At 33.1% G+C, this 71,357-nt stretch overlaps 6 protein-coding genes and 1 non-coding gene across 10 annotated transcripts; 2 read left to right on the top strand and 5 right to left on the bottom strand.

Annotated features, from left to right (window-relative positions):
- Positions 1-16,470: 16,470 nt before the first annotated feature.
- LOC144560123 (uncharacterized) lies at positions 16,471-20,275 on the bottom strand. The gene is made up of 5 exons (XM_078309281.1): positions 20,021-20,275; positions 19,263-19,605; positions 18,827-19,098; positions 17,482-17,684; positions 16,471-17,107 (listed from the first exon to the last, which is right to left on the bottom strand). The coding sequence occupies exons 1-5, from the start codon at positions 20,193-20,195 to the stop codon at positions 16,661-16,663; spliced, it is 1,440 nt and encodes a 479-aa protein (XP_078165407.1). The 5' UTR covers positions 20,196-20,275; the 3' UTR covers positions 16,471-16,660.
- Positions 20,276-22,533: 2,258 nt separating this feature from the next.
- LOC144560122 (zinc finger BED domain-containing protein RICESLEEPER 2-like) lies at positions 22,534-23,716 on the bottom strand. 3 transcript variants are annotated; one of them, XM_078309279.1, is made up of 3 exons: positions 23,188-23,716; positions 22,876-23,043; positions 22,534-22,794 (listed from the first exon to the last, which is right to left on the bottom strand). In XM_078309279.1, exons 1-3 carry the CDS (start codon positions 23,558-23,560, stop codon positions 22,745-22,747), a joined length of 591 nt encoding a protein of 196 aa, XP_078165405.1. In that variant the 5' UTR covers positions 23,561-23,716; the 3' UTR covers positions 22,534-22,744. The 3 variants fall into 3 exon arrangements, with proteins under 3 accessions (XP_078165405.1, XP_078165404.1, XP_078165403.1); XM_078309278.1 differs by having other exon boundaries at positions 22,534-22,637; positions 22,710-22,794; positions 22,876-23,707; XM_078309277.1 differs by having other exon boundaries at positions 22,876-23,707.
- Positions 23,717-39,223: 15,507 nt separating this feature from the next.
- LOC144560708 (ras-related protein RABC1-like) lies at positions 39,224-41,453 on the bottom strand. Of its 2 annotated transcripts, XM_078309960.1 has the most exons (6): positions 41,363-41,453; positions 40,775-40,843; positions 40,600-40,665; positions 40,046-40,231; positions 39,846-39,930; positions 39,224-39,326 (listed from the first exon to the last, which is right to left on the bottom strand). In XM_078309960.1, the coding sequence occupies exons 2-4, from the start codon at positions 40,821-40,823 to the stop codon at positions 40,107-40,109; spliced, it is 240 nt and encodes a 79-aa protein (XP_078166086.1). In that variant the 5' UTR covers positions 40,824-40,843; positions 41,363-41,453; the 3' UTR covers positions 39,224-39,326; positions 39,846-39,930; positions 40,046-40,106. The 2 variants fall into 2 exon arrangements, with proteins under 2 accessions (XP_078166086.1, XP_078166085.1); XM_078309959.1 differs by lacking the exon at positions 39,224-39,326 and having other exon boundaries at positions 39,709-39,930.
- Positions 41,454-44,788: 3,335 nt separating this feature from the next.
- On the top strand, positions 44,789-44,860 carry TRNAQ-CUG (transfer RNA glutamine (anticodon CUG)). The gene has a single exon. It is a non-coding gene; the product is annotated as a tRNA-Gln (tRNA).
- Positions 44,861-45,899: 1,039 nt separating this feature from the next.
- On the top strand, positions 45,900-52,483 carry LOC144560344 (damage-control phosphatase At2g17340-like). Its single transcript, XM_078309510.1, has 12 exons — positions 45,900-46,231; positions 46,326-46,391; positions 46,595-46,661; positions 46,746-46,814; positions 47,096-47,236; positions 49,578-49,706; positions 49,914-50,000; positions 50,402-50,476; positions 50,597-50,674; positions 50,770-50,847; positions 50,953-51,015; positions 52,114-52,483. Exons 1-12 carry the CDS (start codon positions 46,062-46,064, stop codon positions 52,186-52,188), a joined length of 1,098 nt encoding a protein of 365 aa, XP_078165636.1. The 5' UTR covers positions 45,900-46,061; the 3' UTR covers positions 52,189-52,483.
- A 377-nt stretch (positions 52,484-52,860) lies between these two features.
- Positions 52,861-55,143, bottom strand: LOC144560345 (cysteine protease XCP1-like). Its single transcript, XM_078309511.1, has 4 exons — positions 54,600-55,143; positions 54,041-54,276; positions 53,450-53,590; positions 52,861-53,168 (listed from the first exon to the last, which is right to left on the bottom strand). Exons 1-4 carry the CDS (start codon positions 55,015-55,017, stop codon positions 52,944-52,946), a joined length of 1,020 nt encoding a protein of 339 aa, XP_078165637.1. The 5' UTR covers positions 55,018-55,143; the 3' UTR covers positions 52,861-52,943.
- Positions 55,144-58,297: 3,154 nt separating this feature from the next.
- LOC144560119 (AT-hook motif nuclear-localized protein 10-like) lies at positions 58,298-62,444 on the bottom strand. The gene is made up of 6 exons (XM_078309272.1): positions 62,157-62,444; positions 61,215-61,962; positions 60,710-60,762; positions 60,413-60,544; positions 59,900-60,061; positions 58,298-58,926 (listed from the first exon to the last, which is right to left on the bottom strand). Exons 2-6 carry the CDS (start codon positions 61,768-61,770, stop codon positions 58,684-58,686), a joined length of 1,146 nt encoding a protein of 381 aa, XP_078165398.1. The 5' UTR covers positions 61,771-61,962; positions 62,157-62,444; the 3' UTR covers positions 58,298-58,683.
- Between the last annotated feature and the right edge of the window lie 8,913 nt (positions 62,445-71,357).

Here is a 71,357-nt window from a genome sequence, read left to right as displayed (position 1 = left end):
ATTGTTTTTGTATGCAAGTGCGGTTTGTGCACATTATTATATATGTTGTTGTGCCCAGGTGAAAATATTGTATTCAAATAAAAAAATAGCTAACAAAGGTAGATTTAATTATACATTAATTGTACACAAAATATATAGAGAGAGAGTATAGCTAATGCGCTTCCTCTAGTACACAAAACACATTAATTGGCCTTTAAAATCTATGGAATCGGCTTCAAATAACAAATGCAAATTATTCATCAAAATGATCTTCTTAATGAGAGCTTTATTTTCATATAATTTTTTTTATTTTCAAATTTATTTAATATCAAGTAAAACGGTCAAAATATAAAGGTTTTTGTGCGCATTTTAATGTACTATTTTTATTAAAATATTTGACAGCTTGACTTGATAGTAAATAATTCGAAAATTAAAAAAAATATATATATATGAAAACAGATCTCTCATTAAGAAGATTGGATTGAACAGTTTAAATTTGTCTTTTAAAACCGATTCAATATATATTAGAGACCGAAAGCATATTATTAATATACTAGAGAAAGCGTATTAGCCGTACTCTATATATAAAAATTGAAACACCCAATTTAATTTACAAAGCATGATAGTACGTCTATCTCTCTATATACACACACATACACACTTGTATCTGTCCAAAACACCAGTACATGTGCAGTTTGAAAAAAAAAAAACTCTACTACATGTGCTACAGAAGTAACTGCCATATATATATCACTCCATATATATATATCACGTGTACTATAGAAACTAACAGGGTTGAATATTGATTTCCAATTATGAGCCGCTGTCATATTTACTGTTTTATTTACTTTGACAGTTGTACACTGACAGCCAGCCGCTGTCAGTATTTTCACAAAAAAAAAAAAAAGATTTCCAATGATGAGCAACCTGCAGCAAATTATTTGCTCAACTGGTCGCATTTTTAAAATATGTAGTCTCCAAGTAAAATAAAAATAGGAAAATAAAAAGTCAGAGGCTGCGAGTTCAAATTTGTCATCGAAACCCACAAAATTAAGACAAATATTGCTTGTTCGTAAAATTTAATTTAGTTTACCGCATTCGCGGAGGAAAGAAGAGAGAATGGGGTCAATTGACTCTCATTTTTTTTTAGACTTTTTGTATGCATGTATGATTTTCTATATAATTTAGAGTAAAATGATTTGGTATTGTTAAATTGACTCCTATTTTTTATAAATAAAAAAAATTGTTTGATCTTCATAGTTTGAAAGTCTGATTCTGCCTCTGTTACTGTAGTATAAGAAAAAGTAATACATTAACATTTCACAAAAAACATCCACATTATAAGATATATAGCTATTCAGATGTTCCTTGCTGAAAGACTCGGTTTTTTTTTTTTGTAAATAATATTGGTTAAAATATGACTATATATTATGAACTATATATTAAATTCAGGCTAAAATATGACTCATCTCTCAAGTATGAGAAACAGTCTAGTTTTTGCTAACTAACTTGTTTTTTTTTTAATTATTATATTTCAGTAATGAAACGAGCTTTGCCTTTTCTTTTTTTTTTAAAAAAAGCTAAAATAAAAATGTATCAAATAATTGACTGTCTAGTCTGAAAAAGTTAGTTTCGACAAATCGCATTGTGACGTGATTTAAACTATTTTTTGTAGGTACGTGGATCTAATAAGCGAGTGATGAAGATTAATTATCAAACTCAGACAATCTATACAAAACAAATCTAGACCGTTCAATTGTCAAGATTGGATATTTCTAAGTGTAAAACACACACAAATGATCCTGTAAAGATAATTAATGAAAAGTAGTACATTTGGCTCGCACATAATGGTCTGCCACCAAATCTAACGCAATTAGCCAATATTTATAATCAATCAATATTGGTATCCCACAATTGAAAATAATATATCAGATAATATTTTGTCTGTGTCGGCATTTGTTTGTCACATAAATCAACACTAAAGATAGAACAAATCAACTTTCTAAGAAATGACAATCAAACAAACAAACTAACACAATTAGAACCGATTTTTTTATTTATATCCAAAATTTAAATTAAATTTTAAAAATTAACCGAACCGGATTTCAAATTTTAAAACTACCCAAACCGCTAAACGGTTAACCGGACCCTAGGTTCGGTTAACGGTTTAGCGGACCAAGGGTTCGGTTAACCGTTTAGCGGACCAAGGGTTTGGGTTCGGTTAACCGTTTAGCGGACCAAGGGTTCGGTTAACGGTTTAGCGGACCAACAGTATGGATTCGTTGGTTCGCTGAACTGTTAACCGAACCTAATTTTTTTTTTTTTTTTTTTTTTTACTTTTTTTACTTTTTTTTAAAACAGAAAATTTTTAATTTTTTAATTTTTCTATTGAAAATATACATGAAAATTCGTATTTAGATTTATCAAATTTACACCAAAAAAAATTGTAAATCAAATATGAAATTTAAAATTATAGAAAAATACACATACACATACACATACACATACACATACACATACACATACACATACACGTATACATATACATATACATATACATAAATAATATACGGTTACCAATTTTTTTTTTTTTTTTACTTTTTTTTAAAACAGAAAATTTTTAATTTTTTTATTTTTCTATTGAAAATATACATGAAAATTCGTATTTAGATTTATCAAATTTACACCAAAAAAATTTGTAAATCAAATATGAAATTTAAAATTATAGAAAAATACACATACACATACACATATACATATACATATAAATATTCATATACATATTATTTTAAATTTCATATATAATATGTATATGTATATGTATATGTAGATGTATATGTATATGTATATGTGTATTTTTCTATAATTTTAAATTTCATATTTGATTTACAAATTTTTTTGGTGTAAATTTGATAAATCTAAATACGAATTTTCATGTATATTTTCAATAGAAAAATAAAAAAATTAAAAATTTTCTGTTTTAAAAAAAAGTAAAAAAAAAAAAAAATGGTAACCGTATATTATTTATGTATATGTATATGTATATGTATATGTATATGTATATGTATATGTATATGTATATGTATATGTATATGTATATGTATATGTATACGTGTATGTGTATGTGTATGTGTATGTGTATGTGTATTTTTCTATAATTTTAAATTTCATATTGGATTTACAAATTTTTTTGGTGTAAATTTGATAAATCTAAATACGAATTTTCATGTATATTTTCAATAGAAAAATTAAAAATTTTCTGTTTTAAAAAAGAGTAAAAAAAAAAAAAAGTAAAAAAAAAAAAGTAAAAAAAAAAAAAATTTGGGTTCGGTTAACGGTTCAGCGAACCAACAAATCCATACTGTTGGTCCGCTAAACCATTAACCGAACCCTTGGTCCGCTAAACGGTTAACCGAACCCAAACCCTTGGTCCGCTAAACAGTTAACCGAACCCTTGGTCCGCTAAACGGTTAACCGAACCCTTGGTCCGCTAAACGGTTAACCGAACCCTTGGTCCGCTAAACCGTTAACCGAACCTAGGGTCCGGTTAACCGTTTAGCGGTTTGAGTAGTTTTAAAATTTGAAATCCGGTTCGGTTAATTTTTAAAATTTAATTTAAATTTTGGATATAAATAAAAAAAATCGGCAATTAGAAAGAAGCATGAAATTAATTACAGAGGTAGATGCCAGAGATTGAATGAAAGAAAATAATTGAACAGAGAATTAATAGCTGAGTCCAACCATGGATATTTGAACATTATTGCATCTATAGGATAACTTATCAAGATCTCAAGTACATTACATATCTTCGCTATAGATCAAAGTCATGCAAAAAAATTAAAGAAAAAACAGAAATATCAACATTTTCTACCAATACAAAGAATAAATTTACATATTCTAATTTGCAAACCTAAGGAACAAACCATGCACAAATCACACAAAATATTAAGAACCATGAAAAAAAGAAAATAAAATATAAATTAAATGAGATTTTAATTCCAACATATACGGTTGTACCCTCTCTTCTCTGTCCTCAGTTCTCAAATGCCTCAGAACCCCAGATTTGACTTCAAGCATCTCATTTTCCAGCAAAATCCAGTTGCTCTGCAACTAAAAGCTCTGATCTGACTTTCTGTCACACCTGGAGAGTACCAGATTCCATCATGAACCTCGTAAATCCAGATTGAACTCGATACAGCACGTTCCTGCAGCTCCCTTGTGAATTTCACAAAGCTATGTCGTACCACCTAACCAACCCATGTTTTAGTGCAAACTTTTTGAGTTGCCAGATCATAGATCTAGAAAACGGTTACTAGGATAATTCTTTTCAATAACCTATTTCAAAAACTAAATTGCAATATTGCACAAGCATTCAGAACAAATATTTGATACATGAATTTCCCCAAGTACCAATGACTGTCTGTGGAATTGTTTCATACCACACATTCAAGGTTGCATAGTTGGGTCAAATTTAATTTCAAATCTTAAAGATACTTCTAATTTATCCGCATCTATAATATGGTGTTCTCACATTTTGCTCTCCTCTGATGAGTTAGTTTATGACTTCCGATAATCAAAGTTATTTGTAAACAGTATGCATGTGGATGGGGATGTGCGTGGCACCTGTTTTGTTAACTGGCTCAAATTTAACTTTTCTGTGCAATCATTTTCAACCAGATAGATAATTCATTTCAAGCCAATTCTAGAAAGTACAAATAGGTTGACCATATAAGAACTCAAGAAGAACACACAATAAAAACACAAATTAAAAGAAGACTTCCAGTACTACAACAAGAAGAATTCAAAACGACCACAACAACAAGCAATTTTCTCAATAGACACTGACACTCCCGAAAACAAAATAAATAAAGTAAAAGATAACAGACACAACTTCAACTAAATACTCCCAAAGAAAAATAACTACTGCTCCCCCAACTGCAATATTTCTAAAAAAATTCATCTTAAGACGATTTTCTCTTATATATCTTCCTGCCACTGGCTCCACCTTCATCTTTTGCATGTGCTTGGGAGGTACCAGGCATCAGATTCAATAGCTCCCTCTTCCTCTTTTCTCTCGTGTGACAACCCCTGTGGCCTCCAAGTGCTTGGTAGCAAGCGAACGTAGCTCCACACGTGATGCAGCGATGTACATGTGGAAGAAAACCAACTGTTTTTGTACTACTGAAGCCAGAACGGTCAACTACTGGCAGGATATTAGAGGGAAGTGGACTTGATGAGGAAAATCCAGAGGGTATCAAAGCAGTAGATGCCTGCTGAGCAGATAAAAAAATATCAGCCCAAGAGGCACCAGGGAATTGTACTGGAAAAATGTTACGAGTAGAGGATGCAAATTGGTCAGAAAAGCTGCAAAATGCAGATCGATTGATTCCAGCCATGCCATTAGGTTGAAACTGGGAATAATCTAATGGAATGAAAGCCCTAGAGGCAGGTGGCGGTAAGGGAATCATGTTATTATTACGCATATTGGAAGGAGAGTAAAGGAATTCGGGGGTTTGAGTTGCCAGGTCAGACAAACTGTACCAGGCGCCAGAACTGATTGCAGACCTTTCAGCATTTACGAGTTGGGAATAACCTGACGTAATTCCAGCAAGAGGAGAGGGTGATGGTCTGGAATGATTTGTCACTAGAGAACAAATGTAGCCCCCTTGTGACATTGAATGGTGGAAAAAAAAGGGTGAAACAGGAGGAATATGCTCTGGTTGAGGAGCAGTGTGGGATGCTGGAAAAGGGTTAGAGAAAGACATTCTCACTTCCCGGAGAGATAAAACCTTGAAATTGATGGAATGTCAGAACTCGCAATTTTACCAAGGAATTAAGCAATGAAATGGTAAGAAATTCAGAAGTATAGAACGACCTATATATAGGTGAAATCGTAAACTTTTATGCTCCAAAAGGAGGTGCGGAAGTGGCAAGTGTCCAATTTGGGTTCATTTTCCCATAATGTTCTGAAAATTCTAGGCAGATGATAATCATAGATACAAACATATGTAGGTTTCTAAAGTCCATCATGCTTTTCGGTCGCTAGCATTTAATGATAATTAAATTCATCCTAATTTCTAATGGAATGGGCGGCTATACAAAGGAACTTTTTTAAAAAATATTCGTGTTCATTGAACCCGTCGCGTTGACGGAAAAGACGGAAAACTATGACTCTTTGGATTATATTATATTTGTTTGTAATATATCTATATACTGCACATATTAACATATATACATGGATTATATTTTGTAATCACCTTATTGTAGCCTTTCAATGAACATTACCCTAGGAGCAATATAACATTCTAAGTACTGATACAATGCACAGGACATTACCAGTGTCTAAAAGATTAATCAAACTTTGGTCTACTGTCAAACTAAAAATTGAAAACCATAAAAACTCTGGAAACCCTAGTTTGACAGTGCTGGGGCAACAGGGGTGAAACATGGGTCATTCCTGGAAAAGATTGAATCAGAAGAACCAAATGATTTAAAATGTCTTTTTACCATTTAATAGATGTTTTTCGGAGATTTTTTTTTTAATTTCTCAATTAGGCAGAGCATGTATACATTATGTTCAATTGGCGTTCTTGTTTTACTAATAGTAATATTTTTGCCAAATACAATGTTCCAATCTTTTCTTACCTTTTGAGTTAGGATAGTCTTCAAGCTATTCATGGCAATCGTCGTGGTTTTAATCGTTTAATACTACTTTCCCTTTTTTTTTCTGGTTCTACTAATTAAATGTTTAAATCTTTTCTTACCTTGTGTGTTAGTATAGTCTTTTAAGCTATTTATGGTTATCATAGTGGTTCCTAATTGTTCAATAATATTTTATCTTATTTTTTCCCTATTTTTTTCATCATGATTAATAAAATTGATTTTGTCGAACTATGATTTCTTTTTTCTAAATTAAAATATCCTCTAATGTCATCACATCTCAAAACAAGGTTTTATACTTTTAATCATATTAACAAAAACTTATCTTAAAGGAACCTATATAACCTAAAGTTATATAACCGACGACCCAAACAAGCAAACTACACAATTGTCAGGATAAATTTAGTATTTTTTAGAAATTATGTCCTGCTTCTAAATTCAAATCTGAGCTTGCTCAGATGTCTAATTTTTTTTTTCCCTCAAACCTTAAAGTCAATATATTCTATTCTCAAGACGGTAAAATAATTTATTTTTTACTTGACTTATTAATATTTATATCAGACTTCTAAATAGCTAACTATAGCTTTTCCGGACCATAAACGCTAAGCTATGAGATAAAATTGTGCTAACTCAGCTACAACCGCTATAGCTATAATAGCTTACCGCTATTACCGCTATTACCGCTATATGAGACCCGCTATAGCTACCGCTATGCTACATGGTTTTTTTTTTGCAATTTATATGGACTTCTGTACTTCTATTCTTATTTCTAATGCTACATGATCTTCTACGATAAGTATACTAAACCAAACTATATGCTTCTATTTTTATTTGTGATTTATTCTATCATTCTATATCGAGAAATATTCAAATACTAATTATTCATTTTGATTACTCTTTTTATAGTATTCGTTTGTAAAATTATTATCGTTCGTTTCAATTGAAAGCTGATTTTGATTATTATTATAATTATAAAATGTTTAAATATGTATATTGACTTCATTTACCTTATAAAATTAATTGCTCTTTATCTATTATAATATGTAATACCATGAAGTATAAACTATTAAATAATGTTACTTTTTAGATTTTTTTCATTCTTATTTGCGTAATTGATAAAAAGTATAGACTTAGATTAGTTGTCATTTAGTTGTTACATCAATTCTCTAATATTGATTATGTTGATAATTAGTAGAAATATAGAATATAAAGTTTGAAAAGGAAAAAATCGCTATGTGTGATAGCTTCCGCTGTAGCTACACTATTCGCAATAGCTTTTTTTTTCTCCCCGCTATGCCGCTATAATCGCTATTTAGAACCTTGATTTATATGTATCAATATGAATGTCACATTGTCCACGAAATTCCGATTTATGGGCCGGACAACAATTAATACTCTGCAGCGGCCCCGTTCCCATTTATCAAAGCACTGATATACGTATTTGTATTCATATCCACTCACTGAGATGCAGATATGGATATGATTTAAGCATTATCCACTATGTTTATGTTTCATTTACACCCCTACCCTAAACCCTAAGGGGTAAGCTGTGTTCCTAGGTGTTGATAATTCAACAATTAATGAGGTAAATAATAAGTGTTAGAATAAGCATTAAAAAAAAATTTGAATTTGCGTTCCGTGTTATTGCCAAGTTTAGTGAACCACACAACACCAGTTTACCCACTTGTGTTGACCAAACGCCCTAAAGCAAAATAAATTGAATTCTCCTATGGATTTGTGTGTGTCATGTTGCTATAGAATGTTCACCATGTTACGGTAAAACTTCTATACATGTATTCCAGTTCAAATCTCTTTTTTGCATTTAATTAACCTCTCAAAAATTCAATGATACTTGTTTGAATTCGTTTCTTTCAAAAATTTCAATCTCTGTCAAATTTCCAATGATTATGCCCAAGATCAGCTAAATTTAAATAAGAAAGTCATCTCAAACTAAGATAAAATATGATAAATTATTTAAACTCATCTAGGATAAAAGATAGTCAAAGCTGGTCATAGTGTCCATACCAATATAATAAACCTGCAGAGCAATATGGTAAGCAGCACCAGACAGCATAAAGTAGGAGATTACTGCACAGTAAATAAAAATTACATTATTATCGTTAAATTGCTAATAGCACATGATGTGCCTACTATTACAACAATAGAGCCATCTCATTCAATCAAATGTGGTAGAGCAAATGAAATGATGTTTTGCCTAAATATGTTACATCTACGAGAGAATTAATAGAAGAATGGTAAAACTGTGGCGTGTGTGAAACGGTTAGATGTTATTAAATACCATGTATGTTTAAAAATCATCAGAGAACACTAATGTTTCATAACAGGGTAAAATAGTAGTGAGCCCCTACAACTGTACAGGCCAAACTGTTTCACATCACATAAACAAACTTGTTCACTGTTGTAAAATAGTGAACACTTCCAGATAGTAGTTGACAATAACCAAGTAAGCTGAAGCATTCCCTCCCTGCTCTATACACAATCTACTGTCGACAAAAAATTTAAGACTTCTTTCCACCTAATGCAAACTATTACAACCATTTGCATCATATTCAATATTAGCTCCTATAAATCCATATGTACCTTAGTAACCAAGAAACCATTATTTTTCTTCTCTTTTTTCCTCTTTTTAACTGCAGGAGATTTCATGCATATTATGCAGACAAGAAAAGCAATATTTGAGAGTAGAATATCTGTTGAGGGCATAGTGACCATTGAATGGAAAATCTGTAGAGTTAAATACTAATCAGATATAAACTACAAGTATTCACTTAATGTCGTTGATGTCTTAAAGTTAAGTCAACAAGAAAACAACCATAGTGCATGATCATCATCTAATCTGGTGATTCATATACGCAAGGCCTTTGATTAAAAAATCAATAAAAGGCGGTCCTAATAGAACAAAAAAAAACAAAAAAACAACAACATAGCTCTTAATGGACAAAATCCTTTTCACTTCACCGATTCTAAACTTGTTGTCTCAAAATCTTCTTATCAAAGAAAGCAACACGGGAATGGGGCGCTTTTAATAACAGAGATAACACTTGTAGGTTGTGATGATGCTCTTTTTATCCTAATTGCTCCTTTTTGTTATAAATTATTTATTCCACCTTAAACTTTGCCACATGGGAATAAGGATGACAAAATGATACGCGCATATGTAAATTTGTTGATTTATGATCACTGGTGGATATATTTCATCATTTAGATCATGAGTTGAATATAACCGTCCTTTCAGTATTATAATTCACAATGTTGTTCCCAATGCAAGTACAAGAAGCATGAAAGAATATGCACTAGATGTTTAGATGTCAATGAATTGAACTGTTAGCAACCAAGGACCAGAACAATTTGATGAAGATTGCAAAATATTAATTAAAACATTTATTTTAAAGTTGTACTATGAAAATATTTTTAATTCTTTAGTTGCATACTATTTGATAGATTTTAAGTTACTTATGTGGACTGGTAACATGGAGTTGATAAATACTCCATGGAACCTACCTTATCCAAATTAAAAATAAGTTGGACAAAAGGAACGACGATGGTTTTACATAAAAAGATAAATTAGTCCAAGTTTGATTTTATAATTAAACAAGTGCTAATTTGTTGATGCTTGGCCCAAACTAGATTATATAATCGTCAATCTACCCAAAAAGTGAATTGACAACATACAAATTGGATTGTTTAATTAGGAATAAGTTGTGCACAAAATAGGAATAACACTGAAGAGCAAACTGATACCCTACAATCAGCACAACCAAGGATTTCTCACGATCAAAATAGGAAACTACCCAACTTATTTATGCAAAACAACAACAACTCGGGAAACTAAAAAAATAAAACATTTTAAGTAAACTAGTACCTAAATGGACCCAAAAAAAGACAATAACAGTTACCAGTAGATGGCGAAGAATTCTCAATTCTCAGGTCGAGGCTCATCATTATCCTCCGGAGAAGCTGACGTGGCGGAATCAGGAGCGTCCACGTCATCGTCGGAGTCGGTGTGGGGGTCGGATCTGGCGATGGCGCTGCGGAGGCGAGAGAGGAAGGAGCCAAACGCCGTCTCCACTGTCATCAACGCCAGCACCAAGCCCCCGGTCACCACTAACGCCGTCTTTAGCGCGTTACCCTCTCGCTGCTCTCTCCCTCCTCTCGCCATCTCTCCTTCTCTCTCAGTTGCGATTTTTGGCGAGTTTTTTAAAAATAACCATTTCAATAATTATTTAATTAAAAATAACCAAGGTTTATCAAAAAATTTAATTTTACCCAAACCGCATATATAATATATGCCGCCCGGATTTATATGCGGTCCGGTTTTTCTTTTTCTTTTTTTTTCGAATTTTTGTTTTTTTCAAATGGCCGAGACAATTTTTGAATGATGATATTTCACGATCTGTTTGGTGATTTTATATGAAACTTTACAGTCTTGTTCTACAATATCAAGACTACATGTCGGTCAATTTTCATGATTTTTGAAGATGTTTTGTTATGTTAACCAGAGGTGCAAAGTTGGACTCAGAAGCACTCCTTTAGCAGTTCGGATAATTTTTGGGAGATAATATCTCACAATCTGTTTAGAGATTTTGTATGAAACTTCACAGTCTTGTTCTACGATGTCAAGACTACATGTCAGTCAATTTCATGATTTTTGAAGATGTTTTGCTATGTTAACCAGAGGTGCAAAATTGGACTCAGAAGCACTCCTTCAGCAGTTCAGACAATTTTTGGGAGATGATATCTCACGATCTATTTGGAGATTTTGTATGAAACTTCACAGTCTTGTTCTACGATATCAAGACTACATGTCGGTCAATTTTCATTATTTTTGAAGATGTTTTGCTATGTTAACCAGAGGTGCAAAGTTGGACTCAGAAGCTCTAACTTAACAATTCATACAAATAAAATTCATACAAACCTCGAACTTAACGATTCAAACTAGTCTAAATTCCAAACAAACTGACATCGTAGAACAAGACTGTGAAGTTTCATACAAAATGTCCAAACAGATCGTGAGATATCATCACTCAAAAATTACCTCGGCCATTTAAAAAAAAAAAAAAAAAAAACAGACCGCGTATAATATATGCGGTTTGGAATTTTAAATCCGGGCTGCATATATTACATGTTGTTTGGGTAAAATTAAAAATTTTGAAAAATCTTAGTTATTTTTAATTGAATAATTATTGAAATGGTTATTTTAAAAAAAAAACTCGGCGATTTTAGTGTATCATTCGAAAAGAAAGAGATGACATTAACCATGGATACCATAGTAAGCCCAAAGAGGCCTATATTTGCTGGAAACCATAGTAAGTCCAATAAATATTAGGCCTAGTGATTATATTTGGGCCTGTATAACGGGCTTATGGTAGTTCATAATCCTTGCTAGGGAAAAATGTCACGTTTGTCATTCATTTTTTTGGTTGCACATGTCGTTAGTTCACATCTGGTTAACTTTTTCTCATGCATTGTTCTTTATTTAATCATACTTCTAATAAGAAAATTCCTTTTAAGCTGAACTTTACACAAGTAATAATTTAGAGGTCACATGGATTGTGGACCCACTAATTAGCTGGTCACAGCGAGTTGACAACTCCTCACTACTGTGTCTTTTTTGCCCATGTGGTTTTGTTATTTTTCTGTATGAATTATGATGTTTGTTTGATTGAGAGAAAAACAAGGAAACAGAGAACAATAATCTGTTATAAGTTGAATCAATTGTTCTATTTGTTTCTTTTAACTTTTATAATATGTTTAGAATTGCGAAGCACATAATGTAGGGACGTTAGTTTGAAGTTTAAACTATAGAACAAATCTGGACCGTCCAATTACCCATTGTGTAAAACCACAAAAAATCCTATTAAAAAAAAGTAAAAAAAACTAAAATAACATGAGGTTCATTTGGCTCCCGCAAAAAGTGGTTTGCCACCAAATCTGATACAATTAGTCAATATTGATATCCCAAATTCCCAACAGTTGAAATAATATATTGCCTAATACCTGTCGGTCATATTTTTTTTTTGGCATTCTTTAATTTATCACATAAATCATCACTAAATAGCAACTAGCAAGCAAATTAATTTTCTAACAATGATAAACTGAGTACAAAATAAAAAAGAGCATGAAATCAGAGAGGAGGGAGATGAACAGAAAATTAACAGTAGAACCGAGCCATGGATACTTGAACATTATTCATTATTGCATCTATAGATAACTTTTCAAGATCTCAAATTACACACTACTTATCTTCCCTATAGATCAAAGTATCAAACCCATGCAAAAAAAAAAAAAAAATTTAAATCTACAATTTTTCTACTAATACAAAGAATAATTCTTTACATACGCATTTTACTTGGCGAACAAAAGGAACGAACCATGCACTAATCACACAAAATAAGAAAAAAAACACGTGAAAAACAAATAATAAATTAATTAAATGGGATTTTAATTCCAACATCCAACATTCACCCTGTTTCCCTTTCCCTGAATCTCAAATGCTATAGAACTCCAAATTTGACATTAAACATCTCATTTTCCAGCATATCCCATTATATTGCTATTAAACGAGTCTGATCTAACCTTCTGGCTCACCGGGAGAGTACCAGATCCCATCACAAGCCTCCTAAACCCGGATTGAACTCGATACAGCACGTGCCTCAAGCTCCCTTTGTTATGTGTCCCCAAAACAGCCACCTCCTCTTCGTTCAGTTCCAGATCCGACATGATAGGAGGCTTTGTCGACAAGATCCAACCAATGCCCCAACTCCACCATTGCAAGAGGGGATTAATGGAAAAGGAGTTGAACGAAGGCACAGATCTGGATCTGGCGAAGGAAGAAGTGGAGAGCGGCTGGATCTTGTCTGAGAAGGAGGAGAGGCGTTTGCGGAGCCCCATCAAGTGGTCTGAGGTGGTAGATCCAACGGTGGTGATGGTGGCGGAAGGAGAGCGGAGAGGGACATGGAAGGTGGGTAGGTCGTCCTTGAGTGGTCTTGTGGGGAAGAAGTTCCGCTTTTGGATTGTTTCTATAATTGTCGCCATTAGAGAGAGAAAGGGGGAAGGAGGGAGGTGCTTGTTTCTTTCGAACTTTTTCCCCTCTTTGTATGAGAGGAAGAAGAAGATCTAGGATGAAAGAGGAGCAATGAAATGGAACAACGGTGGAAGGCGCGAAAAGAACAAAAGGAAGAGAGATGACGTGTTGTGATGTCAATGTGTCATCATTCTATCGGGAGTTTTATATAGGAAACCCTATAAAAGTATATAATTTAATAACAATTCATAGTGATATAGATTCGAGTTTCACTTTTGATGCAGCACTGTTACACTGACATAACACGGTATGTTTTATTTTATTTTTAAATCAGGTTGTAATATTTTCATATATTTCGTTTATTTTTGTAAACATGTATAACAAATAACATAATTTACTTTAAATAATAAAAATGTAAGCCTTTTATTCGTTTAACTAATATAAAATAAGTAAAAATACAAATATGTTTAATGTTTTTATTATCTTTTATTTATATATGTATAAAATAGTCAAAGTTAAATAATTTACACAAACACATAATGTTCAAGGTGTATGAACACATTTTATCTCTTACCACCTTCAAGAGTCAAATTATTTTAAGAAAATTAATATATATTTCTTATACATTTCACTTGGGTATTGATATGTGTACTAAATACAAATACAGTTTACCAACATAATGTTGTATTTAAACTCGGCCTTTGATATTTGAACACAAAACTAGTAATTTCTTCATTAATGTTCAAATATAACATTTGCAAGGTCATATGTTGATAATTCGCTTCTCCGAATCTTCCAACAGCCTGGAATAATTCGGTGCATGACATCGACAAGGCGCCGGCTGTCAGACCGGCTCTTTATGGAATTAGAACTCTTCTTCAAAGTCACGGTGCAGCTGAAAACACGTTCTGATCGAAACCTCTGACTAATTGACCCACAGTTCAGTGAGACAGAGTTGTCGGTAGGATTCCGGCATTAAATATGCTCCACGTTTATTTCGCACTAAAGGATGCATTATAGAACATCGTGGGGATTTTTCTCTTCTCCACCTGAGATTCTCGATTTTCTGTTACGATATGAGAGCACTTATTAATGAGTCGGGTCATCTCCATTTCCCAAGATCTATCTGCTCGGAAGCGGAGCTAAAAAATCTAGATCAAAAGATCAATTAAGAAGATTAAAAAATAATAATAGAGGTATAAATTATAAAATGATAAATTTAAGATAAAATTGAAAAATTTTCAATTTATAGAAAAATATAATTAAGAAAATTACAAATTGACAATTACCTTTGGTCTTCGCTCTTGTATTTGTGAGTTCTACATTACACCCATAGTACTTTTTTAGTATATTTCCAAATTTATTGAATTATGAAAATATATGCTATTTATTTAATATATTAATTTATCTTAGAAAAAATATCAATATTTGTATATATTATTTGCATTATAAAAGAGAATTATTTCGGAAATATTTTCATATCAACACCGAATTATTTTAAATTACGAACTAGTCTTGTCAGAAAAAATTTGATCCTGTTTATCTGTGACTGACTCGCTACATTACAGAGGTGTGGCTATTCTTACACGGAGCCGATGAATCTTATACCTGGACCAAATAGCTTCCACCTGGAATTAAAGTATTGGAAGGGATCTTCTTATCATAATTCACAAGCTCTATATTTTGATGACCTGTCTCTGCATTCAGACAGTGAAGAAACTTCCTCGTTCTGTTTAAAAATTTATTCATGCCATCATCTGGTAACATGGGAGGTCAGGACAGGACTAAGGAGGAATCAACGCTTCTAATTGTTTTCTTTTTCTTTTGAAAATTTTAAAAGTCACTGTCAGAATCAGAACAAGAAATTCCAGTCAAGACAGAATGGAGCTATGGAAGTGTACAACCACCTTGGTTTATTAATTACACGTGCCAACTAATCTACTAGCTCGGTACAATTGATACCATGTGCAATTATTGCTCTGCAGTTAGCGGTCGTAAGTTTCAATATTTTGTCAAGATGTTATCAACTGCTCACCTATTAGGCCTGTTCGGCTGCAGTAAAAATCAGTTCAAAAATTTTACAATTTCATTCTCATTTCTTCTCTTCTTCGTCTGCTGAATAGAGCCTTAGGTCATGTTTGGTTGTGGAGTAAAGTTAAACCGGATTAAATTTCTTACTTCAAGCTAAACCGGAATAAGTTAATTATGTTTGATGGAGTAAATTAAACCACCTCTTTAGGTGGTGTAAGTTACTCCGATTTAGCTTAAATTTTACTCCATCTTAAACCGCCTATGTTACTCCTCGTTTAACTCCTTAAACGTAGAGTAAGGAGTTTACTCCACCTCTTACTCCACAACTAAACATGGCCTTAAGCAACTTCGAAGATTAAGAAAATGATTGAATGTATGCACCTTGGTGAAAAGTATATTTCCACGTGATACATATTTTCTGTTGGGCCATCATGAGCCTGGTAACATTCAAAGGAACAGTCAATTGCATGAATAGTATTTTTCTAGAAACAAAGTGAAGCTTAAACATGATAAATCTAGAAGAAATTTCAGCATTCCACCTTCAAAGTACTTGTGCTGGGACGCAAAATTTTACTTTACTTATTTATTATTATTATTATTTTTTTAGCATATTTTTTTCCGGACGTCAGTAATTGCGGCACAATCTTGGTACTGCATGGATCAGCTGTTGCAAGAACTGCATTTGGAGTAAACAAGGATGATACAATCAGGTTTTTACAATTTTTCACATGCATTTTGGCCAATAAGAGGGCTAACATTTTATTAAACAATTGTGCAATGGCTAGGCTTATGCCTACTTTTTTCTTTTCTTTACAGTTCTGAAGATTATTAACTGAAATGACAGAACTGTACCATTTTAGCTAATAGTAAAATCAATATCAAACCAATGACAAGTGTCTCCTCGCCATAAGAAAAACAAAATGAAAAAAAAAAAAAAAACCCCTCTCATGAAACAAATGCATTCCTAGATCTCTTAAGCAAAAGCCTAAGAGAGGGGAACCCAATCATAACCGTTTGCCAGAACCACCCACTGGCATTTGCCGGATCCACCTTTCTTGCAAGAAACCACGCATATGCGCCTTCCCCCAAATGCAACCCCACTGCCACTACAAACAGAATCTTCAATGCCAGCACCGACCGAAAAATGAATAGGCCGAGCGCTAGGAGAGGCTTTATGGGCCCCACAGGAGGTAAAAATGCCACCGCAAAGGTAGCGAGCATGCCAAGAATTATGGCAATCCACACAAAAATGTTAGGCCCATCTAGTTCTCTCATCTTCCGGTCTCGCCAGTATGAGATTGTCACGGCTAGGCCGTCTTGAGGAGAGACTAGAGGCGTGTAGCCTAGTTCTTTTCTTGCTTTCTGGATTGAGAAATGGTGTGTGATGCCAACCTGTTCGAAGATTAAATATGTAATATACTCACGACTGTTTTATTTTTCAAATATTAGTCAAGGTGTACCCGCCCATGATACTGACAAGCCGGCTTTGAACAGGTATTATATCATGGCTTTGACTGGTGTTTCAGATTTAGCCCACCAAATGAAAGAAAAATTGAAAACCGAATTAATTGAATGATATTAGTTCTTAGGAAACATGCAAGTTAACAGGCATGTCTCTGTGCATTTTTGCAAATCAAAAGGGGCAGGAATCGGCAAACATCAATAAAATTGCAATCTTTCTACAGCTCTGCAATGAGAGAATCTTACTGTCTTCAGAACAAAAAGAAAGAAAAAACAATGAACAGTATGCAATTTACTTAACTGACCTTGTACACTTCGGCTGGAAGAAGCAGAGGCTGAGGGACACATCGTAGATGAAGAAATGGTGACAAAACGGTGGTGTATATGAACAAGAAAATACGTGAAATAAAAAGCAAAAGAGGGACCCCCAATGTTATTTTGGGAACGTGATACTCCAAACTTTCAAGCAGAGGATGAATAAGAAATTCAAATGTATTAACAGGCAGACCTGCAAAAAAAAAAAAAAAAAAAAAGATGCATCTCATAAATAAAGCAAGCACACAAAACTTTTTGCCAAAATACGATTAAGGTTTGTTATGCATTGTGTACCACAATGTCACAAACCATCTCAATTGACTAAACTTTCATGGCATAAAACTCAGCAGAACCCAAAATTGTCTGACCTAAATCGAATCTGACATATAAAAATCTAAAACCCAATCCGAACTAACCCCAACTAGACCTGAAAATAATGCAATACAATCAGCATGGTTTGTAATAAGCAGTAAACTTACACTATTTGAATCACGGTTGACCTAAAAACTACTCCAATTTTCCTAATTTTCATGCATTTTACTTAGTTTTCCTTTCAAGATAGGGTTACTACCTTATTTTTTTTCCTAATTGCGAGCAGGACATGAATAATCTCGCTCAAATCAACCTTTGGGAGGTTAAGAAGATCTTAGAGATGAAGAACAATGCATGAAAACTCTTATTTGTTTTCTGTTGTTCAAAACCCTAAATACGATACTGATACGCTTGGTGCTTGCGGCAATCTATTAGTATAGGGTTAGGTTAATTAGAAAACTCTCAAATACACAACAATCTGGTTTAAACACTAATAAGATCAAAACTGTCAACCTGACCTGACCCAGAATGCAACCCAATATAAAATCAGCTTTTCATGGCAGACAGTACCAACTACCAATGGCCAAGATAACCTTACCAGAAATTGACCTCGACCTGATTTGGGAGAACTCAATTTTGGTAAAAAGGGAACTCTTCTATTTTCAAGACCCCTAAAAAACACAATTTCTCAAGGGCTTTGTAAGCTAGTACTTCCCCGTTTCAAATGAATAAAAGATGAATGGAAATTATTCATATTACAAATAAAATACTAACTGCAAAAACACGTCTCCTAAATAACCGGATACCAAAAACGACTTACTCACCAAAGCATCTCTCTCACCTCAAACCTCACTTTTTTTTTGAGAGAAAGTGCCCGTAGGCATCCTCAAACCTCACTTAATACCCAAGAACATGAGACTTGAAGCAAGCAAACCACACACAAGATAACATATTATTTGAAATTGTGCATAGTATTTCAAACCAAATAATATGTAAAAGGAAGTGAAGGCAACATATCATTACCATCAGAAATGAAATATGCCTCGCCAGCAGCTATGGGCTTACCCTCCTTACCAGGCATCTCATCTGAGAGCCCGGTACCTGCCAAAATTATTGCATGCACTAGGTTTTCGACATACACCCAGTCTGTCTTGATACTTTCATCTCCAATTTTAAAGAGCAACAGGCCTACTTTAGCAAGAGAGAGTATTCTTGGAAGATGCCTCTCCTCACCTGGGCCATATATTGCCCCTGGTCGAATTGCACATGTGTAGAGGCATGACTCAGTTTCACTCCTACAAAGGATTTTTTTTCCAAAAGAAAAGAAAATAAATCACGGAACAGTATTATGAAAGAATAACAAATTCCAAAAGAAAATAAAATACATCACATAACAGTTTCACTCCTACCATGACAAATGCTAAAAGGTGAAAATAGATAAGACAAATGAAACTTTTACTTGGATGGCCGGCCATTGTTCTTCAGTACCAACTGCTCAGCAACAGACTTGGTACGTCCATACGGGTCAACATGAGCATCAATTGGGAAGTAATCCATCGATTCATCACCATTTACAATCTTCTGACCACCAAAAACCACATTGTATGTGCTAACATAGACAAGCATCTTGACACCTGCCTCATGGCATGCATCCAATACATTGCATGTGCCTTTTATGTTAACATTTTCAACCCGCCTAGTCTGTACCATTTCCTTCCCTGACATACCAAATGAAGCCAGGTGGAACACACAGTCGACACCACTAAAGGCTCTCTCGACATTGTCCTTGCTGATCACATCACCTGTCCAGAATTGGAAATCTAGAAACAGTGAGGTCTCAATTTAGATCCCAATTTAGCTTGTTTTGTTTTGGAATATTCAAGGGGACAATTAAGAATATGAAAAGTGACAATACATTTTGTGCAAGAAAGGACCCAAATTAGAGAACTAGACTAGTAATGCAACAAATACATAAGCTAGTCATGTTATTGTACTCAAATACACAAAATCAATACAAGATTATATCTTTCTTAAATCCTATTACTGTCACCACTGTGTGTGTAATTGCTGTGAACCTAGCCATGTTCTCAGAGGCATTCGAGAAAAATGTTAATTATAAATGAACCGTGTTGATCAACTCAACTCCAGGTCAAGAAATAGAACCAACGCATACACCTTTGAAATAAGAGAAGCGAGAGAACAAAACAAGGCACGTACCATGGATGCATCTGACGCCGGCGTCGAGGAGAATTGAAGCCCACGACGAGGACCGTCGGAGGTCGAAGGACCGCACCTCGGCTGCCCCCCGGCGTACGAGCTCGAGGCACAGTGTCGCTCCAACGTAGCCCATCCCTCCTGTCACCACGAACCTCCCCCCTTCTATGCCTTTCATCTCTCTCTCTGTCTTTCTCTCTAGATGGGAAATTGGGAACTGATCTCAACTGAAGGTGATGCTGCCTTGGCAAGTGTTGGAGGTTATTTCTCTCCGTCTGACATCAGTTAGAACTTAGAACTGAGGGATTTATATCACGTAACTCAAATTATAAGTTTAGATAGGATCTAAACTCAAAATTTGATTTACTTTAGAGGATTCCGACTTTATTCGATTTCCATTTACTGGATTCGGCTCCTCACGGGTAGTACGAATATCAGTGACCGTCCTGGCGGGTATCAGATGGACGTGCATTCTGATCGTACGATAGGATCTAAACTCAAAATTTGATTTACTTTAGAGGATTTCGACTACATTCGATTTTTATTTACTGGATTCGGGAAATAAATCTGCTGCGATCCTACAGGATCGCAGGGTTCCTGCGATTCTAATCTCAGCCGTTTATATTTTTTGAGATTCGTGCATAAAAACTATCTCTTTTTAAGATTCTCACACTTTAATAAATGAAGGGTTGAAATTGGAATCGCAGCAGATTCCCACCCCTGGATTCGGCTCCTCACGGGTAGTACGAATATCATTGACCGTCCTGGCGGGTATCAGATACGGACTGTATATTAGATCGAACGGTTCCAATCCAGCTTAACGGGTCGGGGCATAGCTGCAGGTACAGAAACGGGGTTTACTAGACAATCCGATAAAAATTGAAAGGTCAAGATTGTTTGTGATGATACAACGAGATCCGAACAATTTATGAGGAGACCAGCTCCCACATTTTTCGCGTGAGCCGATTATTTGATTGTGATCAGTAATTTAGGGGTGTTCATTTCAATTTAGGGTATTCATTGGTTCGGTTCGAACTAAGCAAACCATAGTTTTATTTCAGTTTCAAAAACATAACCGAACCAAATCGTTTTAACCGGTCAATCAAACTGAACCGAACCATAGTTTTATTTCGATTTGTTCAGTTAGTTTAGTTCAAACGAAGTAGATATATATATATACATACATATTTTTCTAAATAATTGGCTTATTGTTTTTTAAGAAATTGACCTTAGTACATACCATATATTACAGAACCGAATAAAAATATATATCAAGTTAACTAGCATAACAAAAATGTTGCATAGCCAACATATCTTATCTAATCATAATACATACCATATATTATCCAAACATAGTATAAATCAATGACCATATGTTGAAGAAATTGCCAGTACCAGCAATTAGCATAGGGGTGTCAATGGGTATGATACGGATAGAGTGGAAGCATTTTTATACCTATATCCACTAAAAATGACTTTACTCATACTTTACCCTTACATTCGACCTTACCCTACCCTATCCTTACCCGTTAAAATTATCGGATAACGAAACGGTAGCGGGTAAATAATGAATAATACTATTATAATAATTAGTTTTATTATATTTTACAAATAGAACATCAAAACTCATTTATTTCTCACATATGCAATAATATTACTAATAAAAAATAAAAATAAATGTGCAATCAATTTCAACTAAATTGTATTTTTTTTTTATAAAATAAGAGAATTCAAAAACAAAAATATATATTCCAACAAATTTTATTATTTTAATTAAAGAACAAGATAAACAAATAAAAATAATAAATTTAATATTTTTCTTACAACAAAAAGAATATACTAAATAACAAAAGTACTCACTAATTATTGCTCAAACATCATCATATTATTATATTTTATATAATTACCCTATAGGGTAATGGGTACGAAATAACATTTACCCGTACCCTTACCCATTTAGCTAACGAAAAAAAATCATTACCCATATCCATACCTAATAAGCTAACGAACAAAAAAATCTTACTCATATCCGCTTTATCGAATACGGTACAGGTCAGGTAAACGGCTAAAAGGGTATCAAAGCAATATTTTCTAAAGCAATTGACTTATTACTAATGCCTTAAACCATGCCAATGAGTCATTCTGATCAGATACGAACTTGAACAAGCTATTCATTGTACCTTGTACCAGCATGGTACCAAAAACCCTAAAAAGGTTATATGCACGAAGCATTTCATCAACATACAATTGAAAAGAACAAGTGAATTAAAAACTAAAAATCTGTGAGTAATTAAATATAAGAAGAAATCAATATTTTCAAGTTTTTTACGTAAATCCTCCTCTTTTTTCTGGGCTTGAGACCGGCTATGTCCAATATGACATATGCAGAGTTAAAAACTTGGTTAGTATTCATCATATGTACAATTTTATAAATAATAAATTACAAAGTAAAGGAAAAGTGTATACACCTGTGAGTGAGATGTGGAGCATATCATGCTTCATTATATCATACCTAATTGTTGGTGAAGCATAATCAGATCACATCATAATCAAATCACACCATAGTCTAACTTCATATCACACCTAGCTAATTTGAGTTTTAGCACAGAAATATAGATTACTACAAACCAAAAGCAAGTCTAAACTTCATATCACACCTTGCTAATTTCAGTTTTAGCACAAAAATATAGACTTACAAACCAAAAGCAAGTCTAAATTCAGAAAATTCTAATTATTAGTTGGAGCTGCTACATTCTCCAATCCAATTTTGGAAAATTCTGAAAACACAAATACAGAAAAAGAATTAGTATATATGAGAGTATCTCTAAATTGATTAGTAAATAGATGATTTTAATTACCTTCTTCAAGCTGATCAAGCATCTCTAAATTTTCTTCAACACCAACTGGAAATGTTGAACGAAGCCAATCTTGAGTACATATGAGAGCTTGTGCAATTTTTGGAGTCAACGAACTCCTAAATGCATCAAGTATGCGACCACTTGTACTAAAAGTTGACTCAGAAGCCACTGTTGAAACTGGAAGAGCAAGAACATCACGTGCCATGTGTGACAAGATAGGAAATCTTGGAGCATTTAGCTTCCACCATCTCAAAAGATCAAAATCTGATACATCATTTTCTAGATTATCTTTAAGATATTTCTCCAACTCACTCTTGCTCTCTCCGGCATTTGTTTCATATTTGTGCTTCTTAAACCTCAAATTCACCACTTGTGTTTGTGCATCCTCTTTACCGAGATTCAGTTCTGTTGTAATGTTATTATTGCTTCCATTGTTATTTAATGGTGAGCCATATAACCTATTATACTCATCAAACAACATCTCTAAGTCATCTTTGGCTTTCTTTATCATTTTCTCACTTTTATCTTTGCCATATAATTCCTCGATAGCAAATACCGTGTATTTTAATTTGTGTCGAGAATCAAGAATATCCGCAACATAGATCAAAGAATTAGCTTTCTCAATATTACCCCAATACTTGTTGTATTTTTCAACCATTCTTTCAGCCATTGCCATTAATTCCATATCATTACTCCCTCTCAAACTTTGTAACAAGCACTCAACATTAGTAATTTCACAAAAGAAAACATTGGCACTCACATCAAATGATCTAGAAACTTAATTAGTTAAAATATAAAAAATGTTTTAGAAAAACTGGTATTTTTTCAGCATTTTTTCAATCTGATTCGGTAGGTATACCTCTTCCATTTTGCCCTATCTTCTCACCCTCATTAGCAAAATCACAAATAAAATTAGGATCTTGCTTCGCATAAGTTTCAAATACTTGATGAAACTTTAGAGCTACATCCAACATTAGATATGTAGAGTTCTATCTAGTGGGAACATCTAAACATAACAATGCCTTACTATCAATCTTTTCCATTATCACACATTCTTTGAATTTATGTAACTATTTTGGAGACTGTTTCACATATTTTACAACAGTTCGAATTTCAGCAACCGAATCAAACATTTCTTTCAAACATTTTGAACCACCAAATTAATGATATGAGCAATACACCTTATGTGTAGGTGCTTCCCATTTAAGACACCGGTACACCAATTGGTGATTTTTTTTAAATAATCAATTGCAAGATCATTTGAACTTGCATTATCAACGGTAACGGTAAAAACCTTATCAATTCTCCACTCAAATAAGCACTTCTCTACAGACATTCTAATTTCTTTACCACTATGACCCAAAACGGGACAAATTCAAAAAAAATTTATTCAGTTTCCAATCACTATCGATAAAGTGAGCCGTGAGACACATGTCGTTTATTTTTTGCAAAGAGGTTCATGTATCTAAGGTAAGACACTCTTTGATGGTTCAATCTGAAGTAGGTTTTCAATTTGGTTCCCTCATTTATGTAAACATCAATACAGTCCCTAGTAATGGTGGATCGGCTCGGTGTGCGAAATCTAGGGCAAGCTGTTGACACAAATTTTTTAAACCCCTCTCCTTCAACAAAGGAGAAAGGAAGTTAATCTAAGATGATCATACAAGAAATCCATTTTCTGATAACATATGTATCAAACCTCCAACTACTTATTGTACCTGTATTTTCACCAACCCCTTGATCAAATGATATAAGTACTTGTTTTTTTTTTCTTCTTTTCCCTTACATGTTTTCATGTGAGCTTTCAAATTTGTTGTACCATTTCTATTTGTATCAGCACAGAATTTTTTTCCACAAAAATTACATCTAGCCTTTTCATTACCCTTTTTATCCTTAAACTTGGTGAATTATGTCCATACCTGAGACCTTGGTTCTATCAATTTCCTCTTCCTTTTGCATTTAGAACTCTCAATTTCGACAGCTTGAGTCCCTTGTTCAGCTTGAGTTCCTTGTTCAGACATCTATCAAAAAAACAAACAATATATGAGAAGCAATATTGAAGATAAATAAAAGAGAAAAATCATACACTAACCAACAAATCATACACTAACTTAAAATCATATACCGACAAAGTTCACAAAGCATACACTACCTTAAAAAATTCAAGCATACACTGACCACTGACTAGCAAATTAAGTCAATTCAATTTAAGATTCAAGCACAAACTGACTATGTGATGAATATGTTTAAATGAAGTCACAAATAACCAAGTCAGAAAAAGTCACAAATATTCAAGCATAAACTGACTATATAAATGATCAAGCATAAACTAACTATGTAATTGAGCATAAACCAAGTCGCAAATAATCAAGCATAAACTGACTATGTAAATTAATATATTCAAGTCACAAATACTCTATCAGAAAAAGTCACAAATATTCAAGTCACTACAACTCTGTCAGAAAAAAGAAAGTCACAAATACATAGCTCCTAATTAATTGATAAAACCTATCTTTTTTATTTTATAAGAATAATCTCATAAGCCATAATAGAGATAAGAGACTAAAGAGTAAAGAATTTTAAATCTAATTTGAATTCTTGCTAATACTAAAAGAGCAAAGCAAAAGGAGAAAAAAACTCAAAAATTATCAGTTTCAAGTTTCTGCAATAAAACTCAGAGATTGAGAGAGAGTAAAGAGAGAGATGAAAAGTTATCTAATAAGAAAGATTAAGCAGTTGAAGAAGCGTGCGAGAGAGAAGTAAAGGACATTGCAGTGATTTGATAGGGGTCGGTGAAACCGTGAGAGAGGGGTCGGTGCTGCTGCCGCGTGTGCGACTACACCAGAGAGGACAGGGTCAAGTTTCACGTGGCGTACTGTACAAGCGTGGGAGAGGAATAGGTTGTCGAGTGTTGTGCGGCTAGTGTAGGACTGGCAAAAAAGCTCACGGCTAGTGTGCGACTCGATCGGTAATGGCTCGTTCGTTAGTGGACCGAGCCAAAATAAGCTCGCTCACCAGATACTCAGACCAGAATTGATGAGTTCGAGTGAAGCCCAACTCGGCCCGAGCTAGCTCGGCTCCTTAACGAGCTAAGCGAATATACCGTAGTAACTATACCGCCATATGTTTTTTTAATCGGATGATCAGATCCGTTCGTTCATTTTAGGTTTAGGTTTGGGCGTTTGGCCATTCTACTCTCAAATTATCAGAGCCTCACTCTCTATCTATCTCTACTCTCTAGTGCGGCACCTCCAACCCTTCTCAAATCCTCAAATCCCTCCGGCCCTCCCCCATCGCTCTCCTCCTTTCCTCCACCAAAATCCTTCAAAACCTCCAATCTCCATGACTCTGCAGGAGAGTTAGAGACCTTTTTCGTGGCTCCATCTTCACAAGTCGTAATTCCATCTTCATGACTCCATCTCTGTGCAGACCGTGCGGCACCCTTAAATATGTAAGATTCTTGCCAAATTACAATTTAAAGTTTAAAGTTTTTTTCTGAAATTTTGTTTTTGGTTATTTTTTTCTGTGATCCCTCGGACATCTGATCAGGTGCCTTAAATATGTAAGATTCTTCTCTAGTTACAAAAATTAATGACTTTAAAGTTTATAGTTATTTTCTGAAATTTTATTTTTGGTTATTTTTTCAAGTGATCCCTCGGACATCAGCTCTTGTTTGTCCCACAGCCAGGTTAGTGCATTTCTGAAACTAATGATTTTTTTATCTTTTAAGTTAGTTCTGAAATTTATACTTTAGTCTTAACCAATTGTATTCAAACTTGATAGTGTCTAATTTAGAGTTGTAATTTTTAATCTGCATTTTATGATGTAATTTAGAACTGTAATTTAGAATTAGAGCTGTAATTTAACAATAGTGTGTGAGCTTTGGACTGATATTTGTGCATTTTTTTCAGAATGTTGCAAACATTATCAGATGGTACTACACCCACCACTAGTGATCCAGCAAGGCCAGAAAGTGCAAATAGCACGGCTAGCGGACATGCATCCGCATCACAGTCCAGTACAGATGGTGTTGATGGGACTGGTGAAAAAGGTGCAAAAAGGAAAAAAAAACTTCTGAAGTGTGGGAGTTTTTCAAGATAATTAAAGTTAACGAGGTTGATAAGGCCGAGTGCCAATGTTGCAAAAAGAAGTACAAAGTATTAGAGGGTGGAACAACCTCTACAATGATCCGTCATGTGAAGGATTGTGGCAGAATTAAGAGATTTAAAGGTACATCTTCTGGTTTGTTACCTTATCATGAATCTGTACTCACATCAGTAAAAGAGGGGGAGGACACGGGCATTGTAGATTATGGGAAGTATGATCATACAAAGAGTAGGAAATTACTAGCTAAGGCCATAATTTGTCATGAGTTGCCATTCATGTTTGTCGAATACCTTCGCATGAACATATTCTTGAAGTATTGCAATCCGTTTTATCAAACAGTGACTAGAAACACTATTAAAAAGAGTATATCAAAGTGTTTGAGAATGAGAAAGGCATTATTAAAAAGGTTTTGCAAAATATTGATAGGATATCACTTACTAGTGATTGTTGGACGTCCAATCAAACCATCAGTTATATGTATATAACAACACATTACATAGATAAGGACTGGAATTTGCAAAAGCGAATAATTAGCTTTAACAAATTGGCACCGCCTCATAGTGGTGAAGTAATAGCTAATGCAATTGTTGAATCTCTAGGGAAATGGGGTATTGGGGATAAGGTAGGAACTATAACTTTAGACAATGCTACTAACAATGATAAGGCAGCCCTAATTTTGAAGTTAGATTTTGATGCACGAAATAAGTTGCATTTTAAAGGGTTCTTTTTCCATATTAGACGTTGTGCTCACATCTTAAACTTAGTTGTTCAAGATGGGCTTATTAAGATTGAGAAAGGTGTCTTTAAAATTAGAGAAGGGGTAAAATATCTTAGGAAGTCACCGGGTCGGCTTCTAAGGTTTAAGGAGAGAGCAAAGCAGTTAGGTGTATCCACCCATCGGTCTTTGTGCACCGATGTCAAAACAAGGTGGAATTCAACACACCGAATGCTTCAATCAGCCATTTATTACAAAAAAGCCTTCAGTGTCTATGCCCAACGGGATACTAATTTTAACGAGTGGCTTCTCATGAACTCTCAATGGGATGAGGTAGAAAAAGTATGTAAATTACTTGAGGTTTTTAGTGGGGTCACAAAGGTTTTTTCGGGTACATCTTATCCCACATCAAATTTGTTTTTGGCGGAGATGCTTAATGTTAAAAAGGCAATTTGTGATGCCTACCATGATGAGGATGGTTTCACACGAGGGATGAGCATGGCTATGTACGAAAAGTTCGAGAAATATTGGGGGGATGTTAATGTGCTAATGGCAGTGGCTGTCATTCTCGATCCAAGGTTGAAGACTCTCTCGATTAAGTTTTGTTATCATAAGTTGTACCCTAATATTGAGGTTGATTCGCGTATGAACAGTGTGTTGGACCAGATGCGAATTCTATATGACATCTATGCAAAGCAGCATGTGGTCTCTCAACCGGGTATATTCTTTAAAACTTTTTTTAATGCTAATTTTGCATTGTTTAGTGTTGTCTATGCTCACATATATATATTCTTGATAGGTTCCGATGCTTCAGCTGCACCAACTGTTGCTGCCATTGATGAGGATAATGATATGTGGCGCTTTGTCGAATCCACTTGGAATGAAAATCAATCAAACTCAGATCTAGAAGACTATCTAACATAGGCCATTTTTAAGCATAGAGATAAGGTACCTTTCAATATTTTAAAATGGTGGCAGGTGAATGTAGGAAGATACCCCATTTTAAGCAAACTAGCAAGAGATATTCTTTGCATTCCAATCTCAACAGGTGCATCCGAGTCGGCCTTTAGTGCTGGTGGTCGCGTTTTAGATGATTATCGAAGTTCCCTTACGAAGGATATGGTTGAGATTTTAGTTTGTGGGGGTGATTGGATAAGGGCGGGCATAATGGCCGAATTGCATACTTTAGAAGTGAGTTCTACATTTTTTATTTTTGTTTCTGGTTTAGCTTCTACTAATATATTGAATGTTTAACATATTGATTTTTTTTAATTTCAGCAAGCTTCAAAGGCAGAGGAGAATTTGGAAGTTCAATTTCCAAACCTTAACATTAATTGCTCTTGAATCTTACAAGTGAGTTCTACACTTTTAATACTGACAATTATAGTTGTTCTTTTTGGTGATTAAGATGAATCGCATATTATAAACATATTAAGATGGTTGTTCAAGTGAGTTATACTTTTTTTTGGTCCACATTTGTACTATGGATGCTACAACAGAGTTCTAACATTTATAATGACTTGGCTTAATTTAGTTCTAACCTGATGCTATATTTGTACTAAACCACATTTCTATCCACGTTTGGTGGAATAAAATTCATACCTGATGCTATATTTGTACTAAACCGCTATATTTGTACTTTTTTTTAAAAAAAATTGACAGCCACAAGTCCACAACACATGATGCAAGTCGACATTCTGGGGATACTATGGATGTTATACTGATTTGTTTGGATGGACTATGTGCGATTTAATTAGCACCAAGTTAATTTGTATGAGTTTGTTTGATTTTGTACGTATGCATGGTTTATTTATGAGTTTTTGTATGAATTTGGTATTTTGGTATGTAATTGTTGCAAACTTAATTTATTGTAGGTGATTTGCTTTGTTGCACTTGAATTAAGAGAGTATTGCTCAATAATTAGTCATATAAATGTCATTTTATTTTAGTCATAATTAATAAGATGTGCTACGGAAATTGAATATATAGTAGAAAAATAATATACAAATTTATGAATCTGTCAAGCTAATAACAAGCTAGCTCGGCTCGCTCAGACAAGCCACGAGTCGGTCTTGAGCAAGAGTTTTAGCTCGGGACCTAAAATCTAAACTCGCTCACTCAGCTTGATACACTAACAAGCCAAGTACGAGTGTGGCCTAGCTCACTCTTTAACAGCTCGTTGCCACCCCTAGGCTAGGGTGTCGTCTACTAGCGTCTAGGGTTATGACTTATGGAAGGAGATCGGACTTGGGGAGACCATAGTCCATAGGTATTAAGTGAAACATCGCAGGGGATTGGATTGGGCTAGGGTAATAACTTGTCGCAGGTATTAAGAGAAAAAAAACTTCGGTCAGTTCAGTATATTTGGTTTTAGAATTTTTAAAACTGAACCGAACCAAACTTATTATTCGGTTTTGAAAAGCCAATCAAATTGATCCAATAAACCAAAATAACTAAACCGTTTAAATCAAACTAATTCGGTTCGGTCCAAAACCAATTAAACCGGACCCAATGAACACCCCTAATCAGTATTACTGTACGGTTTTACAATACGATTCTCTACATTACTGGGAAGTGTATTGTACGCCGAGCTGTGAAGGGTAAAGATGCAAACAATAATAAAAATAAATAAATAATTTTATATCATCAAATAATGTTTAATTATGTCTAAATCATAAAATAAAAATCTAAACCGAACTGATCCATTTAAACTGAAATAATTCAAAAATTAAACCGAATGATCCATTAAAACTGAATTTTTTTTATTCGGTTGAAAACCAAACAAATCGAACCATTTGAGCACCCCTGATCACACCACCGTCTTCAACAGACAATAGTAGTTGAGAAGATTAGTATAATACAACTACTACTACAGTGCTTTCGGCTTAAAACAAAAAAACTATATATCCCAAGTCACAAGCCCTAAGCAACTCCCAGCGGCCTACCTAAGCAAAGAATTGAACTCATAGTATAATACCTAGTGCTCTTACCCGCTTTACCTAAAAACTCTTTTCCCTGTTTGTGAAACTATTGAAAGAGATTGCCCTAGCTAGTCTTCTAGAAATTATTCATGACCCATTTTTATCTTAGAGGAACCTTCAAACAAGATGAGTTAAAGAATCCCATAAAAGAATTTAAAAAGATCCATCAAACTGGTTAATGATTCTGTTAGGCAGTTAATAATTTCTGTAATTACATTTCAGTTAAGCAGTTACTAACAGAAATACTGTTGTAATTGAATCAAGGTGTCCTCTATAAATACCAATGTACACATTAACAAAAGAATTCACATCCTCTCCATTATCTGATAAGAGAATCTTTGACAATTACTAGATCTCTGGACCATTCTTTTTAACTTGGCACGAATCTCAAAGCCAAATAGTATTGCCCCTGCATTAGTTCAAATCTCAAAACGATTGAAATTTAATCTCAAACCGTAAAGTGAATCCTCTACTGTACCAGGAAGGATACGAATCCTTAACAAAAGATACAATACAACTACACAAGAATATTACAAGATTGATTCATTTCTCTTTCTGTCTTTATTTCAATAATACATACTCCGCTCCATAGTCACAAGATTCGCGAATTAAACCCGAATAATTTGTTTTTTTTTATAATATCAAACCGAACACCGAATTATTCGGTTGACCGAATAATTCACAAATTTTACGAATTTTTCCCGAAATTTACAAATTATATGCGAATTTTTCCCGAATTTTTTCCAGAATTTTTTTTTTTTTTGCTCTCTTACAGGACTGAGATCTCTGATCCGAATAATTCTGAATTATTCCCGAATTATTCTCAAATCATGAATTTTTGACCTCGCCGAATCGAACCCGAATAATTCATTTGTCAGTATGAACTCTTGTAAAGGTTGAAAGCTCCCTCAAAAATCAGAACTCTTCGTCTTTTCAATTGCATAACACCAGAAACATGGTTTGGCCGTTGATTTTGCCATGAAAAGTTGTTTTTCTTTTTTCAGTTAGTCTTGATCCAGCACTTACAAGATCTATATGAAGAGGTACGTACACGTAAACTATAGAATGCATCAATATACAATGCCTATTTGCAAAATATATATTATTATTTTATATCGGCACATACATAGCATAAACCAAAAAATCTGCTACACATATATATAAACCTTAATAGTAGAGAAAGAAAAATGAAACAAACAATTAATCCCATAGAATTTTCATCCTAAAACATTCTCCCTTAAAATTACTAAAATGGCTATATATATACCAAGTAAAATAATTAACCTATCAATCCATCCTTCAAATTTTTCTGTTTCTCCAAGACACCTGCATCTTTCATATTTTTTTTCCAAGAAGTGCTCTCTTTATAAACTTTCAAGTAATTCCATGTATATGTCCACCAGTTGCGGGCTTTTTTGAGAACTTTGCGTTTGCTCCAGTAAACATCTTCGTTACATCTGACCAGATCTCTCAAATAATCCACAGAGGAACTGCAACATGCCTCGATCAATCAAGCAAGCATACAAAATCTGATGAGTATCTCTCTCATCCTCCTCAATTCTCCTCGTCCCGTCCTTCCTCACATACTTGGATATGTCGACATTGTCGACTGATGCCTTTAATTGGCCATAAGTTTCCTTAGAGGCGTCGTCGAGAGTATCTTCTCAGTAGAAGTAGAAATTAGGAATGAATCCAACCATCTCAAGGTCGATAATCAAATTCTTTATTTCTCTGAACACGGTTTTGTAGATTTCGTCTCTCGAGTCTATTGGTGTTGCTCTAGAACGAAATATAAGATAATAAAATAAATTAAATAAATGTTCTTTTCGGAAAATAAAAAATCTTAATATAAACTATATAGCTAGTTGCCAACTTTGACGGACATGATAAACTTTCTACCGGGGTTCATTTTTAAAGAGCTAAATATCTTTGCTTATGAAAATAAGTAATACCAGATATCTATAGGCGCTGATGTTAATCAGAGAAGCGAAACATAATCCCTCATGAAAATAAGTAATTCCAAATATTTCAGTGCTTCTTTTGTCCAACATGACATATATATAATGAGGAGGGTTCAAATGCACCCAAATTTTTGTGCACCCAAATGCATCATATCTTTCAAATCTTTTTTCTCCATTTTCAAAGTCCAAATAGTCAATCCGAACCGTTAGATACGATCTATATATTAAGATGTGCTTGGAGACCAAATTTTACATTTTTTAGATTTTTTTTACTATTTATTAAACCATTTTGAAAATCGCTGATCCAATGGTCCAAAAAATGTAAAATCAGCGATTTTCAAAGTGGCTTAATAAATAGTAAAAAAATTACAAAAAATGTAAAATTTGGTCTCCAAGCACATCTTAATATATAGATCGCATCTAACGGTTCGGATTGACAATTCAGACTTTGAAAACGGAGACAAAGGATTTGAAAAATAGAGTGCATTTGGGTGCACAAAAATTTGGGTGCATTTGAACCCTCCTCATATATAATTAGGTTGATAAGAAATTAGGTTGTGTACATAGAGGGTGTGAACCAAAACCTAGGACTTTGTAATTATTTTTCATTATCAATCAAATTGTTGGAGCTCAATGCTGCCAACCTTCAAAAAAGAAATTATAGGTTGTCACAGCATTAGTTGTGATTCAACCTCCTTGCAAATATATCTATAATTACAAAGTGTCAAGAAAAATTCCTTCCGAATTGCTCAACCAATGCAAGCACTACCTGATATGAAACACGTTTGCTACAACTAGATAGGATCGATAAAACACTCAAGAGCACCAAGGAATTCCAGGTACGACATCAAATCAACCCATCCACACGCGGGTAGGGTAATCTCGGCCAAGCTCCTCTTCTCACAATATTCCAAACCCCAATCTTTTGTCAGATGCATGGCTACAAACCTATACTTTCTCCATTGCACCGATTCCATACTGGTCAAATTCTCTCCCTGTTCTCCATTGACACCTTCATTCTCTCTCCCGGCTAATGTAGTACCAGTCAGAGAATATGTACTGGCATCCGTACTGGTGAAATTCTCACGTTCATTCTCTCTCCCGGCTGATGTCGCACCGGTAGAGAATCTGTACTGGTATCCGTACTGGTGAAATTTGCTCCCTGTTCTACATTGACACCTTCATTCTCTCTACCGGCTGATGTCGTACTGATCAGAGAATTTGTACTGGCATCCATACTTGTCGAATTCTCTCCCTGTTCTCCATTGACACCGTCACTCTCTCGCCCGACTGATGTCGTACCGGTCAGAGAACCTGCACTGGCAGTGCCCGGTATGATAGGAGAGAAATGGATGGAGGCCATGATAGGCTCGAGTTTACTCGTCTTAAGTTTGGACCTACTGATGAAATTTATTTGCTGTCTATGGATTTAATGGGATGATTTTTTTTTTTAAATGTCTAAATAGAAACTAATTAAGACATAAAGCTAACTAAAGTACTACATTTCTTAAACAAGGGGCTACATCAGATCCAAAATGACACAACCAAAACAAACAATTCATAATATACTTACACCATAGCTGATTGGAATGATTTCTATATATAGTTCAAAACTATTTAAATTTGTATGCGCTTGGTTGATGTTCAATGAATCAATTTAGAGCTATATATGATTTCAATATTGTAGATGTAGGTATGAATTGAGGTTATGATACTAAGAGGTAAATGCATGCTTGCTTCATATAGCTACACCTCGATCTGCTTAAACTTCTTCCGTTTAATTTCACTATTCCATATCTAAGATGATCTAATAAAATTTGTTAACCACCAATATTCACCAAGGCAACCCATTTTTTTGAATTTACAGAACAGCAGGTGCATGCATCAATATACAACAACAACGCCTGCTATTTGCAAAAATTATTATTATTTATACAGACACAAACATAGCATAAACCCAAAAATTCTGCTACATAAATCTTAAACTCTCTTACCTCAAAGCCTCAATACATACCTAAAATTTTCTCCCTTTAAATAGAGATATGACTATGTATATAGCAAGTAATTAAACCTATCAAGTTTTAATCTCCAAAGTTTTCTGTTTCGCCAGGAAACCATTCACCATCTTTCACAAAATTTTCTCCTTTTAAAACTGTTTTCTGATCATCAATCAAGCACACAAAATCTGATGAGTCATCTCTCTCATCTTCCTCGATTTTGCTTGTCCCGTCCTTCCTCACATACTTGGATATATCGTTGCCGACCGATGCCTTTAATTGACAATATGTTTCCTCAGAGGCGTCGTCAAGAGTATCTTCTCGGTAGAAGTAGAGCACCAAATTGGACATATGTTCCAGCTCTTGTGTGGGTCCCCATGAAAATTTGTCGAGATCCAAATCCTTTATTTCTCTGAACACGGGTTTGTACATTTTGTCTCTCGAGTCTATTGGCGTTGGTCTGGAATGACATATAAGATAATAAAAAAAATAAACATTCTTTTTGAAAAGAAAAAAAATGCCAACTTTGACGGACTGGGTACACAAACTTTCTATGTACCGAGGTTCTTTTAACAAGAGCAAAATTAATATCTTTGCTTAATTATGAAATAAGTAATACCAGATATAGGCGCTGATGTTAATCAGAGAAGCAAAACATGATCCCTCATGAAAATAAGCAATTCCAAATATTTCAGTGCTTCTTTTGTCAAAGAAGACAAAAAAGGTTGATAAGAAGCTAGGTTGACAGAATTAATAATTCTGATTCAACCTCCATTTGCAATATCTATATTTACAAAGTGTCAAGAAAAATTCTTTCCGAATTGCTCAACCAATACAGGCACGTACCTGATATGAAAAATGTTTCCTACAACTAGGGGGTCGATAAAACACTCGAGAGCACCAAGGAATTCCAGGTATGACTTCAAATGCAACCCATCTACACGCGGGTAAGGTAACCTCGGATAAGACCTCTTCTTACTATCCAAATTCCAATCATTTTTCGGGTGCTTGCCTATAAACCTATACTCTCTCCATTGCACTGATTGTGCACTGGTCAAATCCCTGTCTCTCTCTCTCCCGGACGATGTCTTACCGGTCAGAGAATCTGTACTAGCAGGGCCCGGTATGATAGGGGAGAAATGGAGGGAGGTCATGATAGGCTCGAGTTTGGTGTGGGTAATGATGGGTGCTGAGGTGGGATTATGCCAGAGACATAATTTGCGACACAACTTCTTTTTAGTCTCCTCAGGCGTGAGATGAGAATAATACATGGCGAGTGAGACTATGATAGAAGAGGGGCGGAGAGAGAGAGACAGAGAATGAGATTGAAAGGATCGGTAGGAAAGAGGGAATGCGAGAGAGAGGGCACAGGGGTTTTGGGGGTTTAGAATCTTTGCTAATTCTTGATTAAAAGAGGTATATTTGGCTAGATAGACACGGTGCAAAATAAGATATTAGAACTACAGAAAAATTATTTCGCACTTTTATGCTCTTCTCCAGTTCTAACGGAGTCAACTGAGTCTGAGGCTAAACTAGAATCGTAAACGGAGAAGTCATAATGGAGAAGTATAACACCGTTATCTGTTTCTTTCTCTATTACAAGCTGATAAATTGTCGACCAAAAAAAAAAAAAATCGCTGATTAATTGTCAATTATATATATACAAAAAGGTTATATCAACTTACAACTATATATATATATACACAATCAAAAAAATTTACTCGTCAAGAACAAATTACAGTGGGACCCTTTAATTAGGAGACCACAATATAATAAAGATGTAAGTTACGTATTACCTGAAAATTTTTGCAAAAGATAGCAAATCAATTTGAACTGCTGCAAACGAATCGAACCAAATCGAACTTACTCAAGTTTAAATTTAAATTTCAATAAAATTCAAACTGAACTAGTTTGATTTGTTTCAGAACAAACTTCAATCAAACGAATTAATTGCAATTTTTTTCGAATTGAATTGAAGTCAATCGAATTACAAACTACAAATTTTTTGACAACCACCGGTAGTTTATGCATTAGTTTTCTTCATACGGAACAAAAGTCACACGGTTTCCTTTTATCTTTTACCTTTCATGAATTCACACTGATGAATTGGGCCAGCCCAAAATTCCTTTACCTTTTACGCTGCTGAATTGATTAAAATCACGGCATGAATCTAGTCAAATGGAATTTATTTTCATTGTTAATTTGTTACGCTGCTGAAGCATTTTCTTATTATAAGTTGTCATTATATTAATAATTTTGAGCTCTAATATAATTAAGTTTGATTCATGCATTATTAAAAATTGATGGTTCAAACCATTAGTTGTATTATTTGAGATTTGAATATAAATAGTTCACGAACCAATTTCGAACGAACTATATCCAGTTTGAGTTTGAGTTTGAATAAGATTCGAACCGAACTGGTTTGATTTGTTTCAGAACGAACTAATTTCGAATCGAATTAATTATAAACTTTATCCGAATCAAACTCAAATCAAATCACGAACTACGAACTTTTTGTGCAGCCCTAGCTGCAAATCATATATAATTATGTTGTATAATTAATCGTCTCCTTCGAAATTTCAGGTACCTTACAGAAACAAAAATTGTCTTCTTTATCTTCTCATCCTCCAAACAAATAAGTTAAGAGTATAATTTTAGAAATATGCTGGCAAAATTTTAAAAGTAATTGGAAGGGAAATTATATCCTTAACCTTTTTCTAATTCAAGTACAAAGATCACTTTTTTTATGTTAACCCTAGTTTAATTAGTTTTGTGCTGTTAAAGCAACATTAAAATTGTTCAGGAAGAGATAGCACTTCCCGGCGGTACTGAGTCTTAAGTTTGGACCTACTGCTCATCAAAATAGAAACTAAGAAAGCGAACTAAAGTACTACAGTTCTTGAACAAGGAGCTACATCAGATCCAAAATGACACAACCAAAACAAGCAATGCATAATAACAATTATTAATAATTACACTTTCAAATAACAGAACAACAGTTCAATTAGCAGCGGGATGTCTTTTCGTTTTTTTTTACAGCTTTTACTCTTATTGTGCAATTATTTCCTTTTCAGTCTCTTTTAATTTAGAAAGCAGCTAACAATCCTGGACCTCAATCTTAGGAAAATCCGCGATATTTTCAAATATCTATGTAAACTAATTGAGCGAATTCGGTAAACCCTCTAGCACTAAATCTATAAACGTATACAATGGATGTTGAACAAAGTAGCGATCCTGATGAAACTGTGTGGTCCCTGATGACAATTAACTATCGGGACCACCTTTTAGAAGGTATATAACGACTTTTGGATAATAATAAAAAAAATGGCACGTGGTCCTCTATTAATAACGGTATTGACAGTTAACACTTAGGACCACCTTTTAGAATGTATCTATTGAACTGGAACCATATTTAAATTCGGTATATATATGCCTAAATTTTGTAAACAAAAAAATTAAATAAATATATTTTTTTTTTTTTTTTTTTTCGTTTGTACATTCGAAGCTTTGTAATAATTCTATAAACTTTGCATGATAATTCCGTAGACAAATGTCCTTGATACTGTCAACTATGTTGAATAATTCTGTGAGCCTAAGAAATTTTTTCAATGATAAATTCAGATTTGCAAATCATAATTTATCAAAAAAAAAATTATCATAAATTATAAACAAAGTTGAAAATATGAAAAACAAATGTCATATTATTCACAGAACACATCGCCAAAATCCTGTAAACTCATGACCATAATTCCATCAACTCATGACAATAATTCTGTTAACATAATCACATAATTCTGAAAGCTTATCACCATAACTCTGTGAACTAGTATTGTGCCCGTGCGATGCAACGGGATATATTATAAGAAAACAAAAACATATTTTTATTAAAAAAAACATTTCAATGAAAATAATAATTATTTTGTTAAAAAAGTAATGATATCACATAATTGTCTGAAATAGAATTTGACATGATAGAAAAGGAATGCAAACATTACATTTATACTAACATGATATAAATTGGACCCGACATTAGTTGCACCTATAGCTGCTAGTGCTATAAAGCCTTCCTTCCATTCCCCTTCCAGTAGCACCTATCAAATATATACATAAGCGAAAAGAAATTGTTTAAAACGGAATATATTCCCTGACTCAATAATTGATTGAGGTATCGAAGTTGTATGAAAGAAAGAGTGGGGCTATGGTACTTTCATGTAGCTCAGATTGGTCCGTACTACGGGTCAATATCTTTGTTTTCAAAGGTCAAGTAGTCGATTTGAACTGTTTAACGTGATCTTCATATGAAAATGTACTTGCAGAGTAAATTTTATATTTTTTTAGAACTTTTTACTATTCTTTTTGGTAGGTAGAAGTCACAACTTTTGAATGGTCTAAAAATTTAGATAAAGTGATTTTCTACCCATCTAAAAAACCAGTTAAAAATTGTAAAAAATATAAAAAAAGGTCATATTTAAATCAAGTTAGAAACTTTGGTCATGGATGATGGATTGGGTGAAAAATCTGCCAACTAAAAATTGAGGTGTTCTTAAATCATCACTAAAAATAGAATATAAAACACTACCCGGTTCACTATATACACCTACAAACATAACAAAAATACCTGAAGTTCTTCCATATCCACCTCAATAAAAGGTAGCTGGCGTTTGACTCTCGTACCATCATCACTAACAACCTTCAAAATTTTAAAAATATAGAATTACTAACAATAAAATTCAGGAAATTATAGAAATAATTGAGAAAAAAAAAACAAATTAATAATTTCAGCTTCATAAAACATAAAAGCTCTACTTAAAAAATAGTGAGGTGGATATGGAAGAACTTTGCTTATATATAAAATATATAAAATGGGTAAATTTGTGAGTTTTGGAAGTTTGGAGGAGGGAATACTTAATTTTGAACTTCTTGAGGGGTATACATGAAATTCTCCCTTTCTTTATTAACTATTTTTAACTTGAAAGTATTATGAAGAATTCTCCAAATGAGATTCAACGCCATAAATCAGTATATGCCAAATAAAATGATGAAATACCCAAAATAAAATTACCCTCAAAACATTAAATTTCATTAAAGCACCGCCTTTAGGCATAATTTAGCTTAAGATAAACCACATTCTCAAATTATAATATTAAGCAACAATTCTAAAACTAATATGACCTTAACATTCAAATTATTATATACAAGCATATGTTACCTCATCCAATTTCCTAGTGAAAAGAGTTTATCTAATATTTCATTCACAACTCGTCTTCTGATTTGTCAAAAAGCTCACCATTTTCCTAAAAATGAATGGATTTCATAGAAACAAAGATGACATAATTCAGGCAAAGCTTAGAAGAGGCTTAAATTGGTGTTAATAAATAGTAAAAGGAAATGAGACCAGCATCAGCATACCTTTCTCTTGATATACTCTGCCATGGTTCTCTCAAACTCGGCTCGTTTTTCTGTGGCAATTTTATAGTATGCAACTTTCTCCTACAATCATCTTAACGCAGTCTTGGTTGGTTGAGTAGAGGTCAATTTCCTTGGCCCATATGTCCGATAGATTGGTGAATGTATCTCTTCTTGTCACATCATACACTATAACATTATATTACATCTTATTATCATGAGAAACTTAAATATGAATAAATATATGAGTCATCAGGTTGCATTAAACAAATGGATGACCTACTTCCTATCTAACCTTTATTATTTATTTCTAAATTTAAACTTCCTAAATGGCTTGATATTTACCCAAGAATAAAATTATTAATATCTTCAAGTGTAACTCAGTAGTTGGCATAGCCTGTATTCTATGTCAGACTACATCAAAGGGGCATATCCATGATAATGCACAGCATGTCAGGACATAGTAAGTGTAAATTTGACCAACTTATTATATTATATTACATATTGATACAAAATATTATATTATAAGAAAAGAAGAGAAGAGAAGAACAGCATACCCATAATGATGCCTTGCGCTCCTCTGTAGTATGAACTTGTCAATGTTCTAAACCTCTCATGTCCAGCTGCAACACTCATTGTATTTAATTAACTTTCAAAAAACACAAATAAATTTTTGGAAATAAAGATTTAACTGTTGCAGAAATTTTACATGTTTGACATTGAATGATATACCAGTATCCCAAATTGCAAGCTTAAGTTTCTTCCCTCCCATGGTAACCATTTTAACCTTGAAATCCACACCTGAACCGATTAAAAATAATATGTTGTCAACTAATAATAATTTTTAGACATAATTACCTCTTTGAAGAAGTGTAATAAAATTTGCATTTTAGGTAGTATTTCCAACTACAGTTTGGATCCAGAGAAGTATAGTAGAGCATTTTCATTCACATTTTCAGTGAGTTAATTATAACATTACAAATTATAGCAATATTTTCATCATCTGGAACACACTATACCTCAATTGCTGATGAAAGGTGTCCAGAAAATGATCCTAAATAATAAATCAATTTCAGAAAAATGAATAATGAGAATTTCGAATAAAACTGCTTTCTTACATCCCAAAAGCTGCTCGAATCAACGAATTACAAAATCGCAGCTATGTATATTTCCAGTACATATAATCCTAAAACATCACAACGAACACCAAATTCCACTTCCAATTTCAATTTCCATCCCAGGTTCCCAGCAATCAATAATCTACACATAAAATCATCACTTCCCCAATCAAAAGAGGAAAAAAAATAAAAAGATAAGTACCAATTGTCGGAAATTGATCGTCGAACAAATCAGAGGTGAATCATAGCAAGAGACTACTCTTCCCGACACCAAAATCACTGATCAAGAGCAGTGATAATGGATGGCCAAAGGTCGAAAGCTATGCCGATTGATTGTTCTTCACAAATTAAATTAACATTTCAAATATTCATGCTAGCAGAGTCTGTGGAGAGGAAGAAATTAGGATATTTTTGTAAATTTAATAGATGCATGGCAAGTCAGCTAGCACCGAAGAGAACAACAAAACGGCCGTCAGAAAATCAAGCACCAGAACAGCACAAAGCCAGCATCAGAACGGCAACAACTAACACCAGAACGGCAACAACCAAGCACCAGGACAGCAAGGGCCTCGATCAAGAATCGCAATCGAAAGCTTTAAAGCTTCGATCTCTCTCTCTCAATCAACGAAAACCAGAAAATAGAGGGGAATAGGGCAAAAATCTCAGCACATGAGCACAAATAAACAGCAAGCAAGCAAGCAAATCCAAAACGAGAGAGAGAAAGAGGTACAAATACTCGAGGAGAAGAGAGAGGCGCCCCAAACCGTACCCTTCTCTGCCGTGGACAAGATCCGTGTCAATTCGAATTCAATACGGGCGGCCTCCTCCATTCCTTTCTCCAAGAAGCAACAAAGAGAGAGAGATAGACCGAGTGGGGTCGGAAATCAGAGGGAGAAGGAGCGTGGAAGTGAGAGGAGGCAAGAGGGGTGAAGAGACGGAGCGGAAGGAAGAGAACGGGGTGAAGAGGGAGCGCCAGGAAGTGTTTTAGGTTTTTAGGGATCCTATGTGGCGCGAACAGTGGGGTCTTATGTGTTGAAGAGTAAAATTTAGAAAATTCTGCTGTATGTGATCTGAAAATTGAATGGCTGATATTAATTCCAAAAATTTAACTTTTAATCACAACCCTTGCAGGATCTAGACATTAAGCTCCTTAATAAGGTAGGGAGATACATTACCAAAATTTTATGAACATATACCACGTAACAAAAAAAATTTCTTTCAACAATTTTACAACAATCCTTTCCCTACTTGCGCACCCTTTGTAGAATATTATGCCGATTTTTTTATCTATATCCAAAAAATAACCAATTCGGTTCTATTTTTCCAAAACTATCTAAACCGGAAAAAAAATTTCCGGTTTCAACATCCAAAACCGGAAAAAAAAAATTCCAGAAACTCAAATCTAAAACCGGATAAAAAAATTTCGATTTTGGATCTGGAATTTTTTTTCCGCTTTTTGGTCCCGAAACCGGAAAAAAAATTTCCGGAAATGAGATTTTCCAATTTTTTTTATATAAACTCATTTACTATACATATACATATATTACATGTATATATGTATATATATAGTAAATGAGTTTATAAAAATAAAAATAAAAAATTGGAAAATTCCATTTCCGGAAAAAAAAATTGGTTTTGGGACCAAAAACCAGAAAAAATTTATCCGGTTTTAGATTTGAGTTTCCGGAAAAAAAAAATTCCGGTTTTGGATGTTGAAACCGGAAAAAAAATTTCCAGTTTGGGTAGTTTTGGAAAAAAAAAGAACCGAATTGGTTATTTTTTATAATTTTATTTATTTTTTGAATATAAATAAAAAATGAGTAAAAGTATCATTGCCAGAAAATCATTTCCCTAGTGATGTCCTCCTGCAAAAAAAAACCACAATATTATTATTGAAATATAAATAAAAAAACTTTAAATTACAAAATAAGAACAATAGAAATAGATAAAAAAAAAACAACTGACAGAAATTAATTTAACTATCAGTAATTAAATTGTAGATGTAACACAACACAAATATGCTGGCAAGAATTGAGGAGAATTAGGGTGTTCTTCAGCACAAAACTTTTTGATGAGGTTAACTAAAAAAATCTATTAAATTGATTTTAAATTCATAATAATATTCGAATGTCTTCTTATGAAAATCTGCAATAATATTCAATTGATTTACATGAGAAATAAAAAAGGAGAATTAAATTATTCGAATGTCCGATATAATGAAAATTCACAAAAGAATGACATATTTTTTAAATGATGAGATAGAAGTATGATACAAGAGTCATGAAAAAATTAAATCTTGTAATAATATTCGAATGCCTTTTCTTTTGAAAATCCTAAATAAACCGCAAGAGTTCCATCCCTAATTTGATCCGTTAAAATCAAATTTCGTGTACTTTTTCATTCAAATAAATAACTCCTATTATTTAAATAATTTGGTAGCAATTTGATACTTTAATTTTTCGAAATAATTTCAGTAAGTAAACCTTCTTATTTAGTTTTTATGATATTGAATTTTCCATCTTTTATGGAAAGTTGGGCCCCCCTTTAAATCTTACATCTTGTCTTATTAATTATTATCATTTTTTTAGTGTTTAACATAAAGAAAATTTGAATGTTTTTATTTTCTTTTATGTCGATATAAATTATATTGCATGCTGCCATTACAAAAAAAAAACACATAACAACATATAATTTATGTTCAAATATGAAAATGAAATTTTTTGGATATGTACTATTTTTCTGCTGCACACGAAATATATATGATGATCTATTTTATTAGGAGTTGGAAATTTGTAAAACATTATTGAGATAAAATTTTATGGACATATTTTTAAATGATGAGAAAGAAGTATGATACAAGAGATATCTGATGAAAAAAATAAGACTGAGAGGGTTAAATTGGACGAAGAAAAAGTATAAATAATGTGACATATCCATAATAATTTGAAATATAAAATATTATTTTGGTGATCAATATCCCAATATGTATTCAAAAATTAGATACAGATATTCGATAATCTATACAGATAGTAGTACGGATATGATTTTGAATTTTAATTATTCGTATGTGAATAGTAGATATATACTATATAATTTAATATATGAAAATGAATTAAATTATATATTATGAAAATGAATTAAATTATATATTATGAAAATATTTATTTATATATCTATGGATATTCGATATCCAATATCCAATCTGTGTGTATATGTTTAATATTTGATCCATATTTGTATCTAGAGAAAAAAAAAAAGAGAGTACAGATTTGGATCCGTTTTCACCCCTATATGAACCAGATAGTGGTAAAATCATATTTTTTTTGTTTTTATTTTTCAGATACGGATATAAATCGGATATTAGACGAATACATATGAATATATATCGGATATTGGATATCCGGAGATATATACGTAAATATTTTCATAATATATATTAAACTGCATGATATATATTTATTATTCGAATATGGATAATTAAAATTCAAAACCATATATGTATCTGTACAGATATTCAGATATCAAATATTTGTATCTAATTTTCGGATACCCATTGAGGTGTTGGCTGGTGTGAGAGATAAATGATAACTATAATATATATAGATAAAATTTCAAACCTAACACAAACGGTCCCATGGTCTAGTGGTTAGGACATTGGACTCTGAATCCAGTAACCCGAGTTCAAATCTCGGTGGGACCTTTTTTTCCTCTTATTTTTGTCGTTCTTTTATTTTCTCTGACATTTGCGGATTTGCCTCTCATTTTTAGGGCTGCAAAGGAATCAAATCAAGTTTGAGTTTGAGGAAGATTCAAACTGAACCGGTTTGATTTGTTTTAGAACAAACTAATTTTAAATCGAATTAATTGTCAACTATAAATATTTCGAATCAAAGTCAATCAAATTACAAATTACAAATTTTTTTGATAGTCTTAGTTATACCGATAATTTATATGCATTAGTTTTCTTCTCGCAGAACAAAATTCACACGGTTTCATTTTACCTTTCACAAATTCACACTGATGGATTATAAGCCAGCTCAAGATTCTCTTACCCTTTAAGCTACTGGATTGATTAAAATCACAACATAAGACTAGTTAAACAGAACTTATTCCATTGTTAATTTGTTACGCTACTAAAACATTTTTCTATATTATAAGTTGTCATTATAGTAATAATTTTGAGCTCTAATATAAGTTTGGTTCCTGCATTATTAAAAATTGATGGTTGAATCTATTAGTTGCATTATTTAAGATTCGAATCTAAATAGTTCGCAAATCAATTTCGAATGAATTATATCATGCTTGAGTTTGAATTTGAATAAGATTCGAACCAAATTAGTTTGATTTGTTTCAGAACGAACTAATTTCGAATCGAATTAATTATGAACTTTTTTTGAATCAAACTCAAATCAAATTACGAACTACGAACTTTTTATGCAGCCCTACTCATTTCATTTCAAAAAAAAAATGCTATAAGAAAATTACGATCCTCTTCTCTTTTTTTTGGGAGAAATCCTCAGTTATGTAACCCATCTTGAAATATTTGTCCATCTCAAATTCTCTTAGTTAAAGTTACTGAAGAAATCTCGGCCTATTCACTATTAATATTCTCCTCGAATATACTTCGAATATGTGATCCATACAAAATTTCTAAATATCTGCGCCAATTCACTGACATGTCGTATCATGATAACTCGCTACACAGACGTAATTTTATATCCGCCAGGAAAGATCTGACCAAACCAAAATAAGGAATAAAGGATCTCTTTTTCTTTTCTACCTGCTCGCCGTCTCCAGTTCGGCCACTTGGACCTCGCATCGGCACCGGCGAACTTGACAGACCTAGACTAGACCCGGCTTCATTAAACCTAACAACCGGAGAAAGCGCGTGAGAGTAAAAAATGGAGAGCTCATCACCGGCGGTGCCTTTTCCGCTTCTCCTGACTCCGATCGAGACGAATTATCGGGCGTGCACGATCCCTTATCGGTTCGAATCCGATAACCCGAGAAAGGCGACCCCCGTTGAGATCCAGTGGATCGACCTCTTTCTGAACTCCGTCCACTCCTTCAAGTAATCTAGTCTCCTCTGAAAGATTCTATTAATGTGGAATTTATATACAACTGTTCTCTGCTCGATTGATTCGAATTGGTTCGATTTGATCCAGGCAGCGAGCTGAGAGTGATCCCACTGTTCCTGATGCACCCGTGAAAGCTGAGAAATTTGCACAGAGGTACTCTCTCTTCTCTCTTTTTTTATTTTAACTTTTAAAGACTGCTTCCATCTTTTGAAAATTGATTATAATAATAATAATGTAGTGGACTTCATCCTTTATTTACTTGTTTTAAATTCTGTTGTTTAGTATAATTGCTGAACTTATATTGTATTTGTTTGGATACTGTCATAATTTGGTTCTCATTTTACTCGTGACAAAAGGTACACAGCAATTCTTGAGGAAATTAAGAAAAACCCAGAGAGCCATGGTGGGCCTCCGGATTGCATAGTAAGATTCGTATTTAATCCATTAACTATTCTAAACCAAATTAGATATAGAGCATCAAGACTAATGCTTTAAATGAATGTTAAGCTTCTGTGTAGGCTTCGGGAGGTGGTACTCAGAGAGTTGGGTTTTGTTGATATTTTCAAAAGAGTCAAGGTACAGGTTTCTATTTTGTATCTCAACATATATTTTTCTCTTTTAAAGGTAGTTACAACCAAGTGTTTCAATGAGCTTGTACTATTACTGAGTTCAACTAAGATCTGTATCATTTAGTACTCCCAAATTGAATTATTGAAATATTAATACATTATAATAACAAAATTGTTATAGCAAACATTGTATAGGGCAGTTCTAAAACACCTGTGATTGAATTTTATTCTATTTATGGGCCAAATTATGATTGATTTAGTTTTTTTTTTTTTATTTCTGGGTGGTAGGATGAAGAGAATGCAAAGGCAATGACACTGTTTGAGGGGGTTGTGAAGCTCAATGATGCCATTGAAGATGACACAAAACGAGCAGAGAATTTGGTCAGGGGTATTTTAGCTGGAAACATATTCGACCTTGGCTCTGCAAAGGTACACTTTGGATAGCTTGAACTTGAATTAGGATTAGTGCTTTAGTTGGAAGACTAACTTGTTAATGTTTTTGTGCCAACAATTTATTGACCATTTGACCCTACCAAAACATGAATTTCATACACATGTACAAATGCGGAATGAGAAAAGGGCTGAGATATCTCAACATGTACTTTTACTTAGATTTATTATGTTTTTGTACTAACCCGCTATTATTGGGTCAAAATGGTAACTTAAAATCTTTCAATTTAAAATTTTAATTGATATACATTTTGGAGTAAATTATAGGATGGTCCTTGTAGAATCATTTTTCCCATTTCGGTCGTTGTAGTTTCAAATTTCCCATATCATTCTTTGGAGTTCTTGAATTTTGGTATGTTATTAAATTAGTCATATGTTTAAATGTTAAGAAAATTGATGGATTATGTGGCTGTATGATGACGTGGATTCTAACAGTAATGCTTATATCATCAACGCCTAATAACGGTTGACGTGGATGATGGCATTAATACCCATTGAATGATATAAATTATGACTTTGGGAAGGACATCATATCCTTTAAATGGAAATTTTTCTGTAGAGGCCACATCACTAAGGGCCTGTTCGGATGTCACGGGATTACATGGGATGGGATTTGACGGGAGTGGGAACCCATGAGTATGGGCACAAGCAGGAATAATTATGGGAATGTGCTGGAATGAGTGTTCGTTTGTACCGTGGGATTAATTGTGGGAAATTCTATTTTTCTTTCTAAAATGTTTAATATTATACAAAAAAAAAATTAAAATAAAATTATCAATAACACATTTAAATAAATACATTTAATAATAAGATAAGTACATAACATTATTTCTTAAATATATTTTATAAAATAAAAATATTTTTTATAATTAAATGATAAATATTTAATAAGATGGGTTGTACCGTGAGAATAGTTGTGGAAAATCCTATTTTCTTTCTAAAATACTTGGTATCATAAAATAATTTTTAATTAAATCAATTAAACATAACATAACATAACAATATTTCCATTTTGCTTAATTAAATAATAAAAAAAATATTTAAATTTAAATTAACAAATTGATCATTGTGGTGATTAATACAAGATTTCCATGTTGCTTAATTTCGGTTGTATTGTGGAATTAGTTATGAAAATTTTATTTATCTTTCTCAAATATTTAATCTAATACATAATTATTAATAATAAAATTAAACGTAATTAAATAATAATATAACAATGGTAAGTATTGTCTCAATCCGGATGTTAGAGAGACATGATTTTAATCATTAATTAATTGAAAAAGGAACATTTTTAAATAGTGAATATCCAAAATAACTGTCATCACAAATAAGTAAAGAGAAAAAGAAGACTATTTTATATTTATAAATCTCTTTCAAAATCATAATTGATAATTAAAAAAAAAAAAGGTGAATTCAAGAGTAGATCATGTTTAGTGACTAGAAGGTCGAAGAATACAAAGGATAGAAAATTTAACTAAACTAGAAGGTATCTTCGTTTGATCTTAATTGAGAAATAATAAAATGTGCTGAAAAGAAGCAATTACTTTCTAAAATAACAAGAACATTGTTATATTATTTGTATGGAATTGAATTTGTTAAGATGGACTTTACAAAGAAATTGAACAAAAGTGGGTCTGCTAAATAAGTATTTCTATTGTTATAATTAATAATAAAATAACATCCCAATTTAATTTGTAAACAAAAAAAAAGTGTTGTTGTTGTCCAGATTTTAAGGTCGTCACTTAGTCCCACAAGTGAAAATTTAATTGAAGGAGAAGTATTTATATATTGGCACGATGAAGGAAAGAGAAGATAGAAATATATAATTAAAAATTCAACAGTTGGGAGATAGAGGAGGAGAGTGTGATTGGGGAAAAAAAATAAAGTCTGAGAAGATGTTTTTTTTCCCATCAAATTGAACTGACACAGGTCTTGAGACAGGAATTAAAATGGGTAGAAATAGGAACCAACCTAACATCCGAACGGTGATTTGGATTGTCTTCCCAATTAGTTAGAAATCCAACTAATCCCAATTTATTCCCAGTCAGCCGAACACGCCCTAAATCAGCGATGTTTACACCATGGTGACATGGACTTTTCATTTATTTATAATACTCTTAATTTTCGGATCAATTTAGTACAATTGAAATCTGTGGTTAACATAATGAGAGCTTTAAAACTTTATGGACCAAATGAGAAAGGTTCAAGGACCATTTGTGCCAGTTACTCTATTTCTCACCTAATATTAAAAATTATAAATATCAAAGCTCAGTTTTTCTTTTCCTTTTCTAAATTCACCTTTTTTTTTAATGTTGTTAAGCTTGCTGAGATGTTTGCAAAAGATGGGATGTCTTTTCTAGCCAGCTGTCAGAATCTCCTGCCTAGACCTTGGGTCATCGATGATTTGGATGCCTTCAAATTGAAATGGACCCAAAAGACATGGAAAAAGGTTATACTCCCCCCACCACCCAAAAAAAAAAAATCCAAATTGACATATTGGTGTTTAGATTAAAAAATCGAGGTTAATTTTGGCCAATTGATGTTTAATCGGGTGCGTGGCTCTGATGACACAACCAGGCTTAGTAGTCCAACTTATTTATCTTTATGTAAATAAAATCCTTTTTATACATAAGCATCTTTTGCGGTCTTATTGCAGGCTGTTATATTTGTGGATAACTCAGGTGCTGACGTAATTTTGGGAATACTTCCTTTTGCCAGGGAGTTATTGCGCCGCGGAGCCCAGGTTCGTTTTTCTTCTAAAAGAAGCATTTTATTTGGACTAAAATAAAAAGGAAACTTTCAATGTATGCCCCTGAAAGCTTCAAAATACCCAGCATAAACCGCTATTACATGTCTTTGTAGTCAGGCAACACTAATAAATGAAACCATTTTGTTTCTGTTTAGAAACTATATCAATTGACTCAATGACCTTTTTTAATCTATGTAGTGATTGGTATGGTTTATTTGCCCGTTTTGTTCCTTGGGTATAGTTTTGCAGGAGGTGTGGCTGTTACAGGCTTACAGCCAACTTATTTGTTATTCAAGAACAATGAATTTTTATTTCCGCTTGACTTTGTAATTTACATATTGAGTGATTTTTCTTTTTCCTTCTCTTTTCTTTTCTGTTTTGCTCCTTTGGTATAGGTCATTTTGGCTGCCAATGACTTGCCTTCAATAAATGATATCACCTATCCTGAGTTGACTGAGATTGTCTCCAAGGTTATAAAATTCAAGCTGCTGCAATCTACTACTTGGCTTACATTCTTTTAGGATGTAATTAGCCACTATTAATTTTTGGGACAAGAAAGAATGTTGAACATACTTTGTATTATCACACAGTTGAAAGATGAAAATGGCCAGCTAGTAGGTGTGGATGCCACCGGGCTTATTGTTGCAAATTCAGGAAATGATTTACCAGTTAGTATCTTTAATCCCCTAATAACATAATATTATCTATGATCTTTATTTTAGTACAACTCCATTTTACTTTCTTTGTAATTTGTTCCCTGCAGGTAATTGATTTAACTAGTGTTTCACCAGAGCTAGCCTATATGGCAAGTGATGCTGATCTTGTTGTACTCGAAGGAATGGTAAGATATCCTCTTTTTATTTTTGTTTAGTTTTTGAAGTTCTAGTGAAATACTGACAGGTGCTATTTTACAGTATTGATTTGCTATTTTCTATGTTGAGTGCAGGGTAGAGCAATAGAGACAAACCTGTATGCAAGATTTAAGTGTGATTCAATCAAGATTGGGATGGTACTGTTCTTTTTAACTTTTTTCTTAAATTGACTGATATATGTTTTCTTATCTGTGCCAGTCATAAAATTACCCTCATTGCTCAGTACCAATATGGTAACATATGTTTCTTTTTCTTTTTTAAAATTCAGTGCGAAGGTTCATTTTAACTAAAAATTGTTCAATATATTATCATATGCATTTATGTGTATTGCTTAGGGCTGTAAGCAGATATGGATTATCCGACGGATATCCACTCCGAATCTGGATTTAAACAGACAAGGATAATCCGGATACGGATCCGGATAATTAACAGATACGAAGAAAACACCCCTGATCCGGATACGGATAATTTTTGACAACCGTAAACGGAGCGGATATCCGCTTACATCCGTTTACCATTTATGTGAGAGGCCCTGAAATATTTTTACTCTCAACCGTAAACTAGTTATGTCGCTGGCTCCACCCTTATAAAGGCCTGACCTTCGACTTCAATATCTATAGTGGACTAATCAATTACATCGCCGGTTCCAGACTTTAATACCTTTTGCTCTTCTAGTTTCCTTGTTTTGTACAATTACTTACTATGAGACTGCCAGTGAGAATCTTTCTTACTTTATAATTGAAGTTGTCACTTGTCATGTTGTTGTTCGGATTTTATGTACCCTCCCTTAATCCCTGTGCTTCTTAATTCTCAAACAAATTAATAACGGGTTTGAACTTTGAAATGCAAAAAAAAAAACTTCTTTGTTTTTTTTTTCTTTTTGCCTTTTTTTTTTTGCATTACTACAAAAGAAAATATGTTTTGATAACATTTGTATTATATTATATAAGTGAATTATTCATATGATTCAGTTATCCGACAATTATTCATTACGTATTCGTATTCGAATCCGTATTTGTGGATTATCCGCTCTATATCTGTATCCATTTAAGGTGGATTTGATTTTACATTTTGACATCCATACTATCCATATCCGTATTCGTCCGCTCACTGAAATGTTGATATGGATATGGTATCAGTATTATCTGCTCTAAATCCGCTCTGTTTTCACCCCTAGTATTGCTTTATTTGCTTATGTCACTTTAATAAATGTTAAAATTTTTGTTTTGGTATAGGTGAAGCATCCAGAAGTTGCTCAGTTTCTTGGAGGAAGGCTTTATGATTGTGTATTCAAGTTCAATGAGGTTTGAACTGCTCATGCTGCCACATCGGTCTCCCCCTTTTCCAAACTATTCTTTTACCGATGTTGTTCTTATATCAAAGCTAAAGAGACATGTATCTAATCAATGATGCTCAAAGATTTTGCTACATGTGGGAATGTTACGATTTTACTGTGGCATATTCGCAAAATAAAAAAAAAAACGATGGTTCTAGTAAAAGAGTCTTGTATTGTAAAATGTCTTGTCTAGTTGGACAAGGGTACCTTCATAATGAAAAATATCCCAGTTTTTACGAAAATTAAGGATATTTGTTTTCTTTGTTAAATACAAGCCCTTCGAACCAAGTATTAATAAACAATTTCTAGGTGGCCAAGCTCCTTTTAGCTTGGTTGAATAGGTAGTGGTACTTGACAAAATGTGAAGGGGTAGCCATGGTTGATTTGTTTTCGAACTTCTAAAGATTATCATAGGATGTCTCACTGATAATGTGTTTCTTACTTACAAAATGTGAAGTGGTAGACAAAGTATATATTGATAATTTTCCAATATATATATAGATAATTGCAAGATACAGTTGTCAATTTCTACATCTTTTGTACTGTAAAGAACCATCAAGTAATATACTTGCATGAAATGATTTTTTATCACTAGATCCTAGATACCTACTTTTAGCGAAATGATTTTTACACCATAACATGCTTGCATGAAATGAATATCTTTTAGTAACTTTCTTGTGATTACTTGCATGCAGAAACAAATAACAAACAGTGATTGAAAAGCTAGAGTCAGCTAGTGCTTTTCCTTTTGATAGGATAAGATGCCATTTTGTTTATGCCACATTGCCCTTCTGGCTTCCCTGTACCCCTTTTCATTCTAATGTACCCTTTCTCTCCCCAAGTAGTGCCCCATGAGTTCTTCACCAAGATGTAATTCTGGCCAGTGTATGATCCATAACCAACTGCTGTCACTCCATGGTCTAAGTCGGTCCCGCATGACCCGTCAAAAATTCCCTGCATGAAAATTGGGGAGACTTATCTTTCCTTCTTTTGCTCTTGCAAAATCAGAGAATATCATTTACCATGTTGAAAGTAATGATCATCTTCGATCGTACCCAATCTACTGTTAGAAATGTATAAAGAATGAGTGATCCTAACATAATATAAAAAAAGTTATAGGTGTTCTTTTTAATTTTGAACTTTATAAGGTACTAATGAAAGCTAAAATGTGATTTTTCAACAAGGCTGTAGGTTTTCCATAATAATGAGAAATAATAGAAGATTGGAACACTTACACCCTTGTAGAACTGGAAATCCAAACCTGACGCCTCTATGGCCACGCTAACCGGTTGACGGGCTATGGCTTTTAGTAGACCGTATTCACTGTTCTGAGGAACATCTTGGTAGCCACTAATTGTAACTACTTTCGGGTGCTTCTGAAACCAGACAAGAGAAGTAATTATAGTATGTAGCCACAATTCCCTCAGTTTCCAGTTTCCTAACCAACCCAGTCTTGACTAGTGTAATCTGGCACTGATCAACACTAGGAACTGGCATGTAGGCCTCTAAATACTGCTGTCAGTTTAATAAACTGAACGAACAACCTTTGCTGCGCTATAGGAGCTCTAACCTGTCTTCTCACCTAATCGGAATCTTGGAAGTTCAGTTTTGAGGTTATTGTCAAGAGTCAGTATCCCATGAGATACCTGAAAGAATCCAAGCCTTTGCTCGCATCTAGATCCGTGCAATGTTCAGGTCTGGATGCAAATCAATGGCTATAATTCATTCAATGATGGTCAGGTACCAGAGATAATTTGGCCCTGTTTCATTTCAGTGTGCATGTTTCCTGTATGTCAGAGATAGAGAGAGAGAGAGAGAGAGAGTACTTTTGTTTGTTCGCAAACACCGTCGTCCATGAGGTAGGGATAGTCTTCCTCCCTCTGCAACCCGCCACTTTTTACGATAAAGGAGAAGGCGTAATCCATGAGCCCTCCACTGCAGCCACTGTTAATTGTGGTGTCACAATCTATCAGCTCCTGCTCTGAGAGAGACGTCAGATTTCCCGTCATTATCTGGTTTATCCCTTCCACTGCCGCCACAGTAGAGAATGCCCAGCAACTCCCTGCACATATACATGTTCTCCTTTTGTTAAGATATTTAGATTGTGTTATGTTCTTATGAAAATGCCCAAACTGGCCATTCTTTCTATTTTTTTCTCAATTTCTGGGGATTTACCACATTTTCTAGGGTTTGTGTGGGAGACTGCAAAATCTTTCTTCTGTTACAATGGATTAGCAACACACTTTTAAGTTGGTACTCTTTTACTGGAAGTTCCCTTTTTTATTAAGCAATGTCTCTTTCTTCTAATCACAATGTGGTAATTCCTTAAACTTACCTGAACAATGCTATAAAAAATAATAACAGTAGACAAAAAAAAACATTTACCACATGTTCCTTGGTTTTTTACTGGCGTAACAGCTCCCTTCTTCCTCCAATCAACAAACGTCGGCAAATAGCTGGCATTTTTGTTATTCGAATCCCCTAATGTAGCCTCACTTTTCCTCATGAAATTACCTTTTAGCCCAAGATACCTGCTCTTGAACTCCTCGTGGTGCATGTCGGCAAATTCATTCAGGCCAAGCCGGTAGTTTTTTCTTTGCTTGTTTGTCTCTTCAATGTGCTTCAAGTTTTCTTTAAATATATCAAATCGCCTTTGTTTCTCGTCTAAACCTTGATACATTTTGCCATGCTTGGTCATCCAGTTTTCAAAAACATTTTCTGAACTGTCATCAGATAAATGTTTCAGAGCAGCAGCAGTAGTCATGCTGCAAATGAAACATAGTAGAGTGAATTTGAAATTCATTATGTTATGTGAATCTACTTTATCTCTTATGATATTATACAATGTGAAGGTATCTTTATATAGGGAGATGTTTGATATTTGCTTGCAAGAAAACTACATGTGTTGGGTTTGGGGCTTTATGCACAAGCTTACAAGGCTTAAAGTTTGGTTCATACGTACCCAGTTTACTTAGTTAATTATTTGCTTGAAGTTTGGATTATATTCAACATCTGAAGGATGCTTTGAACTAGTTTTGAGTTTTCACTATATATTTATTTTTCTCGTTTCTCCACTTTTATTTATTCATAAGCAAGTTAAACTATCTGGCTATTGTATTAGGAAACAGAATAAATGACAAGTTACAAGTTTAATAAAATAGAAGAAAGAAAATGGAAGTTCCTTTTGGAAGATACAGAAGTTACAAGTTAAATAAAATAAATGTATAATAGTGAGGCTATGGTAATATGCATATTACGGATTGACGCGTGTTATACATCTATATTTCTATTTTTAAAGTTTAAACAACCGATCCGAACCGTTATACATGATCTTCATGACCACAATTTACTTTTTAGTATTTTTTTCACTATTTTTTAGATAGGTAGAAAATCACTTTATCTATAAATTTTAGACCATCTAAAAATTAATGATTTTCAACCTATCTAAAAATAATAATAAAAAAATTAAAAAATGTAAAATTTGGTCTCTAAGTACATTTTCATATGGAGAACATGTTTAACAGTGATAAAGTGTTTGAACTTTGAAAATAGATATAAGGAGCCATAGCACGGTCGATCTGTTCTGTAATATGTATATTACCATAGTCTCACTCTATGTATAGCGTATACTGCATTACTGCGTAGTAATAGATAACAACTTTTACTTCTTAGTTCTTATGACTAAAAAATTGCTATTATTTAATTAGCTGATGATTCAATTTAAATAGTCTTAGTTGGAAGAATGCTCCATTTTAGGTGCAAGGTGTGAGATTGAACACAAAATCAAGCCAGCTTCTTTTCTTGCTAGTGGAGTTGAAAGCATTGATTGCAACTATATTCTGGACCAAATTTGTGTAGTCTGAATTTAAATTTACACTACCAACCTGTGATCATTGGTTAAACTTGCAAGAAATAGTTTCCAAATTTTGATTATTGTAGAGCTAGTAAGTACATCTAAATCAAGATTATAAAGTTCAGAAAAAATTTATTCAATGGGTGCATTCTGCTTATATTTATTTCTCCACCTGCACTGATTATGTTGTGTGCCAAAACTTGTTTGAAGAATATTATGTAATTTTCAAAATGTGTATATTGCATTATAATAGATATTATAGTTGAGAGTTGAACTATATCTATTTTCATATTATATAAAGTTCATTAAATTAGACATAATATTGAAAAAAAAATTGACATCCCCAACCAAATCTAACAATCAAATTATTTTTTTGTGATAAACCAAGATAAAAAAAATTCCATTAGGATACATCAAACAAAAATCAATTAAACTATGCGCACTAGATATACTTTTGTGCAGGGTGTTCTGGTGCGAATTGATATTGATTAGATTAAAATGAAACCAATTGTTACTACCTGAAAAAAAAACTTATTGTCGGCCAATTTATTACTGATTTCATAAAGAAAATGAGGCAGGGAAATGCCTTTTTACATAGTTATAAATAAACACGCCTTTGATTAGTAAATGAATGAAATTGCATAAAAATTTAAACCAAACTTCAGCTATGTGCTGTTAGATCAGATCGAAATTGAGTTAAAATGAAATGCGCACTAACAGTTTAAACAATAAGAAATAACATTTCTTTTTTGCGTACAAGAAACAATGATAATCCAAAGTCCAAACATCAACAAAATTCATAAAAGTAATAGAACTAAAATTATGTTTTTCTTTTTCTTTTTCTTTTTCAACATGGCTTATTCGATATCCATTCATTACAAATTGAGGCAAAATGGTTAATCATCTTGCTGCATGAATTAACACGCTTTTAGTCAATTTAGGGAATAAATCAAATAGAAAATATGTATCATACACTGAATATACTATTTAGCACAAGTAAAGAATATTTTGGCCAAACTGATATAGATATTATCAGAGCTGATGCATGTATGTGGCTCTAGCGCTATAACACTTAATAGAGAGATAATCACGAGAATAACAGAAGACATTAAAAATATAATTTCAAGGAAATATACTATAACAACCAAATTAGTGTTAGAAATGTCCTACGAAACAATTATATGGGATGGAATTAATATGTTAATCTTTTAAATTAATTTTGGGTTAAACCATTATAGATCAACCAATATCAAGCAGTATAGATTATGGGCCAAATTCGATAGTGAGTTGGCCTATTTTATAGTCAACTTTCTCCGCTCTTTTGATATTCTTTTGGGGTTTTTTTTTAAAAGATTAAGTTTTTTTATAAAAATTGGAAGTCAAGCTACCTAACTACTTAATATCTATAAAGATTTATATTTTTCAAATTTCGAACCCGCGACCTCTCACACAAAGAGCATTATCTTTGTCACTAGACTATTTAATATCCACAAACAGAAGATGCGGTTTTAAAAAACCGACTCAATGATTATTATAAAAGGCAATATATTAAATTTGCGAATATAGAATTAATTGCATACACACATAAACCCTAAATTTCCATAAATTATTTAAGGAGAGAAGAGAGACCCGCGTCTTCCTTGCTAACTAGTGACAAAGTGCAACACCATTTTAAACCAAGACCTAAACACAAAAGGAGGCCGTCATTTCCGAAACCGAATCGTCTGCCCCCCGGGGTGCAGGAAATTCCTGCCCCCAGAGTCACTGCGGGGTGGGACCGGTTACTGTTTAGGGTTTAACTATTATTACTGTTTTTAAATGAAGCCCCACTCGCAAAGACTCTGGGGGCAGGAATTTCCTGCCCCCGGGGGGCAGACGATTCGGTCTCGTCATTTCCATAGACGTGAGATGTTTTTTTCACTGCGTTGCTTCTTCAATCTAGTGGTAATCTCTATCTTGAATTTAATTTTATACACAAGTCCTCATTCAATTAGGAATTAGCTGATTAATTTTCTTTTGAAATTGAAACCTAGAACCTAATCGAATTACCAAAAATTAGACCGACTACTACTTAAGTAGGAACCATCAAATGATATATTTTATGGCAGGAGAGCAGAGGTCTATTATCAGAGGAATATCAAAGAAAATAATATAAACATTGTTCAAGTCATTAAATAAACTCAAATATCAAATAAGCAGACTAATCACCCAAAAGTGTAGATTATGTAAATTGCACTGTTTGAATTTACTTATTTCTACTAAGCCTTTTTGTTCACTTCACCAGCATTATAATCAATTTATCCCAAAACAGGGATAAAAGCTAGGCAACGTTAGCTACATAGACATCTGAGAAATACAACACAGATTACACAGCACATTCCAATACAAACAACACCTCAGAGATATATTAGATAATAAGCACAACTACACCTAAATCCTACAACAGCTACAACACTACAAAAGAGTACAACCTAAAAGTTCCCTGACACATAAATAACATTAAAACAGAATTAAACAACAACAACAACAAAAAGACAAAAAAAAAAAAATAGTACTACCATGCTGCTAAATGACTTTTTCCTACAGCCAATAGCTTTCTAAAAATTATTTTATTTTTCATTTCCATGGGAAATTAGAGAAGCCGTGCTGGTTATTGTTACTAAATGGGCCAGCAGATTGGTTAGGCGGGCTAGTTGGCCCACCAGAGGACTCGCTAAGGGTTCCTCTTGAAGGAGAACTGCTGCCTCCGGTCGCCATAACGGGCATGTGTCCCAGTTTATTAGATGCTGATAAAGGATCCGGGTGTATTACCTGCTTTTTCTCTTTCTTTCCATCTGCTATGAAGCTCCCAACCACGACCTGAATGCCAAATATATTTAAATAAACTTTAGGCTCTCGAGTAAACTTCAAAAAATTTCAAAGTGTAAATTTGAATACTGCAATAAAATTCATATATCTTGAAAAAAATTCACGCTGCAAGTTCCCAATTTTAGGACTCCAAATCTCAGATTTCTTTCTATCTCCTTTTGTATTTGATGTTCAAACTCTCCGATAGCAAATTAAAGAAAGAAGAGAATTGACTTCTTGGCCCATTTCCCATTGATTTTTTTCTATATATTATTTCAACATATAAGGGACAAAAATCAGTGCCTTGCTAGTTTCAAAGACGGAGAAAAAACGTAAAGGAAATATGAACATGAAGACAATAATATAAACTAGAAATCAGTCAAATATTGTAAAAGAATATCACAAATTCAGTCAATTTTGAGGACAGGAGAGTTTTCAAAAGTCAGACCCAATCAAAACATTTGACTAGTTTCCCTTTCATACATACATGTTTAGCATATCCTTGGTTGACCGAGAAAGAGCAGCAAAAAATTAACATTTTAGAAAATATACAAGTAGAACGTACAAAAAGTAAACCAAATTTTACTTTTTCAGTGGCAATAAATTATACGAAATATTAAAAAAAGTTGGCACCCACATGTAGATTGTAGAAAAAGAACCCAAAATTCAAGAAATTCTTTTTGTCAACTTTAGACGACCAGAAAAGATATTTTCTTCAAAATAATTTAAGAATATCCAAGGATGATATTTAACATAATAATATAAACCATTTCTAAAGATGATAATTTACATATTTGGAAAAAAGTTCTTGTTAACCCCCTTAAAAGATCAAAATTTTGACAAAATCGAGACAGAAAACCACATTAAATCATAGGACTTCATGGGGGCACACGGGAGATATTAATCACTTGTCAGGGATAATCTGGTCATTTTGAGATTGACAAGGGCTTGCATGGAAGTTAATTCAAAGAAAATGGAAACAGACCTGAACAGGAGAAGCAGCAGTCAATAAACCTGCCACGCCGCCACCTAAGACTCTGCCATCAGGACCCGCAAGAGAAACACTGAGACCACCTGTCCGGCTACGCTGGCCCCCAGTTTCAGACAGGAGAAATGATCCTGACAGAGACAATATTTCAAATCGACCCTGCATTTATATAATTTACATGTATTTAGATACAGACAGATCTATTAAACGCAACAGCTAGAATCGAAAATTGGTCTGGTTCTATGTAACAAATTACCACAAAAATCGGTGGAACAGGTTGGACAACCAAAGCCTCCTTTAACCACAATCTTGCAAATTCATTTTTGCACCACTTACCCCCCTCATGCAACAGGAAACAAGCCAGAAAAAAAATATATTGAAGTTATAGATTCTTACGGTGTTTGCTTTAGATAACATCTGATATAAGAGAATGCCAGGAGGCCAGTATGGATTAAACCATTTTTGCTAAAAAAAAAGGATTAAATAATATTGTAAATATCATGCAGCAACCTCATAAGTTACAGATCCACCAGAAGTGGCTGCCTGACGAAGGGTGACATTAGAAATTGCACCATTCGCTGAGAGAATGCAAATAGCACGGGGTCCGTTTTGTGAAAATGCCATTATCTTTGCTGATACATCCTAAAAAAGAACAAATTCAATAAAGCTTATCACCACAACAAAAAACTTACCAGGATATGATTTCAGTAATCAACTTATAGTGGTTAAGTGATGCACATTTGCAAGTGTGAAATAATAGCACCAGTAAATTGAAAAACAAATGAAGAAATCAAATTTGAAAACTACCTCTCCAGCTTTTACAGTGATAACATGGGGTGTAAATCCTATCCCTGCTGACCCTGCATTGTACTTTCTCTGTCAGAATTTAAATTAGTAAACTTTAAAATGGAAAAGAACTTAGCTTTCTTTTCTTAAACTACTAAATTAGCTTCACTGTAATAACAGAATTCACCATAATAAACACAGTAAAATGGCAATTTACCACGAACAATAATAGAAAGTGCAAATTGTGCAGCACAGCCGCATTTTACTATCCAAACAAAACAACTTGTTGCCTTTGACGGCGTAAAATCACTCCCATATGTATTACCATTTTAGTAAGGGAATGATTCATCGCAATGTCAATCCTAATTTTCTAATTTTATCAATTAAATTAAAAAAAACTACAATAATAAAAAAACAGAAACTAAGTTGACATCATCAGAGTACCCCATACCTCACATTAATATCTGTTTTACTTTGAATTTTTCTTTTCTGTGTAAAGAGAGGGAGAAATAGTATAAAACATTACCTAGACCCGTCATTTGCACCTTTTTGTTACTCGAACCCGGCGGCCTTCCTCCCTTGGGCTTCTTCACCCCATCCACAGAACCCGGTACACCACCTGGCGGGCTTGCAAAGCCTGGAGGAGTGAGCCCTCCTCCTGTCGATGCAGCACCACCTGGCACCAGTGCAAGTGCCATGCTCCCATCGGGCCCATACTTCCTCGGCCTCCCTCTCTTCTTCTTCACCGGCTCAGTGCCGCTTCCGGGGTTAGCATTGAATACAGAACCATGCGCAGGGCCAGCTTGTGAAGGGTCGTTGCTGGGAGGGGTGGTAGTACTGTGGGGCCCAGAAGCAGTCGGAGAAGGCTGGAATAACGGGGAAGATGTTGGGGGAGGAGCGGTGGTGGGTGCAGAGGTGGAGATGGGATGTGGTGGGGGCGGTGCAGCTGTTGGTGTAACGTGTTTGTAAATGGCGGTACCGTCCGGTGCATAGGCCAGGCGCATGGAAGGAATGGAGGGTTGCGTCTGAACAGGACTCTTTTGTTGGTGCATGCCTATGGTGAAAGATTCTGTGCCTGACATGGTTGCCTTGGTACGAAATCGTCAGTCGCAGAGAGAGAAAATCTAAGATTATTGCACCATGAAGAAGATGCACAAAAGATGCGAACTTTCGAGTGTATATTGCGTAATTTTGAGAGATCTTTTGTTTCCTTCTCTCTTCAAAACAGAGCACCAGGCTTAAGAGAAGTTGGGAGAAGAAGCAAGCTTGAACTCCTGGAAATTTGAAACAATCAGTGTTGTTTTTCTTTGCTGAATTGCATAAAAGGGAGAGGAAATTGAAGCAAGAGATGCTTGATTTGAAAGAGGAATTTTCTCTAAAGTTGGTAGTAAGAAGTAAGAACCAGAGAAAAGGAAAAAGGAGAAAAGAAAATACCAAAAAGAAAAGAAGAAAAAATTAAAAACCTAACCTTAATAGTGAAAACAGAGACTAACAACACTCACAATTGAGCAAAGAGAGTGGGGAAATAGCAGATGCCCATAACAGCATTTTCTTAAAAATTCCACCTATTTCTTCAAATTTCGCTTAATTTTTGGGAAATACCGGAATTTCAGGCGAAAATAAAAGAGGTGAGAAAAGGAGAAAATTTTGTAGAAAAGAAAAAGGGGGGTAGAATAGAAATAGAAACTAGAAAAGAAAACCCTAATTGCGAAAGAAGGCAGTAAGAAAGAAAGAAAGCAAAGGAAATAAATACGCAAAGAGACAAAATTGGGGAGAAAATCCAAGCACACTCTCACACTTCCTTTTAGTATAAATTTACAATTTTGGGCTTTAATTTTCAATTTTTTTCATTTTTCCCAATATGAGGGTCTTTATGGAAAAATAAAAGATAAAGGGACAGGTAGAACAGGCGCAAAATGCTTTCACACGAAATTTCGTTGAAAAACACAGCCCATGTGTTTCTCCTAATTTTTTTTTATTTTTTGTTTCTGTTCTCTGTCTCATAAAGAAAATTAAATAAAATGTCCTTTCAACAAAACTGAAGAAAATAATAGTGCATTGTCAGGAAATATGTAGGTTTATTTTTCCAATTAAAAAACAAATATGCTACTGAATTTTATTATTTTGTATTATAGATGATAAGATTAGAAATATGTTGTTTATGTATTTACCATTATGGGGTAATACATAATTTTATTATTTTAAATACATGTTTCTTAAAAAAATACCAATATTCAAATTATTTTTAAATAATTTAGAATTTGAAAAAAAAAAGATATTGAAAATTGTTTGGACATTAAATTATTGAAAATTTCCAAATCATATTAATTTGTTCACCTAATTTATTATTTTAACAGTTTTAGAGATCTACAAAAAAAAGCACCCATGAGACCAAAATCAAACATTTTAGTCTTACAACATTCTTTTAATATTTTTCTTAGTCTTGTAAAATGTCACAATAAAAAAGGTGAGTTCATATTTATGTCTCTCGTATCTTTTCAATTATGATTTCAAAAAAAAAAATTATTTATGAGATATATAAATATCAAATAAAAACTTTCGGCCATTTTTTCTGAAAATTATTACAAAGAAATACCCAACCATTAAATGAACAATTTGTACAGTAATTACAAATAATACCCTTGTCATAAAGCTGATTTACTGGTCTGAAACTTGAGGTAAAAAGTAAATGGCTGCAGTGAAAATTACATGAACAATAATACATGCCATCTGCTAGAATCTAGAGCCATTAAATTTCAAATTTAGGTTTTTGTTGCTTTGTTAAAGTAACATCCAAGCCATGTGATAATTATATGATTAAAAAAAAATACAAAAATGAGTCAACAAGTATCTTCGTCCGGTCAAAAGCCAATAAATTTGAAACCCTGCCAAGAAATTCAGATTTCAGACTTATATTAAATTAATAGGCAATATTCCTCTCCATTTTTGTAAAAAAGAGGCTCCAGTTCTTTTGATCTAGTCTGGTGGAGTGTTGACTGTCGAGTCGATGGAATTAGCACGTGACATATCACTTGCATATTATTTTTTTACAGATAAATATCTAGCTGCTAAACCTAATTTTCCTACTACTAACCAAATTAGCTGATAATAATTTTTTTTTGGTTTCTAATAAAATATTTTTTAATGTGGTATTTTAACCAATTTCGTACCTGTGCAATTACGAATAATTATTTTGCGCCGTACAATGAACAATCAATATTGTTACTAAATTTGCGTTGTTCAAATATTAAAATTAATATATTGTGTAATTTGTTAACTATAAAAGAAATTTCCCTATCTAAGAAATCGAAAAATATTAGCTTTTTATTTTATAATATTGATGTTAAAAATATTTGTTAAAACTAGAGAATGGAACTTTTTAAAACAAATATACATATTTAGGAGAGTTCAAATATCTCTATTTTTTGTGTCTTCATTATGCCTCCATTTTGAAAAGTTTTAATAACTCAAAATCTAAAATTTAAGAGTCAGATAAAACCGTTGGATATGATATACATCATTTTGTCTATGCACATGGAAAAAATTATGACATTCCAACTTTATTTTGGTTATCATCAAGAGCTTGTAAAAAATGTACTAATGTAGATAATTTAGAGACATTGATTTTTCAACTTATTGATTCACATAAAAACAGCATTGAAATATGGTATTTTTTATGAGCACAAGAAAAAAATAACATAGATCACATCCAACGGTTCTATTTTGATAATTTTAAAATTTTGAACTATTAAAGTTTATAAAAATGGAGGCATGATGGAAACATCTGAACCCTCTAACTTTTTAGAAACTTGATTTACAAACACAATAATACGATTTGAAACCAGCAAAACAGTAACTTTTGTGGAACTTTCACATAATTCGTTTCTTTGAATCGTTTTAATTATTATCGGATAAGGAGTACAAAAAAAAATATTTTCATGACAAAAGATTTTGAGAAGAAAAAAAATCTTTACATTTAAATAAGTCAGATTTAATATACAAATTTTCAAATTTCAAAGATCCAAAAATCTTCTTTTTGAAAGAGCTGTGTCATTTGGGAAAACCAAGGAGCTCCCAATCAATTATTTTTTCTCTCATAAAGGTTTTGTTCGGTCGCGTCAACTGAATTTTTTTTTCCCACAGAAACAGAATTTTTCAGTTCAATTTCTGTGCATATGCCCATTCTCAATTGGAGGCCGAATAGGCCAAAATGTGAAGCAGACAAGGATATAAATCCATAGGATTTGTAAAATGAAAAAGAAAACTTCAACAACGAACACCCAATGAGAAAACTACCTACAAGTCTACTTTTCCAAAAAAAAAAAAAAAAAAAAAAAAAAAAAAAAAAAAAAAAAAAACATGATAAGATTGCTTTGGCAGCTGTTTATGTCAAACTCAAACACACAATTTGTGCTTTAAGGAATTCAAATAAAGCATGTATTTTAATTCAGACAAGATTTAGAAATCATTTAACTATTTATCCAACAATTTGAAAATATTTATGTTTTAATTTAAAAAAGATTTTAGAATGATCAAACAACAATTTAATTCGACCAAAATTAGTATACACCGTTTATAATTTATTAACAGTATATCTGTAGCATTTATTTTTAAATTTGAATAATTTTGACGAATGTCGTCAATCTCTTTCGGAAATTCATAGTATAAAATTGGTCAGTTTCTAACTAAGATCATACTTTATAAAAAAATAAAAACATTTTTTTTATTTTTGACTAATTTCAAAATTTCAAAATATAAAATAACTAATTAAAGCATTGTATCTTTTAAAAAAGTCGTTAATGATAAATCTATTATTTTTAGTCAAATTTGGGATGCTTAATTTGAATGATTTGATGGGATCTGAATTTTTTTAATGAAAATGGAGAGCGCTTAGCCACTCATGTACTGAACTGTTGCATAATTGGATCTTACAAGATCGGATTATATATATAGAGAGAGTGTGTGTGACTAATGTGCATTCGTATGCATATGACTCGATGTGTATGTGGTTCAAATTTGAAATTTCAAACAAAACGTCGATCCGAACCGTTCATCTTGTTCTCCATATTAATATGTGTTTGGAGACCAAATTTTACATTTTCTGAATTTTTTTACTATTTATTAAGCCACTCTGAAAATTGCTGATCCAACGGGGGCTGCTGATTTTACTATTTTGTTAAGCCACCGTTGGATCAACAATTTTCAAAGTGGTTTAATAAATAGTAAAAAATTCAGAAAAATGTAAAATTTGGTCTCCAAACACATTAATATGGAGAACAAGATGAACAGTTCGGATCGACGTTTTGGATTTTGAAATTTCAAATTTGGACTGTATGCATATCGGGCCATATGCATACGAATGCACATTAGTCACTCTCTCTCTCTCTCTATATATATATATATAGATGAGCTACGGTGAGCCATGGAGTAAAACGCGTTTGTACTCCACGCCGTATTTTCACTTTGAAAGTCCAAACGATCGATCCGAACCATCAGATGTGATCTCTATATTGAAATGTGCTTGGAGACCAAATTTTACATTTTTTTGGAATTTTTTTACTATTTATTAAGCAATTTTGAAAATTGCTGTTTTGCTGTGAACAGTAAAAATTTATGGATCATCGGATCAGCGATTTTCAAAATTGCGTAATAAATAGTAAAAACTTCCAAAAAATGTAAAATTTGGTCTTCAAGCACATTTCAATATGGAGATCATGTTGAGCAGTTCAGATCGGTCGTTTGGATTTTCAAAATAGAAATACAGTGCCATGGAGCACCAACTCATTTTACTCCATGGCTCACCGTAGCCCATCTCTCTCTCTCTCTCTTTATATATATATATATATATATATATATAGTATGGCTAAATTGCTACCGGTAGCACTTCGACCTAAGTGCTTACGAGGTCATATCTTCGTATTTGATGTTCAAACAACAAATCCAAACCGTTAGATGTTCAATCTATATTAAAATGTGCTTGGAGATCAAATTATATATTTTTTAGAATTTTTTTACTATTTATTAAGATGGTTTGAAAATCGCTGTTTTTATTAAAATTCTGCACCATTAAAAAACAGCATTTTCAAACCATCTTAATAAATAGTAAAAAAAATTCCAAAAAATATAAAATTTGGTCTCCAAGAACATTTTAATATAGATTGAACATCTAACAGTTTGGATTTGTTGTTTGAACATCAAATACGAAAATATGACCCCGTAAACACTTAGATTGAAGTGCTACCGGTAGCAATTTAGACATCGTGTTATTTATTTGAAGGGATAAACAAAAACAAAAAAATCCCCTTAATAGCGTGAGAACTACGTAGCAACTCACAGTTACAAGCGAAATTCGCGAATTATTCGAGTTTAATTCAGTCAGAGTTCAATCAACCGAATAATTCGGAGTTCGGTTCGGCATCACTAAAAAAATAAATTATTCGAGTTTAATTCGGATTTAATTCACAAATCTTGTGAGTATGGTCACAACTCACAAGTCACACAAGAACAGGATATATTGTTGTATTTGATCCGCTACACAGAGAACTTTATAGAAGCATTACAAAAAATAGACAAAAAGATCATGCGTAAGCAGTATGCTCCAGAAATTGCAAGCTGTAAAAATAAGGATTTACTTTTTCTAAATATCCTCTAAAGTTTTACTCATACCTTAGTCTCTCCATTTAACTATTTACAAATGCAGTGCAATGGACATCTCCAGTGACATGAAAAAATTAAAAAGAGTGCAATGTAAATTATAATTACATCACGAGTAATGTCTCCCCCAAACCCAAAGTGTCCATTTATGATGTGACAAGAGCATCCGGATTTTCTGTGCCCATTTATTATGTGTACACACAACAAATTAAAATGATATAATGATGATGATTAATTAATATATGAGAGAACCATTTATAAAGTTGTATCAGTTCCCTTTCCATTATTAATTATTAAAGGGGAGTGTAGAAATAGGTGTTACACAAAAGATAACACAGTAAATGACACAGAGAATTATTGAACGATAAGAGACCTTACTTTGGAGGTACTCCTCAGTCAGACTTTTTGGGCGTGATACAAAACCAAATGCCAACAAATCAAATCTCATCTACTAAACCCCTAAAATTCTTTTAAATAATATCTGGTCTACTACTATAAATTGCTCAATTTTGCACATTGGACCTTCTATTTTATGGTATTTGCAAATTCCGACAGCATTTCTTAGACTCACTTACTATGTAAACTAGGGCCTGTTCGGTGGCTCCATTACCATGTTTTTTTTTTTTGAGAAAAGTAGGCACAGCTTTTGCAAAAAGAAAATATGTTATATCTTTCGTTCATTAATTAAACTACGTGTCTGCTTAATAATTAAACTACATGATTTATGTTTTTATAAGAGATATAGTTAACTTGCTTATTAATTAATTAAATGAGGAATTATGTTTATCACTGTTTATTAAATTAACTTGCACATGGAATCATCAACGTCATGAAACAATTATATCAATAAACTGTGATTAAGCTAAAATAGTTTATTATATAAATACATAAGTTCAAACACGAGACTAAGAATAAAACAAAACATAATTTAATATGTGATATTGTTTCATATACTCCTGCAGCTTTGTCTCAAGAAAATTCTTTTTATGGCATGTCTCAAGTTCTAGCAGTTATCGGTCCATTAATTAAGAGATATAATTAACTTGTTTTTTAATTAATTAAAAAAAGAATTATACTCATCAATGCTTGTTGAATTAATTGAATTAAAACTAACTTGTACAAGTACTCAATTAAACAAACACAATTTAATAATACAAGGCTAAAATTAATTAAACAAGCACAATTTAATAATACAAAAAATTATTAAACAAGCATAATTAAACTAGCAACACTTAATTTTTTTTTGCAGTGTATAGTCAATTCACTCATTTTTTTTAGAATATGATATATACCATTATATTGATCACAATCAGTAATTAGTATTAATACACTTAATATAGTTTAATTATAGTATTACGTCTACTATAAAAAGAAAAACAAACCAACATCCTAACAAATTTTTCATGCATTTGCCGAACACCTATATTCTAAAATTTTCCATGGATTAAATGACTTTGATTTTGACAAATTGAAATTCTCATTTCTACAAAATTCTCATGTTACAGAACAGGCCCTTACAGTTTCTTAATATTCTCGAATTTGACATATTGTCTCTAACACGGAAGGCTGAAATTTTTAGTAAACATTTGAAAAAAAAATAACCGACATGAAATTAGAAAAAATTGCAAAGTTATTCGGTATACATATATTATCCGACTACCGTCTGTGGCACCCTTGTGGCACACATGTATTAGAAAATTCTTAGATGGTGCGCATACAATATCTGTGTACCAAATAATTTTATATTTTTTTCTAATCCTATGTTAATTGTGTATTCTTTTTCAAATGGTAACTAAATGAAAATTCGGCACATAAAGTATTGACTTTTGCCACCAAATCAAAAATTGATTCTATACTGTACAATTATTTATATAAATCACATTAAAAATAATAATAAAAAATAAAAAACTGATAAATTACACATCAGAACCAAAATAAAAATAATACAAATATAAAAATTTGTCAGAACCAAAATATAAATAATGTAGTGATGCAAATATAAAAATAGTAGTGATGCAAATAGTCCTGTACAATTATTTTTCATATGCTGTATCAGAACCAAAATAAAAAAGAGTACTGTACAATTATTTTTCTATAATTTTATAACAATAGTACTGTACAATTATTTTTCATATGCTGTATCAGAAGCAAAATAAAAAATAATACAAATATATATCCTCACAGAGTCCCAGCAAATGAAAAATTTCAGGTGAATTTGATATCCTCAGTCCATTATAAAATTGATTGTAATATAGGTGCATTGCATATTTGCATGCAACCAAAATATGTTAAAGATAAGGAACTGAGTCGTCAACATTTTATGTGTCAAATCTAGCTAATCTTTTTGAAATTAAAAAAAAATCTTTATACATCTTATGTCAGAAAAAGTCGAGAAAAGCATATTAGTAGTTGTTGCAAGTTGCAAAGATGAGAAATGTCGGCTATAATTGAGGGCAGTTTTATAAATTACTTAATTAATTAACTTATCGAGATAAGTACACAAATTTTATTTTATTTTTTTTATATAAGAGGACCACAGTTTCCCAAGAAAAACCCAATAAATCCTTTTGTTTTCAAAAGGAGAATCTTTTAATAATTACAAGTGTGAGCAGAAAAGGACGACTGAGCACAGAAAAGAGGAAACTTGAGATCCTTTGTGTTATTATCAATACAGTCATTTGTGTGGCAAGTTCATAACAAATGAAAGGGTCACCTACTCACCTATAGATCCAGATAATGTACATCATGTGAAATATTTTTTGATGATGCACTCCAGGAGGAACACATGCATTTTTCAGTAGGACAATACAAATATATGCACTCAACTGTCATTATTACATCACATTTTATGAGAGAAAAAATCATAAATGATTTTTAACATTAGATCAAAAAAAAGGTAAGCATTGATGCATTGATTTTAAGAGTTAAGATTAGTTCCTAATTTTTAGTAAGAAAATATTCTCTAATAAGTATGAATAATGACAAAATTACTAAATATCCTCGTCCTTTTTTTTTAGGAAATCTCAAAGCATAATATTACCATTGTATCAAATGAAAATAAACCCGAAATTTTTAAAATTACCATTTTTCTATAATTATTAAACTAAAACACCATTTTCGCCTGGATCTTCGAAATTTCGCATGGCCGCTTCCCTCAGAAGCGGGCACCTGGAGCTGGGCCGCTTCGGAGGGAAGCGGGCACATTTGTGGGCCGCATTTCAGGGAAGCGGGCTGGCCGCTTTGGGGGGTAGCGGCCACGCCTCAACGCGCCACAGCGGCCATGGTACGGTATAAATCCCCACAGCCTCGTTTTTTTGATATCATTCCTCATTCTGATCCATCCCTTCAAATCAGGTAATTTTCTTCTTCTTTCTAAATTTAAATTTTAGTTTAAAGTAGGAGTAGGAGTAGGAGTAGGAGTAAGGTAAATATTTAGAGTTTGGGATCAGGTAATTATGAAATTGTACCAAAATAATTATGAAATGGTAGGAAAATTGATTATTGATCAAAATAATTGTAAAATTGTACCAAAATTGATTATTTGACCAAAATAATTGTAAAATTGTACCAAAATTGATTATTTGACCAAAATAATTGTAAAATTGTACCAAAATTGATTATTTGACCAAAATAATTATCGTATTGTACCAAAATTATGAAAATTAGTTATTGACCAAAATAATTAATAACCAAACTATAATTATTTTTTGAAATTTAATTTGAAATCCTAATAAGACCAAAATAAATACAGCATGGCATCTATGGGATCTGGACCGTCTTCTAGTAGGGATGTACCTTCTTCCAGTAGAGGTGCACCAGTACCCACTCCATATGAGATGTCACAGTATGTCGATGCGGCATTGACATCTGTGGTCCCCGGTATCCGGCATCGCACTGATCGGGTATCAGACTTTCTCTGGTACCCGAATGCGGAGCACTGTATCTTGGAGGCTGCCACTGGAGTAAGTTTTATATTATTAATAAAATTATAATTTATTTCAAATTTTATTTCAAA

Source organism: Carex rostrata, chromosome 10 (genome assembly GCF_964058835.1).
Source record: "Carex rostrata chromosome 10, lpCarRost1.2, whole genome shotgun sequence".
Lineage (NCBI taxonomy): Eukaryota > Viridiplantae > Streptophyta > Magnoliopsida > Poales > Cyperaceae > Carex > Carex rostrata.
Note: the sequence above shows the minus strand (reverse complement) of the source record. Positions and strands in the feature narration are given on the sequence as shown.

What these genes read in the sequence shown, in the direction of transcription:
- LOC144560123 (XM_078309281.1), bottom strand. Translation starts at nt 20,195, where the DNA reads ATGAAAGGCATAGAAGGGGGGAGGTTCGTGGTGACAGGAGGGATGGGC. An exon ending in CGGCGTCAGATGCATCCATG is followed by an intron (nt 19,606 to 20,020) that starts GTACGTGCCTTG and finishes AATTCTGGACAG; the next exon opens with GTGATGTGATCAGCAAGGAC. An exon ending in TTCCAGCCGAAGTGTACAAG is followed by an intron (nt 17,108 to 17,481) that starts GTCAGTTAAGTA and finishes ATCTTCGAACAG; the next exon opens with GTTGGCATCACACACCATTT.
- LOC144560122 (XM_078309277.1), bottom strand. Translation starts at nt 23,560, where the DNA reads ATGGAATTAATGGCAATGGCTGAAAGAATGGTTGAAAAATACAACAAG. An exon ending in GCTTGATCAGCTTGAAGAAG is followed by an intron (nt 22,795 to 22,875) that starts GTAATTAAAATC and finishes TTGTGTTTTCAG; the next exon opens with AATTTTCCAAAATTGGATTG.
- LOC144560708 (XM_078309960.1), bottom strand. Translation starts at nt 40,823, where the DNA reads ATGGTTACCATGGGAGGGAAGAAACTTAAGCTTGCAATTTGGGATACT. An exon ending in GCTTGCAATTTGGGATACTG is followed by an intron (nt 40,666 to 40,774) that starts GTATATCATTCA and finishes TGAGTGTTGCAG; the next exon opens with CTGGACATGAGAGGTTTAGA. An exon ending in AGCGCAAGGCATCATTATGG is followed by an intron (nt 40,232 to 40,599) that starts GTATGCTGTTCT and finishes ATAATGTTATAG; the next exon opens with TGTATGATGTGACAAGAAGA.
- LOC144560344 (XM_078309510.1), top strand. Translation starts at nt 46,062, where the DNA reads ATGGAGAGCTCATCACCGGCGGTGCCTTTTCCGCTTCTCCTGACTCCG. An exon ending in ATATTTTCAAAAGAGTCAAG is followed by an intron (nt 46,815 to 47,095) that starts GTACAGGTTTCT and finishes TCTGGGTGGTAG; the next exon opens with GATGAAGAGAATGCAAAGGC. An exon ending in TTGTTGTACTCGAAGGAATG is followed by an intron (nt 50,848 to 50,952) that starts GTAAGATATCCT and finishes TGTTGAGTGCAG; the next exon opens with GGTAGAGCAATAGAGACAAA.
- LOC144560345 (XM_078309511.1), bottom strand. Translation starts at nt 55,017, where the DNA reads ATGAATTTCAAATTCACTCTACTATGTTTCATTTGCAGCATGACTACT. An exon ending in GTGTTTGCGAACAAACAAAA is followed by an intron (nt 53,591 to 54,040) that starts GTACTCTCTCTC and finishes GTCTGGTTTCAG; the next exon opens with AAGCACCCGAAAGTAGTTAC. An exon ending in ATTTCCAGTTCTACAAGGGT is followed by an intron (nt 53,169 to 53,449) that starts GTAAGTGTTCCA and finishes ATTTTCATGCAG; the next exon opens with GGAATTTTTGACGGGTCATG.
- LOC144560119 (XM_078309272.1), bottom strand. Translation starts at nt 61,770, where the DNA reads ATGTCAGGCACAGAATCTTTCACCATAGGCATGCACCAACAAAAGAGT. An exon ending in GTGGATCTGTAACTTATGAG is followed by an intron (nt 60,062 to 60,412) that starts GTTGCTGCATGA and finishes ATATAAATGCAG; the next exon opens with GGTCGATTTGAAATATTGTC. An exon ending in CTGCTGCTTCTCCTGTTCAG is followed by an intron (nt 58,927 to 59,899) that starts GTCTGTTTCCAT and finishes TTTGGCATTCAG; the next exon opens with GTCGTGGTTGGGAGCTTCAT.